Source organism: Vulpes vulpes, chromosome X (assembly GCF_048418805.1).
Source record: "Vulpes vulpes isolate BD-2025 chromosome X, VulVul3, whole genome shotgun sequence".
Lineage (NCBI taxonomy): Eukaryota > Metazoa > Chordata > Mammalia > Carnivora > Canidae > Vulpes > Vulpes vulpes.
Window position 1 is genome coordinate 55,763,909 of NC_132796.1, and position 72,089 is coordinate 55,835,997.

Sequence of the window (72,089 nt, forward strand, 5' to 3'; positions counted from 1 at the left end):
GGGTCAACCAGGAAGTTAAGGAAGAATTAAAAAGATTCATTGAAACTAATCAGAATGAAGATACAACTGTTCAAAATCTTTGGGATGCAGCAAAAGCAGTCCTAAGGGGGAAATACATCGCAATGCAAGCAACCATTCAAAAACTGGAAAGAACTCAAATACAAAACCTAACCTTACACATAAAGGAGCTAGAAAAAAAATAGCAAATAGATCCTACATCCAGCAGAAGAAGAGAGGTAATAAGGATTCGAGCAGAACTCAATGAAATCGAGACCAGAAGAACTGTGGAACAGATCAACAGAACCAGGAGTTGGTTCTTTGAAAGAATTAATAAGATAGATAAACCATTAGCAAGCCTTCTTAAAAAGAAGAGAGAGAAGACTCAAATTAATAAAATCATGAATGAGAAAGGAGAGATCACTACCAACACCAAGGAAATACAAACAATTTTAAAAACATATTATGAACACTATACGCCAATAAATTAGGCAATCTAGAAGAAATGGGCGCATTCCTGGAAAGCCACAAACTACAAAAACTGGAAAAGGAAGAAATAGAAAACCTGAGCAGGCCAGTAACCAGGGAAGAAATTGAAGCAGTCATCAAAAACCTCCCAAAACACAGAAGTCCAAGGCCAGATGGCTTCCCAGGGGAATTCTATCAAACTTTTAAAGAAGAAACCATACCTACTCTACTAAAGCTGTTTGGAAAGATAGAAAGAGATGGAGTACTTCCAAACTCATTCTAAGAGGCCAGCATCACCTTAATTCCAAAACTAGAAAAAGACCCCACCAAAAAGGAGAATTACAGACCAATATCCCTGATGAACACGGATGCAAAAATTCTCAACAAGATACGATCCAATAGGATCAAACAGTACATTAAGAAAATTATTCACCATGACCAAGTAGGATTTATCCCCGGGACACAAGGCTGATTCAACACTAGTAAAACAATCAATGTGATTCATCATATCAGCAAGAGAAAAACCAAGAACTATATGATCCTCTCATTAGATGCAGAGAAAGCATTTGACAAAATACAGCATCCATTCCTGATCAAAACTCTTGAGATTGTAGGGATGGAGGGAACATTCCTAAACATCTTAAAAGCCATCTACGAAAAGCCCACAGCAAATATCATTCTCAATGGGGAAGCACTGGGAGCCTTTCCCCTAAGATCAGGAACAAGACAGGGATGTCCACTCTCACCACTGCTATTCATCATAGTACTGGAAGTCCTCACTTCAGCAATCAGACAACAAAAAGACATTAAAGGCATTCAAATTGGCAAAGAAGAAGTCAAACTCTCCCTCTTCGCCAATGACATGATACTCTACAAAGAAAAGCCAAAAGTATCCACCCCAAGATTGCTAGAACTCATACAGCAATTTGGTAGCATGGCAGGACACAAAATCAATGCCCAGAAATCAGTGGCATTTCTATACACGAACAATGAGACTGAAGAAAGAGAAATTAAGGCGTCAATCCCATTGACAATTGCACCCAAAAGCATAAGATACCTAGGAATAAACCTAACCAAAGAGGTAAAGGATCTATACCCTAAAAACTACAGAAATCTTCTGAAAGAAATTGAGGAAGACACAAAGAGATGGAAAAATATTCCAAGCTCATGGGTGGCAGAATTAATATTGTGAAAATGTCAATGTTACCCAGGGCAATTTACACGTTTAATGCAATCCCTATCAAAATACCATGGACTTTCTTCAGAGAGTTAGAACAAATTATTTTAAGATTTGTGTGGAATCAGAAAAGACCCCGAATAACCAGGGGAATTTTAAAAAAGAAAACCATATTTGGGGGCATCACAATGCCAGATTTCAGGTTGTACTACAAAGCTGTGTTCATCAAGACAGTGTGGTACTGGCACAAAAACAGACACATAGATCAATGGAACAGAATAGAGAACCCAGAAGTGGACCCTGAACTTTATGGTCAACTAATAGTCGATAAAGGAGGAAAGACTATCCATTTGAAGAAAAACAGTCTCTTCAATAAATGGTGTTGGGAAAATTGACATCCACATGCAGAAGAATGAAACTAGGCCATTCTCTTTCACCATACACAAAGATAAACTTAAAATGGATGAGAGATCTAAATGTGAGACAAGATTCCATCAAAATCCTAGAGAACATAGGAAACACCCTTTTTGAACTCAGCCACAGTAACTTCTTGCAAGATACATCCACGAAGGCAAAAGAAACAAATGCAACAATGAACTATTGGGATTTCATCAAGATAAGAAGCTTTTGCACAGCAAAGGATACAGTCAACAAAACTAAAAGACACCCTACAGAATGGGAGAAGATATTTGTAAATGACGTATCCGATAAAGGGCTAGTTTCCAAGATCTATAAAGAACTTATTAAACTCAACAGCAAAGAAACAAACAATCCAATCATGAAATGGGCAAAAGACATGAAGAGAAATATCACAGATGAAGACATAGACATGGCCAACATGCACGTGAGAAAATGCTCTGCATCACTTGCCATCAGGGAAATACAAATCAAAACCACAATGAGATACCACCTCACACCAGTGAGAATGGGGAAAATTAACAAGGCAGGAAACAGCAAGTTTTGGAGAGGATGCGGAGAAAAGGGAACACTCTTACATTGTTGGTGAGAATGTGAACTGGTGCAGCCACTCTGGAAAACTGTGTGGAGGTTCCTCAAAGAGTTAAAAATAGACCTGCCCTCTGACCCAGCAATTGCACTGTTGCGGATTTATCCCAAAGATACAGATGCAATGAAATGCCAGGACACCTGCACCCTGATGTTTATAGCAGCAATGGCCACAATAGCCAAACTGTGGAAGGAGCCTCGGTGTCCATTGAAAGATGAATGGATAGAGAAGATGTGGTTTATGTATATAATGTAATATTTCTCAGCCATTAGAAATGACAAATACCCACTATTTGCTTTAAGGTTGATGGAAGTGGAGGGTATTATGCTGAATGAAGTAAGTCAATCAGAGAAGGACAAACATTATATGTTCTCATTCATTTGGGGAATATAAATAATAGTGAAAGGGAATATAAGGGAAGGGAGAAGAAATGTGTGGGATAATTCAGAAAGGGAGACAGAACATAGAGACTCCTAACTCTGGGAAATGAACTAGGGGTGGTGGAAGGGGAGGATGGCGGGTGGTGGGGGTGAATGGGTGATGGCATGGGGGGGGCACTTGATGGGATGAGCACTGGGTGTTATTCTGTATGTTGGTAAATTGAACACCAATAAAAAATAAATTTATTTAAAGAAATAAGATAAATAAATAAAAACAATCCTATTGGCTAGTATCTTGTTCAGAACTTGTGCATCCATGTTCCTCAGGGATATTGATCTATTTATCTATTGATCTCTTTTTTTTTCTGCTGTACTAACGTTCCATCTTTCAAAAAGAAAGACATAATTTTAATATTACTTAACAATATGTTTAAAAAGTAGCCAGGCAGGCCTCCGTGTTAATATAGTTGTACACTGGGATCCCTGGGTGGCGCAGCGGTTTGGCGCTTGCCTTTGGCCCAGGGCGCGATCCTGGAGTCCGGGATCGAATCCCACGTCAGGCTCCCGGTGCATGGAGCCTGCTTCTCCCTCTGCCTATGTCTCTGCCTCTCTCTCTCTCTCTGTATGACTACATAAATAAATTATTAAAATATTTTAAAAAAAATATAGTCTTAGACTCTCTAACAGATTTGATGGTGTGAGTACTGGGTGGGGTTTTGTTTTGAACTTTCTTATTCTGCAAGGGATCTTACACAAGTTGGCTACAAGACAGGGGGGTCAGACACAAACAGCGCAACGTGTACACTCTTAAACAGTAGATTGTGGAGGAGAACGAAGCACGCCTGCCCGCCCAGCCTGCCTCAGCCGGACGCAGTACATACGAGAGCTGAGTGACGGCAGTGGCCCCAGCGGGGAAAGATGACAGGACAGGGAGAGATGCAGAGGAGAATTATAATTCTCCTTTTTGGTGGGGTCTTTGTCTGGTTTTGGAATTAAGGTGATCCTGGCCTCATAGAATGAGTTTGGTATTATTCCATCTCTTTCTATCATTTGGAACAGCTTTAGTAGAATAGGTATGGTTTCTTCTTTAAACGTTTGATAGAATTCCCCTGGGAAGCCATCTGGCCCTGGACTTTTGTGTCTTGGGAGGTTTTTGATGACTGCTTCCATTTCCTCCCTGGTTATTGGCCTGTTCAGGTTTTCTATTTCTTCCTGTTCCAGTTTTGGCAGTTTGTGGTTTTCCAGAATTGCATCCATTTCTTCTAGATTGCCTAATTTATTGGCATAAATTTGCTCATAATAAGTTTTTAAGATCATTTGTATTTCCTTGGTATTGGTGGTGATCTCTCCTTTCTCATTCATGATTTTATTAATTTGAGTCTTTTCTCTCTTCTTTTTAATAAGGCTGGCTGATGGTTTACCTATCTTATTAATTCTTTCAAAGAACCAACTCCTGGTTTTGTTAATCTGTTCCAAAGTTCTTCTGGTCTCTATTTCATTGAGTTCTGCTCAAATCTTTATTAACTCTGTTCTTCTGCTGCCTGTAGGATCTATTTGCTGTTTTTTCTCTAGCTCCCTTAGGTACAAGGTTAGCTTTTGTATTTGAGTTTTTTCCAGTTTTTGGATGGATGCTTTTATTGCGATGTATTTCCCCTTCAGGACTGCTTTTGTTGTATCTCAAATATTTTGAATGGTTATATCTTCATTCTCATTAGTTTCCATGAATCTTTTTAATTCTTCCTTAATTTCCTGTTGACCCTTTCATCTTTTAGCAGGATGGTCCTTAACCTCCACGTGTTTGAAATCCTTCCAATCTTCTTGTGATTTAGTTCTAATTTCAAAGCATTATGGTCTTAAAATATGCAGGGGACTATCCCAATCTTTTGGTATTGGTTAAAACCTGATTTGTGACCCATATGTGGTCTACTCTGGAGAAAGTTCCATATGCACTTAGAAGAATGTGTATTCAGTTGTTTTTGTGCAAAGTTCTGTAAATATCTGTGAAATCCATCTGGTCCAATGTATCATTTAAAGCTCTCGTTTCTTTGGAGATGTTGTGCTCAGAAAATCTGTCAATTGTATAAAGCGCTACATTCAAGTCACCAAGTATAAGTGTATTATTATCTACTTATGTCTTAACTTTGGTTATTAGTTGGTTGATATACTTGACAGTTCCCACATTTGGGGCATATATATTGATTATTGTTAAGTCCTCTTGTTGGATCGATCCTTTAAGTATGATATAGTGTCCCTCTTCATCTCTTACTACATCTTGGGATAAACTTTAATTTATCTGATATAAGGATCGCTACCCCTGCTTTCTTTTGAGGACCATTTGAATGGTAAGTTGTTCTCCAACCTTTTATTTTCAGCCTGTAGGTGTCCTTACATCTAAAACGAGTCTCTTGTAGACAGCAAAGAGATGGATCTTGCTTTTTATCCAGTCTGAACCCCTGCGCCTTTTGATGGGGTCATTAAGCCCATTCATGTTCAGAGTTACTATTGAAAGATAGGAATTTAGTGTCATCATGATACCTATTCAGTCCCTATTTTTGTGGATTGTTCCCTTCGACCTCCTCTTTCTATTACAGAATCCTCCTTAGTATTTCTTGCAGAGCTGGCTTGGTGGTCACATATTCTTTCAGTTTCTGCCTATCTTGTAAGCTCTTTATATCTCCTATTCTGAATGAGAGCCTTGCTGGATAAAGTATTCTTGGCTACAGGTTCTTGTCATTTAGGACCCTGAATATATCCTCCAACCCTTTCTGGCCTGCCAGGTCTCTGTGGAGAGGTCTGCTGTTATCCTAATGCTTCTCCCCATAAAAGTTAGAGATTTCTTGTCTCTTTCTGCTTTAAAGATCTTCTCTTTACCTTTGGAATTTGCAAGTTTCACTATTAAATATCGAGGTGTTGAGCGTTTTTTAATTGATTTTAGGGGGGGGATCTCTATCTCCTGGATCTGAATGCCTGTTTCCCTTCCCAAGTTAGGGAAGTTCTCAGCTATGATTTGTTCAAATACATATTTTGGACCTCTGTCCCTTTCAGCGCCCTTGGCAACCCCAATTAATCGTAGATTTTTCCTTCTGAGGCTCTCATTTATTTCCCTTAACCTATCCTCATGATCTTTTCATTGTTTTTCTCTTTTTTCCTCAGTTTCCATCCTTGCCATCTACTTGTTTTCTAAGTCACTCACTTGTTCTTCTACCTCGTTCACCTTCATTTTTAGGACCTCTAGTTTGGATTGCATCTCATTTAATTGATTTTTAATTTCTTCCAGATTAGATCTAAATTCTGCAGTCATGAAGTCTCTTGAATCCTTTATGCTTTTTTTCTAGAGCCACCAGTAGCTTTATAATTGTGCTTCTGAGTTCTTTCTGACATTGATTTGTAATCCAAATTTTGTAACTGTGGAGAGAGAACTGTTTCTGATTCTTTCTTTTGTGGTGAGTTTTTCTTTCTAGTCATTTTGCTCAGTGCAGAGTGAACAAATACAAGTTGTACCCTTTTTAGAAGTACGAACTCTTTTCATTGTAGCATTCCAGCTGTTCTCTCTTTAAATCTCAGACCAAATTCGTAGGTTTTCAGGATGATTTGAAAGTTATCTAGGTAATTTGGTGGGGACAGGTGACTTGGGACCCTACTCTTCTGCCATCTTGCCCTCTCCCTTCATTTGCTGGTTTTCTTTAGTGATGTATTCTTTTTTTTTTTTTTTGCATGTCTATTACTGTCTTTTGATTTGTGGTTGCCATTAAATTGATATGTAATATTTTCTGCTTATAACAGTCTATATTAGCTGGTGTTTTCTTAGTTTTTAACTTATTCTTTACTTCTCTTTCCTCCATGTTTCAGATATTTCATATCATCTTTTACATATTTTTATTTGTTGCTTTCTATCTTTCTTATGATTGTTTATGTTTTTTGATTTCCACTCTCAGTGGCCCCCCTGATATTTCTTGTACGGCTGGCTTAGTAGTCATGAATTTTTCTAGCTTTTTTTTATTTGGGAAATTTTTCAGCTCTCCATCTATTGTAAAAGATAGTGTTGATAGATAAAGTATTCTTTGCTGCAGTTTTTTCCATTTCAGCACTTTGAGTACATCATTACTGATCCCTTCTGGCCTGCACAGTTTCTGCTGAAAAATCAACTGGTAGCCTTATGGTTTTTTTTTTTTTTAATATGTAACTGTATTCTTTTCTCTTGTAGCCTTTGAAATTCTTTCATTATCATTATTTTTTCCATTTTAATTACTTTGTGTCTTTATGTGGACCTCTTCAGATTGAATTTGTTTGGGGATCTCTGTGCCTCATGAATTTGGATCTCTGTTTCCTGCCCCAAATTCATGAGGTGTTCAGTATCAAGTACATTTTTATGTCATCTTTTTCTTCTTTCTCTCCTGGGATCCTTATAATGTGAATACTATTGTGCTTGATGGAGTCAAGAACTTAGAGTTCTCTAAGTCTATTCTCATTATGTAGTATTGGTTAGTCTCTCACCTGTTCGGCTTGTTTTTCATTACTTTATCTTCCAGATCACTGTTACATTTCTGTTTCCTGTAGCCTACTATTTATTTCATCTATTTTATTCTTAATTTCATTTATCGAGTTCTTCATCTCTGATAAGTTATTTTTTATATCTTTTTCAAGGGTGTCACTGATGTCCTGCATGCTTTTCTAAGGTTGACTGAGTGTGTTTTTTATCATTACTTTACATTCTCTATCAGATATATTACTTGGTTCTCTTTTTCTTAGCTCTCCTGCTGTGATTTCATCATGTTCTTTCATTTGGGATGTATTTCTCTGTCTCCTCATTTTGTCTACCTCTGTGTCTGTTTCTGTGTGATAGTAAATTCAACTATGTCTTCTACTCTCAGAAGTAGTGACTTTATGAAGAAGTCATGTAGTTTAGAAGACCCTGAAGTGTAGGGTCCCTTGTTCACTATAACCTGGCACTTCAGGGTAGTCTTCTATGTGTGTTTCTTCTATCCTGCTATTGGATGTCACATTTCCTTTCAGTCCATGAGTCTGCACTGACTCTACCTTTTTTTGGCTTTCCTTACTCTCCATAATGTTAGTGAGATCCAGTCAGGCTGGCTATGAGGGGCCATGGCAGTAGAAGGGCATAGAGATGGGATGATGGTGGTAGAAAAATTTGTGCTGAGCCACTACTCCTAGGCTAGATTCCCCCCACAGCCAAGTGGCCACCAGGGGCCTGGGGCTCAGGGGCAGGTGAGGGCACACTGTGAGTGCAGCTGGGCAGGCATATACATGGTATTATCAAAATTTGCAGTGAGCTGCTAGTTTTTCTAGCTCCCCTGAGGTGCATGGGTGACCAAGGATGTGGCACATGAAAGCAATGGTGCCCAGAGGCATACAGTGTCTACATGTGAGGCTCCTGGGTGAGGCATGCATGGCATTAACAAAATTTGCATTGAGCAACTAGTCTAAGGCCAGATCTCCTGAAGCACAGTGACCATGGCAGCATGGCATGCAGAGCTAGTTGCTGAATTAAGAGGGGCCAGTATTAACAAAAATAGCACTGAGACAGAGCTGATGCCAGCAGGCTTGGAGTAGCTGAGTCCTCAAGAGAACTTGTGGGCAGGGTGCACTGCTAGCAGACTATGTAGCCAGTGTCTGTGCAGAGCTACCTCTGGCAGGTGGCCCTGTGTTTATTCTGGGTCTTAAGGGAGAAAAATGGTGAATGACAGCTCCTTTGCTTCCACAGAAGTACTCTAACATGGTCTGAAATCAGGATACATAAATTTCCCTCCTACTGTACAAGCTGTCACTTCCATGTTGCCTCTCCTTGGATTACTGTCTCTTTAAGGTTGGGGACCTGGCTATCATTAACACCCCTCCCCTGCTCACCCAGTACTGAGTTAACTGACTATTAAATCTCAGGCCCCAAGTCCCATTGGTTATACAAACCCATGGAATTCAGCCCTTCTGTTCTTCAAGGCCAGTGTTTATGGGGATTCATTTTCCACATGTGGGCTCCCTGGCCCTTTTCCCTCTCTGTGCCCTTAGCACCCACCCTCCAGCAGACAACTGCCAACCACAATTTCTGGCCTTCCTAACCTCACCAATATGACTTGACTTCTCTACATTTAGTTGTAGATTTTGTTCTGCCAGTCTTTAGATCACTTTCTGGTTTATTGACAAGGATGTGAGTGATATTGAGTTGTAAACCTGGGACAGGTGAGCTTAGAATCCTCCTACTCCACATCTTCCTGGAACCCACTCTTCAGCCTATTTTTAAATTGGATTTAAAATATCCAAAATATTTGGAGTATTTTTTCTTATTGAATTGTATGATTTATTATATATTTTTGAAATTAACTACATACATATGACTTACAAATATCTTCCCCAATTCAGTACATTGCCTTTTTATTTTGTTGATGGTTTCCTTCACTGTGTAGAAGATTTGTGGTTTGATGTAGTCCCATTTATTTATATTTTTTATGTTTTCCTTGCCTTTGTAGTTAGATTCAAAAAACCATTGCTAAGACTGATGTCAAAAACTTACAACCTAGATTCTTCTTTTCTTGGAATTTTAGGTTTGTAGGTCACATATTAAGTCTTTTATCCATTTTGAGTTCATTTTTCTATATGGTGTAAGATAGTGAGTTAGTTTAATTGTTTTCCATATAATCATTCAGTTTTCCCGCACAATTTATTGAACAAATTGTTCTTGTCCCATTTTGTATACTTGTCCACTCAATTATTAATTCACAGTATATGTGTGGGTTTATTTCTGAGCTCTCTATTCTTTTTCATTGATCTTTGTGTCTATTTTTACACCAATACTATACTGTTTTGATCACTATCATTTAACATATTTGTTTTTATTTAAACTCCAGTTAGTTAACATACAGTTTAATTTTAGTTTCAGGTATATGATATACTGATTCAACATTTCCATACAATACAGGGTGCTCATCACAAATACATTCCTTATATTCCTATCATCTATTAACGCATCACCCCACCAACTTCCATTTTAGTAACCATCAGGTTGTTCCTTATAGTTAAGAGTCTTTTTCTTGGTTTGCCTCTTTATTTTTTTCCCTTTGCTTGTTTCCTTTAAGATTTTATTTATTTATGTATTTGTTTATTTATTTGAGAGATACAGAGATAGCAACAGAGACAGAGAAAGAGATCATGAGTGAGGAGGAGAGGGAGAAGTAGGCTCCCTGCTGAGCAAGGATACCAACATGGGGCTCAATCCCAGGACCCTGGGATCACGACCTGAGCTGAAGGCAGATACTTAACTGACTGAGCCACCCAGGTGCCCCTTGTTTCCTTTGTTTATTAAATTCCACATATGAGTGAACTCATATGGTATTTGTATTTCTCTGACTGACTTATTTCACTTAGCATAATATTCCCTAGCTCTATCCATGTCACTGCAAATGGCAAGATTTAGGGTTTTTTTTTTATAGCTGAGTAATATTCCATTATATGTGTGTGTACATGTATACTTTAAAGTGGAGGTCTACTAGCTGCCCTAGTCAGGGCTGTGGGGAGTTCTTTTTCCCCATGAGGCCACACTGCCCTGGCCTTCTGAACCTTCCTCACCTTCATTTCCAAAAACCTCAAGCTCTGAGCTGATGCTACAGTCTGGATTCCCTCCTCTTTTTCTCCCTTGTCCCCTTCACCTCTATATCAGGGAAGAGGGTTAGAGAGGAGAGCCTCCCTGTCATCACCTTATTTCCTGTGCATCCAATGTGGAACAGAGATTGTTGCCTACACTGTTCTTCAGGGCTACTGGGCTTGAGAGAAGAGTAGGGCCTTAGCAGGGGGAGATGGTGCCTCCAACCACTTTTGTGCCCCCTCAGCCTGCTGTGGGGCACCTGAGAAGACTTTGAGGACAGGGCAGGGGCAGAAAGGGAAACTGAGGAAACTATTCCATTCCCACTCCACCCAACATCTCAAAAATTAGGTCTTAGCCAGGGGCAGGAAATATTGCTGAGCCTAAAGACTGAAGAATGGGGTATTTAGGAGTGGAGTTCAGAGAGGCAGATTCCTTCTCCTTTCTGCCCCTCATGCTCAACCCCTTCCCTTCCTGACCCAGGCTGACATGGGACACTTTAGATAAATCCTTATAAATATCCCTATGTTATCCTCTCTGCAGAGATCTCTTGAAGACCTGTTGCTGTCACCTCCAGTTTTTAAGTTGTTACATCCCCACCTTCCTCATGTTAGCCCCCTCACCTTCAGCCTGTCACCCAATAACTTAGGACAGTCCCCCTGAATATATATATCTCATATATTCTTACTCTATTCACCATCAGGGGCATGCATTCCTTTGAATTAATATTTTTGTATTCTTTGGGTAAATACCTAGTAGAAAAACTGTTAGATGGTAGGATAATTCTTTTTTAAACTTTTTGGAGACCTCCATGCTGTTTTCCAAAATAGTTGAATCAGTTTGCATTCCCACCTACAGTGCAAGAAAGTTCCCTTTTCACCAAATCTGCACCAACACCTGTTGTTTCTTGTGTTATTGATTTTAGCCATTCTGACAGATGTGAGGTAATATCTCATTGTAGTTTTCATTTGCATTTTCCTAATAATCAATAATGAGCATCTTTTCATTTGTCTGTTGGCCATCTGTATGTCTGTGGAAAGCTGTCTATGTACATCTTATACCCATTTTTAAATTGCATTATACATTTTATGGGTGTAGACTTTTGTAACTTATTTATATATTTTGGATAGTAACCCTTTATCAGATAGATCATTTGCAAATACTTCTCCCATTCCGTAGGTTGCCCTTTAGTTTTCTTGATTGTTTCCTTTCCTGTGCAGAAGCCTTTTATCCTGATGAAGTCCCAAGAATTTATTTTTGCTTTTGTTTCCCTTTCCTCAGGAGATATATCTAGTTAGGATGTTGCTATGGCTGATGTCAAAGAAGCAATTGCTTCTGTTTTCTTCTAGGATTTTTGTGGTTTCCGTTCTCATATTTAGAACTTTAATCCATTTGAATTCATTTTTGTGTATGGTGTAAGAAAGTAGTCCAGTTTCAATTTTCTGCATATTGCTGCCCTATTTTCCCAACACCTTTTCTTGAAGAGACTTTTTTTAACTATTGGATATTTTTTTTCTGCTTTGCTGAAGATTAATTGATCATATAGTTGTGGGTTCATTGCTGGGTTTTCAATCCATTGATTTATGTTTCTGTTTTTGTGGCAGTACTATACTGTTGTGACATTACAGCTTTGTAATACTACTTGAAGTCTGGAATTGTAATGCCTTAGGCTTTGTTTTGCTTTTTCAAGGTTGTTTTAGATATTCAGGATCTTTTGTGGCTTCATACAAATTTTGGTATTGTATGTTCTAGCACTTAAAAATGCTGCTGATTGGGGCACTTGTGTAACTCAGTGGTTGAGTGTCAGCCTTTGGTTCAGGGCATGATCCTGGGGTCCTGGGATCGAGTCCTGCGTCTGGCTTCCCACAGGGAGCCTAGTTCTCCCTCTTCCTATGTATCTCTGTGTGTGTGTGTGTGTTTCTTATGAATGTATAAATGAAATATTTTTTTAAATGATGCTTGCATTTTGCCAGAGGTTTTATTAGATGAATATATTGCTTTCGGTAGTATAGATATTTTAACAATACTTATTCTTCCAGTCCATAAGCCTGAGATATCCTTCCATTTCTTTGTGTCCTCTTCAATTTCTTTCATTAGTATTTTATAGTTTTCAGAATATAAGTCTTTGACTCTTTGGTTAGGTTTATCCCTAAGTATCTTACTGTTTTTTTTGTGTAATTGTAAATGGGATTAATTCCTTGACTTCTCTTTCTGTAGCTTCATTACTGGTGTATGGAAATGCAACGGATTTCTGTATGTTGATTTTGTATCCTCTGACTTCACTGAATTCATGTATTAGTTCTAGCACTTTTTAGTGGTATTTTGGGTTTTCTATATAGACTACCATATTATCTGCAAGTAGTGAAATTTCTCTTCTTTACCAATTTGGATACCTTTCCTTTCTTTTAGTTGTCTGATTGCTGAGGCTAGAATTTCCAGTTGTATATTTAACAGTGGTGAGAGTGGACATCACTGCCTTGTTCCTGATCATGGAGGAAAAGCTATCAGTATTTCCCATTGAGTTTTATGTTTGCTGTGGGTTTCAAATAGATGACCTTTATTGTGTTGAGGTATGTTACCTCTAAGCCTATTTTGTTGAGAGTTTTATAGTGAAAGCATATTGTACTTTTTCAAATGCTTTTTTTGCATCTTTTGAAAGAATCACATGGATGTTATCCTTACTTTTATTACTGTGGTGTATCAAGTTGATTGATTTGTGAATACTGCACCACACTTGCAACCCAGGAATAAATCCCACTTGGTCATGGTGAATAATTCCTCTAATGTATTGTTATATTTGGCTTGCAAGTATTTTATTGAGAATTATTATATCCTTATTTTTCAGGGATATTGGTCTGTAGTACTTTTTTTACTGTTGGACTCATATGATGACTGGAAGTTTTCCTTCCTTTTCTATGTTTTGGAATAGTTTGAGAAAAATAGGTATTAACTCTTCTTGAAATATTAGGTGGAATTGGGCTGTGAAGCCCTCTTGTCCTGGACTTCTGTTTGTTGGGACTTTCTTAATTGTTGACCCAATTTCTTTTCTTCTAATCAGTCTATTCAAGTTTCCCATTTTCTCCTGCTTCATTTTTCGTAATTTATGTTTCTACTAGTTTATGTCTTCACAGTTGTCCAATTTGTTGGCATATGTTCTTCAACAAAGCAAGAGGAATATCCAATGGAAACCAGTCTTTTCCATGATACTGTACATAGAAAACACAAAAGACTCCACCCCAAGATTGCTAGAACTCATACAGCAATTCGGCAGTGTGGCTGGATACAAAATCAATGCCCAGAAGTCAGTGGCAATTCTATACACTAACAATGAGGCTGAAAAAAGAGAAATTAAGGAGTCAATCCCATTTTCAATTGCACCCAAAAGCATAAGATACCTAGGAATAAACCTAACCAAATAGACCTAATTAATATTGTGAAATGTCAATGTTACCCAGGGCAATTTACACATTTAATGCAATCCCTCTCAAAATACCATGGACTTTCTTCAGAGAGTTGGAACAAATCATCTTAAGATTTGTGTGGAATCAGAAAAGACCCTGAATGACCAGGGGAATATTGAAAAAGAAAATCTGACGCAGGGGCAATACAATGCCGGATTTCAGGTTGCACTATAAAGCTGTGATTATCAAGAGAGTGGGGTACCGGCACAAAGACACATAGATCAATGGAATAGAATAGAGAACCCAGAAATTGACCCTCAACTCTATGGTTAACTAATATTCGACAAAGCAGGAAAGACTATCCACTGGAAAAAGGACAGTCTCTTCAATAAATGGTGTGGGAAAATTGGACAGCCATGTACAGAAGATGAAACTAGACCATTTTCTTACACCATACACAAATATCAACTCAAAATGGATGAAAGATCTAAGTGTGAGACAAGCATCCATCAAAATCCTAGAGGAGAACACAGGCAACACCCTTTTTGAACTTAACCACAGCAACTTCTTGCAAGATATATCTATGATGGCAAGGGAAACAAAAGCAAAAATGAACTGTTGGGACTTCATCAAGATAAAATGCTTCTGCACAGCAAAACAAACAGTCAACAAAACTCAAAGACAACCTACAGAATGGGAGAAGATATTTGCAAATGACCTATCAGATAAAGGGATAGTTTCCAAGATGTATAAAGAACTTATTAAACTCAACAGCAAAGAAACAAACAATCCAATCATGAGATGGGCAAAAAACATGAACAGAAATCTCACAGAGCAAGACATAGACATGGCCAACAAGCACAGGAGAAAATGCTCCGCATCACTTGCCATCAGGGAAATACAAATCCAAACCACAATGAGATACCACCTCACACCAGTGAGAATGGGGAAAATTAACAAGGCAGGAAACCACAAATGTTGGAGAGGATGCAGAGAGAAGGGAACCCTCTTACACTGTTCTTGGGCATGTGACCTGGTGCAGCCACTCTGGAAAACTGTGTGGAGGTTCCTCAAAGTTAAAAATAGATCTGCCCTATGACCCAGCAATTGCACTGCTAGGGATTTACCCCAAAGATACAGATGCTGTGAAATGCCAGGAAACCTGCACCCCAATGTTTATAGCAGCAATGTCCACAATAGCCAAACTGTGGAAGGAGCCTTGGTGTCCATCGAAAGATGAATGGATGTGGTCTATATATACAATGGAATATTACTCAGCCATTAGAAATGACACATACCCACTATTTGCTTCGACGTGGATGGAACCGGAGGGTATTATGCTGAGTGAAGTAAGTCAATCAGAGAAGGACAAACATTATATGGTCTCATTCATTTGGGGAATATAAAAATTAGTGAAAGGGATTAAAGGGGAAAGGAGGGATCCCTGGGTGGCGCAGCGGTTTGGCGCCTGCCTTTGGCCCAGGGTGCGATCCTGGAGACCCGGGATCAAATCCCAGGTCGGGCTCCCGGTGCATGGAGCCTGCTTCTCCCTCTGCCTGTGTCTCTGCCTCTCTCTCTCTCTCTCTCTGTGACTATCATAAATAAATTTAAAAAAAAATTTAAAAAAAATTATTTTAAAAAAATAAATAAATAAAGGGGAAAGGAGAGAAAATGAGTGGGAAAAATCAGTGAGGGTGACAGAACATGAAAGACTCTTAACTCTGGAAAACGAACAAGGGGTAGTGGAAAGGGAGTTGGGTGGGGGAATGGGGTAACTGGGTGACCGGCACTAAGGGGGGCACTTGATGGGATGAGCGCTGGGTGTTATGCTATATGTTGGTAAATTGAGTTCCAATAAAAACATAAATAATAAATAAATAAATAAATAAATAAATAAATAAATAAATATTTTAAAGTTTTTTTTTTTTTTTAAGTTGGCCTCCTCTCTGTGTTGAAGAGGCCTGTTATGTTTCCTGTTTCTGAGTGTAATGACTTCATGAAGAAAGGTCATATAATGTCCAGGGCCTGGCATGTCAAGAAGTGTCTCTGGTGTGATCTGCATGCACTGTTCCTCTGTGTTATGGCAGCTGTTTCCCTCAGGTGAATCCTCTGCAGAGTTTCTCCTTGCCTTATGTGGTCCGTGTTTGGTTTTTGGCCAGAATGTGGTGATTTTTTATTAGGTCTACCCTGGTATGATTGTTAAATGAGACCTATCACCACTCCACTTGGAACTGAGACCCTGCAGAGTTCTCTGATCTGAAGATATGGTGTGGACAGGGGTATCTATGGGTCTTCCCAGGAAGGCACTCACAACTCTGGACTGAGTCAAGGTTGTTGGAGAAGGGCAGTACTGGCAGAGTGCAGGGATTTGGGACTTAGTTTTTAAGCCTTGTTGGTTGCAAGAACTCAGGAAAATCATCCTGTCTTATTTTCCAAGCCAATGGCTTTGGGGAAGTGTTCTCCTTGTGCATTCCCCAGTGTACTCTTCTCTCTCTGGACTTTTTCCACATCCATGGCTCCTTTCTCCAGCATCTTTGATATAGTGTTTTAAGTTCTTTCATATATATTCCCAGAAATGTGATTGATAGTTCATATGATAGTTCTATATTTAATTTTTTGAGGAACATCCATACTGTTTTCCTTATGGCTGTACCAGCTTACAGTCCCACCAACAGCACAGTTTTCTCTCCAAATCCTTAAATGCATTGTTATGTATTTTCTTTTTGATGCTAGCCATTCTAGCAGATATAAGAAGACATGTCATTGTAGTTTTCATTTTCATTTCCTTAATTATTTGTGACACTGTATGTCTTGTCTTTTCATATATCTGTTTACCATATATATATATATCATTTTTGAAAAAACTGTACATTCCAGTCATTTGCTCACTTTTAATCAGATTATTTTTCCCCTTGAGTTGTATGAGTCCCCGTGTATAGTTTGGATATTAGCCCCTTATCAGATATATGATTCGCAAAAATTTTCCCATTCTGCAAATTATCTTTTTACATTGTTAATTTTTTTGACTGTGAAGAAGCTTTTAATTTGATGTCATGTATTTATTTTTTATTTTGTTGCTTGTGCTTTAGCTGTCATATATGAAAAAAATATTAAGACCTCTATCAAGGATCTTTTCTTCTCTTCTTGTCTAAGAACCTTATGGCTTCAGGGGTTTCATTTATGTCTTTAATCCATATCAACTTTTGAAAGCCATGTAAAATAGAGATCTGGCTTTACTCTTTTATATGTGGATATTCAATTTTCCCAGCACCATTTATTGAAAAGAATGTTGTTTCTCCTTTGAGTATTCCTGGATTCCTCATTAAATATACATTGACCATATATTCTTGGATTATTTCTGGCCTCTTGATTCAGTTCCATTGCTATATGTCTCTGATTTTATGCTACTGCCATACTCTTAATTACAATATAGATTTAAAGGAGAGCTTGAAATCAAGAAGTTCGATGCTTTCTGCACTGTTCCTCTATCTCAGGATTGTTTTAGATTTTCAGGATCTTTTGTGGTTCCATATAAATTTTAGGATTGTTTTTCCTATTTCTGTTAAAGTGTGGTATTAGAATATGGATGGGTATTGCATTGGATCTATAATTTTTTGGGGGTAGTATTGACATTTTCATAATATTAATTCTTGCAATCCATGAACATGAGTCACATTTTCAGTTATTTCTCTCTTCTGTGATTTCATTCATAAACATATGGAGATACCAGATTAGAGATCTTTCACTTACTTGTTATATTTATTCCTAAGTATTTTATTATTTTTGATGTGATCATAAATGTGATTATTTTATTTCCTTTGAAGATAATTTGTTATTCACCCATAAGAGCAATACACTTTTTTATATCAATTTTGTATCCTCAAAATTTTCTGAGCCTGTTTATTAGAAGTAACAATTTTAAATAAAATCTTCTGGATTTTCTATATATAAAATAAATTTATGTACATATAGAGGCAATTTAATTTTTTTCCAATCTGACCTTTTTCTTTCTCTTGGCTGATTTCTTGGACCAGGACATCCAGAACCATATTGAATAGAAGTAGTGTAAATAGGTATTTTTAAAAAAAATTTTTTTTCTTTTTTTCTTTTCCTTCCCTTCCCGTGTTCATCTGTTTTTCTACTTAAATTCACATGTGTTAAATCAAATGGTGTTTGCCTTTCTTTGACTGACTTATTCCACTTAGCATAATACCCTCTAGTTCTATGCACATCATTGCAAATGGGAAGATTTCATTTCTTTTGATGGCTGACTAACATTCCATTCTATACATATACCACATTCATCTGTCAATTAACATCTGGGTTCTTTCTATATATTTTGGCTATTGTGGAAATTGCTGCTATAAACATTGGGGTGCATGTGCCCCTTTGAATCATGATTTTGTATCCTTTGGATAAATACTTAGGAGTGAAATTGCTGGATCATACGGTAGCTCTACTTTTACCTTTTTGAGGAAAATCCCTACTATTTTTCAGAGTGGCTGCACCAGTTTACATTGCCACCAACAGTGTAAGAGAGTTCCCCTTTCTCTGAATCCTCACCAACATCTTTTCTTTCCGGAGTTGTTAATTTTAGCCATTCTTTTCTCTCTCTCTCTCTCTTTTTTTTTGACCTGTGTAAGGTGGTATCAAGTTGTGATTTTGATTTGTATTTCCCTGATGCCAAATGATGATGAGTGTTTTTTTCATGTGTCTGTGGTCATTTCTATGTCTTCTTTGGAGAAATGTCTGTTTATGTCTTCTGCCCATTTCTTGAATGGATTTATTGTTTTATGGGTGTAGAGTTTGATAAGTTCTTTACAGATTTTGGATACTAGCCCTTTATATGATGACATTTGTCAATATCTTTTCCCATTCAGTAGGTTTCCTTTCAGTTTTGTTGATTGTTTCTGTTCCTCTGTAAAAGCCTTTCATCCTGATGAAGTCACAATATTTCATTTTTGCTTTTGTTTCCCTTGCCTCTGCAAATGTGTCAAGGAAGAAGTTGCTGAGACTGAGATCAAACAGGTTGCTACCTGTGTTCTCCTCTAGGATTTTGATGGATTCCTGCCTCACATTTAGGTCTTTCATCCATTTTGAGTTAATTTTTTGTGTATGGTGAAAGAAAGTGGTTTCATTTTTCTGGAAGTGGCTATCCAATTTCCCCAACACCATTTGTTGAAGAGACTTTTTACCGTTGGATATTCTTTCTTGCTTTGTTGAGGATTAGTTGACCTCAACTAAGTTGAAGGTCCATTTCTGGGTTCCCTATTCTGTTCCATTGATCTATATGCCTATTTTGTACCAGTACCATACTGTCTTGATGATTACAACTTTGTAATACAGCTTGAAGTCAGGAATGGTGATGCCTCCTGCTTTGGTTTTCTTTTTCAACATTGCTACAGGTATTCAGGGTCTTTCGTTGTTCCATACAAATTTTAGACTTGGGGCAGCCCGGGTGGCTCAGCAGTTTAGCGCCGCCTTTGGCCCAGGGCCTGTTCCTGGAGAACTGATGGAGTCCCACGTTGGGCTCCCTGCATGGAGCATGCTTGTCCCTCTGCCTGTGTCTCTGCCTCTCTCTGCCCCCCCTCCCGTCTCTCATGAATAAATAGATAAAATCTTAAAACAATTTTTAGAATTGTTTGTTCTAAATGTGAAAAATGCTAGTGGTATTCTGATAGGGATGGCATTGAAGGCATAGATTGCTCTGGGTAGCATAAACATTTTAACAATATTTGTTCATCCAAACTTGAGCATGAAATATATTTCTAATTATTTCTTTCTCAATTTATTTCCTAAATGTTCTGTAGTTTTCAGAGTAAAGATCTTTTACCTCCTCAGTTAAGTTTATTCCTAGGTAACTTTTGGTTTTGAGTGCAATTGTAAATGGGATCAATTCCTTCATTTTTGTTTCTATTGCTTCATTGTTAGCATATAGAAATGCAACTGACTTCTATGCATTGGTATTGTATTTTTTTTTTTTTACTTTGCTGAATTCCTGTATCATATCTAGCAATTTTTTGGTGGAATCTTTTGAGTTTTCTACATACAGTATCATGTCATCTGCAAAGAGTGAAAGTTTGACTTCTTTGCCAATTTGGATGCCTTTTATTTCTTTTTTTGTCTGATGAGGGTTGACATCTCTGTCCTGTTCCTGACCTTAGGGGTAAAGCTCTCTGTTTTTCCTTGTTGAGGATGATATTACCTGTGGGTCTTTCATATATGGCCTTTACGATTTTGGGATATGTTCCCTGTATCCTTACATTGTGGAGGGTTTTTTTTTATCAAGAAAGGATACTGGGGGTAGCCCTGGTGGCTCAGCAGTTTAGCGCCGCCTGCAGCCCAGGGTGTGATCCTGGAGACCCAGGATTGAGTCCCACATCGGGCTTCCTGCATGGAGCCTGCTTCTCCCTCTGCCTGTGTCTCTGCCTCTCTCCGTGTGTCTCTCATGAATAAATAAATAAAATCGTTAAAAAAAAAAAAAGAAAGGATACTGGAACACCTGGGTGGCTCAGTGGTTGAATATCTGCCTTCAGCTCAGGGCATAGTCCCAGAGTCCTGGGATTGGTCCTACATCAGGCTCCCCTTGAGGAGCCTGCTTCTCCCTCTGTCTATGTCTCTGCCTCTCTCTCTGTATGTTTCATGAGTAAATAAATAAAATCTTTTAAAAAAAGAAAGGATACTGTATTTTATCACATGCCTTTCCAACATCAGTTGAGAGGTTCATATGGTTGTTATTCTTTTTTGTTAATGTGGTATATCACATTCATTGATTTGTGGATGTTGAACCACCCCTGCAGCCCAGGAATAAATCCTGCTTGGTGGTGGAGAATAAATCTTTTAATTTATTGCTGGATACAATGAGCTAGTACCTTGTTGAGAATTTTTGCATCAATGATCATCACGTATATTGGTCTATACTTCTTTTTAGTGGCGTCTTTGTCTGGTTTTGAGATCAAGGCAATGCTGCCCCTATAGAATGAATTTCAGAGTTTTCCTTCCATTTCTAATTTTTGGAGGAGTTTCAGCAGAATATGCATTAATTCTTTAAATTCTTGGTGGAATTCCCCTGGGAGGCTACCCAGCCCTGCACTCTTGTTTGTTGGGAGATTATTGATTACTTATTCCATTCATTTGCTGATTATGGATATGTTCAGCCTTTCTATTTCTTCATGTTTCAGTTTTGGTAATTTTTATGTTTCTAGGGATTTATCCATTTCTTCCAGATTGCCTAAATTGTTGCCATATTATTGCTCATAATTATCTCTTATAATTGTTTGTATTTCTCTGGTATTGTGTGTGATCTTTCCTCTTTCATTAATGAATTTATTTATTTTGATCCTTTCTCTTTTCTTTTTAATAATTCTGACCAGGGGTTTATCAGTCTTATTAATTCTTTCAAAGAACCAGTTCTTAATTTTGTCTGTCTGTTCTAGTGGGTTTTTTATTTCTAAATCATTGATTTCTGCTCTAATCCTTATTATTTCTCCTTTTCTGCTGGATTTAGGCTTTATTTGATGTTGTTTGTCCAGATCATTTAGGTGTATAGTTATGTTGTGTATTTGAGACTTTTCTTACATCTCGAGGAAGGCCTTTATTGCTATATATTTCCCTCAAAGGACCACTTTTTCTGCATCCCAAAGGTTTTGAACTGGCATGTTTTCATTTTCATTTGCTTGCAAGTATTTTTTTTAAACGTCTTTAATTTCCTGGTTGAGCCATTCATTGTTTAGTAGGATGTTCTTTAACCTCCAAGCACATGTGTTACTTTAAAATTTTTCTTCTAATTTACCCTAGACTTAAGAGCATCATGTCCTTTAAAAAAAAAGATTTTATTTATTTATTCATGAGAGACATAGAGAGAGGCAGAGACATAGGAAGAGGGAGAAGCAGACTCCCTATGAGGAACCCAGTTCAGGACTCAATCTCAGGACCCTGGGAACACGACCTGAGCCAAAGGCAGATGCTCAACCACTGAGCCACCCAGATACCCCAATAGCATCATGTTCTGAAAATGTGCATAGTATGTTATCAGTCTTTTTGTAGTACTCAAGTACTGATTTGTGACCCAATATGTGATCTATTCTGGATAATGCTCCATGTACATTTGAAATGAATGCATACTCTGCTGCTTTATCTTTGAAAAGTTTTGTATACTTTTGTATTGGAGTTTGATTTGCCAACGTATAGTATAACACCCAGTGCTGGGACGCTTGGGTGGCTCAGTGGCTGAGCATCTGCCTTCCGCTTAGGTCATGATCCTGGAATCCCAGGATTGAGTTCCACATTGGGCTCCCTGAGTGGAGCCTGCCTCTCCCTCTGCCTCTGTCTCTGCCTCTCTCTCTGTGTGTGTGTGTCTCTCATGAATAATAAAAAAAGAACACCCAGTGCTCATCCTGTCAAGTTCCGCCTCAGTGCCCATCACCCCATCACCCCATGCCCCTGCTGACCTTCCCTTCCACTACCCCTTGTTCATTTCCCAGAGTCAGAAGTCTCTCATATTGTCACCCTCACTGATTTTTCCCACTCATTTTCTCTCCTTTCCCCTTTAATCCCTTTCACTATTTTTTATATTCCCTGTATGAATGAAACCATATAATGTTTGTCCTTCTCTGATGGACTTAACTTCACTCAGCATAATACCCTCCAGTTCCATCCACATTGAAGAAAATGGTGGGTATTTGTCGTTTCTAATGGCTGAGTAATATTCCATTGTATATATAGACCACATCTTCTTTATCCACTCATCTTTCAGTGGACACTGAGGCTCTTTCCACAGTTTGGCTATTGTGGACATTGCTGCTATAAACATCGGGGTGCAGGTGTCTCAGCTTTTCACTGCATCTGTATCTTTGGGGTAAATCCCCAGCAGTGCAATTGCTGGGTCGCAGGGCAGATGTATTTTTAACTCTTTGAGGAACCTCCACACAGTTTTCCAGAGTGGCTGTACCAGTTCACATTCCCACCAACAGTGCAAGAGGGTTCCCCTTTCTCCACATCCTCTGCAACATTTGTCATTTCCTGTCTTGTTAATTTTCCCCATTCTCACTGGTGTGAGGTGGTATCTCATTGTGTTTTTGGTTTCTATTTCCCTGATGGCAAGTGATGCAGAGCATTTTCTCATGTGCTGGTGGGCCATGTGTATGTCTTCTTTGGTGAAATTTCTGTTCATGTCTTTTGCCAATAGAATCCAAATGTACATTAAGAAGATTATTCACCATGACCAAGTGGGATTTATCCCCAGGATGTAAGGTTGGTTCAACACTCATAAATCAACATGATAGATCACATCAACAAGAGAATAGATAAGAACCATATGATCCTCTCAATAGATGCAGAGAAAGCATTTGACAAAATACAGCATCCATTCCTGATCAAAACTCTTCAGAGTGTAGGGATAGAGGGAACATTCCTCAACATCTTAAAAGCCATCTATGAAAAACCCACAGCAAATATCATTCTCAATGGGGAAAAACTGAGAGCCTTTCCCCTAAGATCAGGAACACGACAGGGATGTCCACTCTCAACCCGGCTATTCAGCATAGTACTAGAAGCTCTAACCTCAGCAAGCAGACAACAAAAAGAAATAAAAGACATTCAAACTGGCAAAGAAGAAGCTAAACTCTCCCTCTTCTCAGATGACATGATACTGTACATAGAAAACCCAAAAGACTCCACCCCAAGATTGCTAGAACACATACAGCAATTTGACAATGTGGCAGGATACAAAGTCAATGCCCAGAAATCACTGCTGCTTTAGATTGAAGTGCTCTACAATATCTGTTGAGTCCATTTGGCCTCACGTCTTATTCCAAGCCCTTGTTCTCATGTTGAATTTCTACTTAGATGATATGTCCATTGTTGTGAGTTGGATATTAAAGTCCTCTACTATTATTGTATTATTATCAAAGAGTTTATTTATTTTTTAATTTTTAAAAATATTTTATTTATTTACTCATAAGAGACACAGAGAGAGAGAGAGGCAGGGTCATAGGCAGAGGGAGAAGCAGGCTCCTTGAGGGGATCCCAATGTGGGACTCAATCCCAGGACTCCTGGATCCCACCCTGAGCCAAAGGAATTTGCTTAATCACTGAGCCACCCAGGGCTCAATGAATTTCTTTAATTTTTTCATTAATCAATTTATATTTTTGGCTGCTCCCAATTTGGGGGCATAAATATTTACAGTTGTTAAATCTTCTTGTTGGATAGACACCTTTATTATGATATAGTGTCTTTTTTCATTTTCATCTCTTATTGCAGTCTTTGGGTTAATATCTAGTTTGTCTGATATAAGGATTGCTACTCCAACTTTCTTTTGATGTCCATTAGCATGATAAGTGATTCTCAACTCCCTCATTTTCAACCTGGAATTGTTTGAATCTAAAATGAGTCTCTTTTAAGCAGCATATTGATGGATTCTGGTTTTTATCCATTCTGATGTCCTATGTCTTTTGAATAGAGCATTTCATCCATTTAAATTGAGAATAATTGTTGAAAGATATATATTTAATGCCGTTGTATTACCTGTAATGCCCCTGTTCCTATATGTTGTCTCTGTTCCTTTTTAGTCTTTGTTCTTTTTGGTCTCTCTTTCTGCTCAAAGTGTTCCCTTTAATATTTCCTGCAGGGCTGGAATATACTCAGTGCTCATGAATTCTTTTAGTTTTTATTTATCTTGGAAACTCTTTATCTCTCCTTCTATTCTAAATGACAGCCTTGCTGTATAAAGTATTCTATAATATGTTGTGGTTTTGATCTATTTTTGTTGATTTTGAGGGGATTTCTCTGTGCCTCTTCTACTTGAATGTCTGTTTCCTTCCCTAGATGAGGGATGTTCTCAGCTCTAAGTTGTTCAAATACACCTTCTGTCCCTTTCTCCCACTCTTCTTCTGGAACTCTTATAATATGGATATTATTGCACTTTATGGAATTGTTGTGTTCCCTATACTTTCATGATCTAGTGGTTTTCTCTCTTCCTTTCAGCTCCTTTATTTTCCATAATTTTACCCTCTATATCACTGATTTGCTCTTCTGCTTCATTCATTCTCATTTTTATGGCTTCAACTTGGGACTTCATCTTAGTTATAGTATTTTAAATATTTGCCTATGTTTAAGTTCTTTTATCTCTACAATAAGAGATTTTCTAGTGTCTTCTATACCTTTCTCAAGCCCAGCTAGTATCTTTATAATCATTGTTTAAATTTTAGTTCAGATATCTTATTTATATCTGTATTGATTAAATCCCTGGTTGTGAGTACTATCTCCTGTTCTTTCTTTTGGGGTGAATTTCTCTGTCTCATCATATTGTCCAGAAAATAAAAGAAGGGGAAAAAAAGAATACAACAAAAACAATAATAAAAACAGCAACAAAATAAACCAAGAAAACAAAACAATAAAAAATAGATCCAGGGTGTGTTTTGGTATGCTTGTAAAAGAAACTAGATCCCAATCTATGAAGGAAAGAAAAATATTATATATATGCCTACATATAATATACATATATAATATACATATATAATAAAATACAATGAAAGAAAAAAAAATATATATAATGTTCATATAAAAATAAACATTTAAAAAGAATTGAAAAACAGAGTTCAAAAGAAAATAACTGACAAAATTATAAACTGAAGAATAAAAGTTCAAAGGATTCTAGATACCACTTTACCCTAGAGCTGAAGCTTTGCAGCCCTTTATGATCAGTAAACTTTGTGAGAGTGAGTTTTTTGTGCTGTTCTCAAGGAAGGGCCTGTTGCACTGATTCTGAGGTGGACTTGCCCTAGTGGAAATGCACCTCCACTGTGCAGGGAGGCAGGGCTTGCTGTAAATGACCCCACTAGGTGGTGCTGTTTTGCTCCCTGAAGTCTTTCAGCCCTGATGGGTGGGATAAACATTTTGGTGCCCTGCTCTATTGCCCTCCCCACTTTTCAGTGAGGCCTCACAGAAAAGCAATCAATCATTGTCTCTTTGGTTTCCATCAGAACTCTGTGTTCACTGTGTCATTGTCCAAGGTTTTGTTTTTGTTTTTGTTTTTTATCAGACAAGGTGCTGAGTTTCAAAACTCCAAACTTAAGGGACTTCTGTGACACAGACCACACTGTTCCTCCTAGGGAGGGTTTCACCACACTTCTGCCCTTTCCTAGATCCATCCCAGACCCAGACTGCACAGCAGTTCACAGTTTATGGCAACACAGAGAAGAAAAATGGCACCTAGACTTGTTCTCAACCAAATTCCACATGCCTATGCCTGGAAACTGTGCTGCACTTATGTGGCACCGGTTCTTGCAACCTAAGGGACCCTCAGATCCTGCTGTCACATCTGGGATTCTGTCCCACTTTGCCATCTGAGCACCCTTAGGCCAGGCACATCCTCTACTATAAAAGTCTTCTAAAAGTTCTGATTTTGTGCTTTCCTGTTTATAATATTTTGTGGTAGCCTCATTAAGCAGCCTTCCCTGCTGCTGTATCCTCAACTGTATTACAACAGATTCAAGTCTCCACATCTCCTACTTTCCAAAAGGTGGTCACTCTTCCACTTGTAGACTTGCAGTATTTGTTTTCTCGGACCTCTGATTGATTTGTTGGGTGTTCAGAATATTTTTATTACTACCTAGTTATATTCAAGGAATGAAACAACTTAGGGCCACCCTATTCCTCCACATCTTAACTCCTCTGCTGTAAGGAGGTGGCACTCTTCTTTTGCTCCTGATCTTAAAGGAAATAATTTCAATCTTTCACTGTTGGGTGTAAGGTTAACTGTGGGCCTGTAATATGTGGCCTTTATTAAGGTACATTCCTTCTATACCTAATTTGTTGAGTTTTTTTTTCATGAATGTATGTTGAATTTTATCAGATGCTTTTTCTGCATCTATTGAAGTGTTTGTGTTACTTTTCCTCTCATTCTATTAATTTGATATATCATATTGATTACTTTGCATATTTTCAACCATCCTTGCATTCCAGGGATAAGTTCCACATGACCATAGTGAGTGACCCTTTCAATATGCTACTAAATTTGGTTTGCTAGAATTTCACTGGGAGTTTTTGCATCTATGTTCTTCAGGGATATTGGCCTGTACTTTTCCTTTCTTGTCATATCCTTTTTTGGCTTTGGTATTGGAGTAATACTGGCTTTATAAAATGAGTTTAAAACTGATCCCTTCTCTTAAATTTTTAGAAGAGTTTGAAAAGTATTGGTGATCATTATAATTTAAAAGTTTGATTAAAGTTACCAGTGAAGCCATCTGTTCCTCAGTTTTTCTTCACTGGGAGATTTTTTATTACTGCTTCAATCTTACTAGTAATTGGTCTGTTCAAATTTTCTTTCTTTCTGTTTCAGTCTTGGCAGGTTAAATGTTTTTAAGAATGTTTCCATTTCTTCTAGGTTGTCCAATTTGTTGGCCTATAATAGTTCATTGTATCATCTTAAGATTTCTGTACTTCTGTGGTATCAGATGTAAATGTCTCCTTTTCTATTTATAATTTTGTTGATTTGTGTCCTCTTTTTTTTGGATAGTCTAGGTAATGGTTTGCCAACTTTATCTTCTGAAGGAATCAAACTTAAGATTCGTTCATTTTTTCTCTGTTTTTTCCTGTTCTCTATTTCTTTTCTTATGTTATAATCTTTATTAGACTCTAATCTTCCTTCTGCTAATTTTTGGACTGTTTGTCCTTTTACTACTTCCTGAAGTTGTACAACTAGGTTGTATATTTGAGATATTTCTTGCTTTCTAATGGAGTGATTACCACTATGAACTTCCCTCTGAGACCTGCTTTTGCTTTATCCAATAAATTTTGTATGTTTTATTTCCACTTTCTTTTGTTTAAAGATACTTTTTATTTCCCCTTTAATTTCTTCTTTAACCCATTGGTTTTTTTAGGAGAGTGGTTTTTTTTAATTTCCATGTGTTCACAAATTTTGCAGTTTTCCTTCTGTTATTGATGTCTAGCTTCATATTGTTATGGTCAGAGAAGATACTTGATATGATTTCAATCTCTTTGAATTTGCTAAGAACTTGTTTTGTGGCCTAACATTTTATCTATTTTAGAATATATTCCATCTGTGCTTGACAAGAACATGTATTCTGTTTTGCTGTATAGGATGTTTTGTATCTGTCTGTTAGGCCTATTTGGTTTATAGTGCTGTTCAAATCTAATGTTTCTTGCTGATTCTTTGTCTGGATGATTTACCCATCAAGAATAGAGTATTAAATTCCCAACTAGTATTGTATTGCTTTTTTCTTTCTCCTTTTAGTTCTGTTAGTTTTGGCTTTATATATTTATGTGCTCCAATATTGGGTACGTAATTATTTATAATTATTATATTCTTGCTTGATTGACCTCTTTTATACTTATTTACTGAACTTTTTTGGTCTCTTTTTACCATTTTTATTTTAAAGTATTTCTTCTGATATAAGACTAGTTACACTTTTGTTGATTATCACTTACTTAAAATACATTTTCCCATCACTTTACTCTCAGTTTATGTGTGTCTTTAAGGCTAAACTGAGTTTCTTGTAGGTAGAATATTGATAGATCTTGTTTTTATATTTATTCAGTCATTGTATGTCTTTTGATTAGAGAATAGAATCTGTTTTTGTTTAAGATACCTATTAATAAGTAAGGATTTACTTTTGACATTTTGTTAATTGTTTTCTGACTATTTTGTTAATCCATCTTGGATCCCTGTCTTGCTGTTTTTTGTGTGTTTTGATGTCTTTTGGTATCAGTATGTTTTGACTTATCATGTTCTTTTATGTAATTACCACAAGTTCTTCCTTTGTGGTTACCATGAGGCTTGCGTAAAGTATCTAAAATTATAACACCATATTTTAAGCTGGTAACAACTCAATTTCAGTAGGATTTCTAAACTGAATACTTTTACTTCTTCTCCTCACAATTTAAGCTATTGATGTTACAGTTGATATATTTTGTATACTGTGAAACCAATATCAAATTATTATAGTTATAGCTATTTTTATTGTTTTTTAAACTAGAGTTATAAGTGTCTTACACACTACCATTACCATACTACAAAATATAACTTTTACTGTATATCTACCATTAATAAATTTTATACTACTTGTTTATGTTTTTAACATGTCAATTAGCATTCATTTATTTACATTCGAATAATAAATAACTCACATTATTCTTTCTTACAGGGCAGGTCTACTGGTGATAAACTCCCTCAGCTTTTGTTTGTTTGGGAAAGTATCTCTCTTTCTTTTCTGAAGGACAGCTTTGCTGTCATAGAATTTTAGTTTGCAAGGTTTTTTTTTTTCTTCTCTCAATAACTGAATATATCTTCTTATTCTTTCTTGGGCAAAAATTTTCTATTGGGAAATTCACCAATGTCCTTATGGTTATTCCCTTATTTGTAACTTCTCCATTCTCTTACTGCTTTCAGAATTCTTTCCTTATATTTGGCTTTTGACTATTTAATCATAAGTGTCTCAGTGTAGCCCTTTTCAAGTTTAACCTATTTGGGATTCTTTGGCTTCGTGGATCTAGGTGCCTATTTCTCTCCTCAGATTAAGGAATTTTTCAGGAATTACTGTTTTAAATATACTTACTATTTCTTTATATCTCTCTGCTCTTTCTGGAATTTCCATAATGCAAATACTGTTTTTTTTATTATGTCCTATATGTCCCATAGTCTTTCATTTTCATTTCTATTATTTTCTCCTCTGAGTGTATAATTTCAAATGTTTTGTCTTTTAGATCATTGATTCTGTTTTCTCCATTATTTAGTCTTATTTGGGGTTTCTGGACTTGTGTACTGGTATCATACTTTGGCAGGTGAAGCTTGCTATCAGAGTCTATTTTTATGTGAAGTCATGCTGAAGCTCTGAAGTTGGAAGAGGGATGCTGCTAAATGAGAACAGTTGGAGAAGACTACTGTCTTGGTTTCTTCCCAAATGAAGCTATAGGATGGGTTCCCCATTGGCTTAGTTTCTCTGAGCAGGATTACTAGCTCGTTTGGGCTGGGTATTATATCCAATATTATATGGTACCATTAATTAACCTCCCTGCCCTGGCAGAGCAGCAGAAATAGCCCCAGCGGCTTATTATTTGGGAACCTGAACCAGGAAAGCCTTCCATGAATTATCTGTCCAGGTGGAGTCACTGTCTTGCTGTATGTACAGGAAAAGACAGAAAACTCTTTGTTCAAGTGCTACTGGAAACAAAGCTATTAGATGTACTACACAGATGTGTGCTCTAGTTAGGGTCCCTGCTTAGGTGGGCTGAAGGTTGTATTAAGCAATGGGCAGGGTTATGGATTAAATTTTCTGCCCAGACATAGTGCAAGAAATGACTTGAAGGCTAGCAAACCTTTTTGTTTGTGGATTTAACTCAAGCTGACAATTGCCTCAAGTTTCCTAGCTAAATAGAATCAATGACTTTGCTTTGCAGATGAACAGATTTACCTGCCATACTCTGCTATAGTATTTTTGGATTATGCAAGTTTCCAGGTGCTATGGATAACTTTTTTAATCAAGCAAAGCCAGAAACTAACACAGCAGTGGGTCAGACTATTCAGTTCCCTGGCCTGGGCAGGGGCATGCCAGGTTGCAGGGCATGCAAAATTCTTTGTTTGAAGACTCAAATCAGGCAGACTTATTAATTCCTGAGTTCCTTCTGTCTTTGAGACATAGGCAGAGGGAGAGGCAGGCTCCCTCTGGACCAGGGATCACGCCCTGAGCCAAAGGCATTACGTTCAACCACTGAGCCACCTATTTGTGTGAGGTGTCCCTAGCACAAATACCCTTATTCCCACTATTCAGAACAGTTTTTACTTTCTTCAATTGTCCAAAACACTGTGTTCTGAGATTTATGCTTTCTGGTGTTTTATTATGCTATGGTTCTTTCTCACTCTTATAGTGCTTTACCTCCATACCAAGTGTCCCAACCTGGCTTCATTTGTTCCTGCTTCTTAAACTGTAGATGCACAAATGAATTCATTCAAATGTCTTTCTGACTCCACTTTTTGCTCACCATTAAAAACTAGATTCAAAAATGTGATCTGATTGCAAAGAGTACAAATGACATAAAGCTTTACCTGAGGATCCATGGGAAGATGTCCCATGGCACAAGCCAAAAGTGGTAATGCAGTGCTAGCTCTGGAAAGAGAATATGGAGGCCATGAAAAATAGGGTCTAGTCTTGTTTAAACTACTACAAATAAGTTAGGTGACCAGGAGCAATGCTCTTGACCTCATTGGGCCGCTGTATTCTCTATTAACTAGAATAAGCTAATTCAACTCCGGTTTCTACTCAAGAAAATCAATGTGCCCACAGAGACTTGTACTTGTATGTTCATAGCAGCATGATTCGTGGCACCCAAAAAGTGGCAAAAAAATGGAAACAACTCAAATGACCATTTACTGGTAAATGCTTAAACAAAAGGTATTATATTCAAACAATGAATGGATAAGAAGATGTCATTTTTTTCAAACCTTATAAAGGGAATACATAGAAAAAATGATGCTTGATTAGCTCAGAAATCAGTCACATGAGCTTTTTATCAAGACAAACAGTATATGTCAGTATACTGTATACAGACTTCCTATTTCATCACACAGAATACTTATAAAAAACTTACCCTTAACAAAACATAAAAGCAAAAGTGAAGCAATGGACTGCCGAAAAGAACCTCAACACTCTCTAAAGGAAAACAATAAATCCAGAAACTCTAAAACACAAAAGTGTAAGTGTCCTGCACCAAATTAAAATTTATTACATAAGCTCAAAGTCATGAAAAGGCAACTCAAAATCAGGGGAAACATCAGTCAATAGGAGTAAAATCAGAAATGAAAGAGATGATGTGCATGTGATATAAATTTATAAACATGTGATATATTTATAAGCATGTGATATAAATTTATAAACAAAATTCATTAAAAAAACAAAATTCAAGTATTGAAATCATAAACATAGTGATGAGAAAAAAATTGATTAAATAAAACAAATTACCAATATACTAATAGAGGGTTCAAGATGGCAATGTAAAAAGACTGCAAACTCACCCCCTCCCATTGACACAAAAAGTTCACAGCTACATATGAAATAGTTTCTCTCTAAAAGGGACCTGAACACTAAATGAGCAGCATCGTATAATAAAGAACAAAAAAGACACATTGAGAAAAGTAGGAAAGTCACAGACATGGTCTCACCCAGGACCCCACCCAGGATTAAGTGACCCCACAAGCAAAATGGATCCCAAAATATGGAACACTCCTTCAAGGAGTGAAGGGATAATTCCTCACACCAGATACCCTAATCAAGAGGATCAGCACTAAAAAAACAATCCCCCCAAAAAGTCTGGTTTTGAAAACCAATGGAGATTAAGACCTGGAGAATCAAAGAACTACAGGAAACAAAGATCCCATTCTTAAATGGTCTCACACACAAACCCACTCACCCTGAGATGTAGCACAAAAACAACAGATTAAAAAGTGGCAACATCACAAGTGACAGAGACCTATTTATTAATTATATTATAATGAAATGTTATATGATGTTCCCTTGATAATCTAGGAAAACAAGAGAAAATTAAATCCAAAGTAGTAGAAAGAAGAAAATAAATATAGGAGCAGAAATCAATGAAAGCAGAAAAAAAATTAGAAAAATTAAGTAAAACCAAAAGCTGGGTTATTTTAAGTTAAACTATAAAGTAAACAAAATTTACGAACTTCCAGTTAGGTTGATCAAGAAAGAAAAGGATAAAGACAAATTTCTAATATCTGGAAATAAAAGTAATATTACTGTATATATTACCAACATTGAAATTATAATAAAGAAATATGAACAAATATAGATAAAATAGATATTTTGTGAAACAAGACATACCAAATGAACTAAAACAGAAATAGAAAATGAATAGTGCTATAGGTACTAAATAAATTGAATTTGTAATTCAAAACCTCACCACAAAGAGCTTCCTGGTTAATAAATCGAGGTACTTTGAGAATTACATGCTAGGAGAATGCAAAGAAGCAACATGCCAATCCCGGCCATCATACATTGCCCTAAACATCTTCTGTTTGGCAGCCCTTATTTGTATGCAATTTTTCATGTTTTGTACTTGAATCTTTTAAGCAAAATTAACATTTACCCTTACCAAATAAAATATATTTACATGATTAAAAAATAAAAACTTTATTACAAGAAAACTCCACGATGAGGAGACTTCACTGGTGAATTCTTTTTTTCCCCACTGGTGAAGTCTATCTAATATTTTGAGATAGATTAATACCAATTCTATACAAAATATTTTATTTCAATCTGTATCATGCTCTTATCAAAACTAGATAAAATTAAAACAAAAAATTTAACTACCAACCAATAACCCTCATAAACAAAAAATCTTAAGAAGATTTTAGCAAAGGAAACTCAGTAGTATATAAAATGATAACACACCATGGTCAAAAGGGGCTTAGATCAGGAATACAAGATGGGTTTATCTTTAAGAGCACTGGGTGTTTTTCTGTATGTTGGTAAATTGAACACCAATAAAAATTAATTTAAAAAAATAAAAAAAAATAAAAAAAATAAAAAAAATAAAAGTACTGTGATTCAATATATTATGACAATAAAGGAAAAATATTACATAATTATCTCAAGGATGCTGAAAAATTAATTGGTAAATTTTATAATTTGTTTTTATTGCAGTTTCATTGCCCACATATAGTAAAACACCCAGTGCTCATCCCATCAAGTGTGCTCCTCAGTGACATCACCCAGTTACCCCAAGCCCCCACACACCTCTCCTTCCACAAACTTAGGTTTGCTTCCCAGATTTAGAAGTCTTTCATGTTTTGTCTCCTTCTCTAATTTTTCCCACTCAGTTCCCCTCCTTTCCCTTATAATCCCTTTCACTATTTCTTATATTCCCCATATGAGTGAAACTATATTTCGATTAACCTTCTCAAACTGACTTACTTCACTCAGCATAATACCCTCCAGTTCTATCCATGTCAAAGCAAATGGTGGGTATTCGTACTTTTTTAAAAAAAGATTTTACTTATTTATTCATTCATGAGAGACGGGTTGGGGGCAGAGACACAGGCAGAGGGAGAAGCAGGCTCCATGGAGGGACTCAATTCCGGGTCTCCAGGATCAAGCCCTGGGCCGAAGGCAGCGATAAATGGCTGAGCCACCCAGGCTGCCCGTATTCGTCCTTTCTAATGGCTAATATTCCATTGCATGTATATAACACATATTCTTTCTCCATTCATCTGTTGAAGTTCATCATGGCTCCTTCCACAGTTTGGCCATTGTGGACATCACTGCTATAAATATTGGGGTGCAGGGGATCCCTGGGTGGCGCAGCGGTTTGGCGCCTGCCGTTGGCCCAGGGTGCAATCCTGGAGACTCTGGATCGAATCCCACGTCGGGGTCCCGGTGCATGGAGCTTGCTTCTCCCTCTGCCTGTGTCTCTGCCTCTCTCTCTCTCTCTCTCTCTCTCTCTCTCTCTCTCTATCTGTGTGTGTGTGTGTGTGACTATCATAAATAAAAAAAGAAAAAATATATTGGGGTGCAGGTGTCCCAGCATTTCACTGCATCTGAATCTTTGGGGTAAAACCATAGCACTGCAATTGCTAGGTCGTACATTAACTCTATTTTTAACTCTTTGATAAACCTCCACACAGTTTTCCAGAGTGGCTGTACCAGTTCACATTCCCACCAACAGTGCAAGAGGGTTCCCCTTTCTCCACATCCTCTCCAACATTTACTGTTTTCTATCTTGTTAATTTTCACCATTCTCACTGGTGTGAGGTGGTATCTCATTGTGGTTTTCATTTGTAATTCCCTGATGGCAAGGGATGCGGAGCATTTTCTCATGTGCTTGTTGCCATGTGTATGCATTCTTTGGAGAAATTTCTGTTCATGTCTTCTGCCCATTTCATGATTGGATTTTTGTTTTCTTGGGTGTTGAGTCTGACAAATTTTTATAGATCTTGGATACTAGACCTTTATCTGATATGTCATTTGCAAATATCTTCTCCCATTCTGTAGGTTGTCTCTGAGTTTTGTTGACTGTTTCTTTTGCTGTGCAGAAGCTTTTTATCTTGATGAGGTCCCAAGAATTCATTTTTGCTTTTGTTTCCCTTGCCATCATAGATGTATCTTGCAAGAAGTAGCTATGGCCAAGTTCAAAAGGTTGTTGCTTGTTTTCTCCTCTAGGATTTTGATGGATTCTTGTCTCACAGTTAGATATTTCATCCATAAAAAAAAATCTTAAATCCACTTTGAGTTTATCTATGTGTATGGTGTAAGAGATTGGTCTACTTTCATTCTTTTGCACGTGGCTGTCCAATTTTCCAGCACCATTTACTGAAGAAACTGCACTTTTTCCCGTGGATACTCTTCCTGCTTTGTGGAATATTAGTTGATCATAGAGTTGACAGCCCATTGCTGGGTTCTCTATTCTGTTCCATTGATCTATGTCTCTGTTTTTGTGTCAGTACCACACTGTCTTAAGAATCGCAACTTTGTCATACAGCTTGATATCAAGCACTATGCCCCTGGAATTGGTTTCCTTTTAGAATATTCCCCTGGCTATATGGGGTCTTTACTTATTCCACACAAATCTTCTTTTTTAAAAAAATTTCTTTTTATTGGAGTTCAATTTGCCAACATATAGCATAAACCCCAGTACTCATCACATCAAGTGCCCCCCTCAGTGCCCATCATACAGTCACCCCCAACCCCCGCCCACCTCCCTTTCCACCACCCCTTGTTCGTTTCCCAGAGATAGGAGTCTCTCATGTTCTGTCTGCCTTTCTGATATTTCCCACTCATTTTTTCTCCTTTTCCCCTTTAATCCCTTTCAGTATTTTTTATATTCCCCAAATGAATGAGACCATATAATGTTTGTCCTTCTCCAATTGACTTATTTCACTCAGCATAATACCCTCCAGTTCCATCCACGTTGAAACAAATGGTGGATTTTTGTCATTTCGAATGGCTGAGTAAAATTCCATTGTATACATATACCATATCTTCTTTGTCCATTCATCCTTCGGGGGACACCGAGGCTCCTTCCACATGTTGGCTATTGTGGACATTGCTGCTATAAACATTGGAGTGCAGGTGTCCCAGAATTTCAATGCATCTGTATCTTTGAGGTAAATCCCCAGCAGTGCAATTGCTGGGTGGTAGGGCAGATGTATTTTTAACTATTTGAGGAACCTCCACACAGCTTTCCAGAGTGGCTGCACCAGTTCACATTCCCACCAACACTGCAAGAGGGTTCCCTTTTTTCACATGCTCTCCAACATTTGTTGTTTCCTGCCTTGTTAATTTGCCCATTTCTTACTGGTGTGAGGTGGTATCTCATTGTGTATTCGAGTTGTATGTCCCTGATGGCCAGTGATGCAGAGCATTTTCTTCTGTGCTTGTTGGCAATGTCTATGTCTTCCTCTGTGAAATTTCTGTTCATGTCTTTTGCCCATTTCATGATTGGATTTTTTGTCTCTTTGCTGTTGGGTTTAATAAGTTCTTTAAAGACCTTGGATACTAGTCCTTTATCTGATAGGTCATTTGCAAATATCTTCTCCCATTCTGTAGGTTGTCTTTTAGTTTTGTTGACTGTTTCTTTTGCTGTGCAGAAGATTCTTATCTTGATGAAATCCCAACAATTCATTTTTGCTTTTGTTTACTTTGCCTTAATAAATGTATCTTGCAAGAAGTTGCTGTGCCCAAGTTCAAAAAGGGTGTTGCCTGTGTTCTCCTCTAGGATTTTGATGGAAACTTGTCTCACATTAATATCTTTCATCCATTTTGAGTTTATCTTTGTGTATGGTGTAAGAGAATGGTCTAGTTTCATTCTTCTGCATGTGGATGTCCAATTTTCCCAACACCATTTATTGAAGAGACTGTCTTTTTTCCAGGGGATAGTCATTTCTGCTTTGTCGAATACGAGTTGACCATAAAATTGAGGGTCCACTTCTGGGTTCTCCATTCTGTGCCATTGATCTATGTGTCTGTTTTTGTGCCAGTACCACCCTGTCTTGACCACAGCTTTGCAGTACAACCTGAAGTCTGGCATTGTGATACCCCCAGTTATGGTTTTCTTTGTTAATATTCCCCTGGCTACTCGGGGTCTTTTCTGATTCCACAGAAATCTTAAGATGATTTGTTCCAACTCTCTGAAGAAAGTCCATGGTATTTTGATAAGGATTGTATTAAATGTGTAAATTTCCCTGGGTAGCATGGACATTTTCACAATATTAATTCTTCTGATCCATGAGCATGGGATATTTTTCCATCTCTTTGTGTCTTCCTCAATTTCTTTCAGAAGATTTCTGTAGTTTTTAGGGTATAGATCCTTTACCTCTTTGGTTAAGTTTATTCCTAAGTATCTTATGCTTTTGGGTGCAATTGTCAATGGGATTGACTCCTTAATTTCTCTTTCTTCAGTCTCATTGTTAGTGTATAGAAATGCCAAGGATTTCTGGGCATTGATTTTGTATCCTGCCAAACTGCCCAATTGCTGTATGAGTTCTAGCAATCTTGGGGTGGAGTCTTTTGGGTTTTCTATGTAGAGTATCATGTCATCTGTGAAAAGGGAGAATTTGATTTCTTCTTTGCCAATTTGAATGCCTTTTACTTCTTTTTGTTGCCTGATTGCTTAGGCTAGGGCTTCATGTACTATGTTGAATAGCAGTCGTGAGAGTGGACATACCTGTTTTGTTCCTGATCCTAGGGGAAAGGCTCCCACTGTTTCCCCATTGAGAATGATATTTGCTGTGGGCTTTTTGTAGATGGCTTTTAAGATGCTGAGGAATGTGCCCTCTATCCCTACACTCTGAAGAGTTTTGATCAGGAATCGGTGCTGTATTTTGTCAAATGCTTTATCTGTATCTCTTGAGAGGATCACATGGTTCCTGTTTTTTCTCCTGCTGGTATGATCAATCACATTGATTGCTTTATGACTGTTGAACCAGCCTTGCATCCCGGGGATAAATCCGACTTGGTCATGGTGAATAATTTTCTTAATGTATTCTTGGATCCTATGGGCTAGTATCTTGTTGAGAATTTTTGCATCCATATTCATCAGGGATATTGTTCTATAATTCTCCTCTTTGGCGGGGTCTCTGGTTTTGGAATTAAGGTGATGCAGGCCTCAAAGAATGAGTTTGGGAGGGGGAGGGGCAAGATGGCGGAAGAGTAGGGTCTCCAAGTCACCTGTCCTCAACAAATTACCTAGAAAACCTTCCAATCATCCTGGAAATCTACGAATTTGGCCTGAGATTTAAAGAGAGATCAGCTGGAATGCTACAGTGGGAAGAGTTCGCGCTTCTATCAAAGTAGGAAGACGGGGAAAAAAGAAATAAAGAAACAAAAGGCCTCCAAAGGGGAGGGTCCCCGCGAGGAACTGGGCTGAGGCTGGGGCGAGTGTCCCCAGGAGAGGAGAGCCCCGTCCCGGAGGAGCAGGAGCTGCACCAACCTTCCCAGGCGGAAAGGCCTCCCGGGGAATTGGAGCAGGATCCCCAGAAAGGCGGGGATGCCCTTAGGCTCCCTGGGACAGGAACAGAGGAACTGCGACCCTGGGAGATGCGCCGAGCTCCCTAAGGGCTGCAGCGCGCACGGCGGGACCCGGAGAAGCTCAGAGGGGCTCGGGCGGCGGCTCCGTGGAGGGGGCTGCGCGGCTCCGGGAGCAGCTCGGCGGCGGCGGCTCGGGTGGAGGAAGCAGCGTCAGAGCACAGGGCGCCGGGACACAGCCCAGGATCCGGCCTCCCCCAGGGACAGGCAGAGGCCGGGAGGGCCCAGGACAGCAAGGACACTCCTGCCCCGAGCTGAGCAGATCAGCGGCCCCGCCCGGGAGCCCCCAGGCCCTGAAGACGGAGAGCCCCGGAGCTACTGCGGGAGCTGACTCTAGGTTCCCAGAGCTGCCCCCCGCCACTGTGGCTTCCTCCCGGGGCCTCACGGGGTGAACAACCCCCACTGAGCCATGCAACAGGCAGGGGCAGAGCAGCTCCCCCAAGTGCTAACACCTGAGAATCAGCACAGCAGGCCCCTCCCCCAGAAGACCAGCGAGACAGACCAGTTCCAGGGGAAGTCAAGGAACTTAAAGTATACAGAATCGGAAGATACTCCCCCGTGGTTTTTTTTTGTTTTTGTTTTTGTTTTGTTTTGTGCTTTTTTTTCTTTCTTTCTTCTTGATTTCTGATTGCTTCCCCCACCCCACCCCACCCTTTTTTTTCTTTTTTTCTCCTTTCTTTCTTTTCTTTCTCTTTTTTTCTCTTCCCCCCCTTTTTTTCTTCTTTCTCTTTTTTCTTTTTCTCTTTTCTTTCCTTCTCTCTCTTTTTCTCCTTTTCCCAATACAACTTGTTTTTGGCCACTCTGCACTGAGCAAAATGACTAGAAGGAAAACCTCACCTCAAAAAAAAAGAATCAAAAACAGCCCTTTCTCCCACAGAGTTACAAAATCTGGATTACAATTCAATGTCAGAAAGCCAATTCAGAAGCACTATTATACAGCTACTGGTGGCTCTAGAAGAAAGCATAAAGGACTCAAGAACTTCATGACTGCAGAATTTAGATCCAATCAGGCAGAAATTAAAAATCAATTAAATGAGATGCAATCCAAGCTAGAAGTCCTAACGACGAGGCTTAACGAGGTGGAAGAACGAATGAGTGATATAGAAGACAAGTTGATGGCAAAGAGGGAAACTGAGGAAAAAAGAGACAGGCAATTAAAAGACCATGAGGATAGATTAAGGGAAATAAATGACAGCCTGAGGAAGAAAAACCTACGTTTAATTGGGGTTCCCTAGGGCGCCGAAAGGGACAGAGGGCCAGAATATGTATTTGAACAAATCCTAGCTGAAAACTTTCTGAATCTGGGAAGGGAAACAGGCATTCAGATCCAGGAAATAGAGAGATTCCCCCCTAAAATCAACAAAAACCGTTCAACACCTCGACATTTAATAGTGAAGCTTGCACATTCCAAAGATAAGGAGAAGATCTTTAAAGCAGCAAGAGAAAAAAAGTCCCTGACTTTTATGGGGAGGAATATTAGGGTAACAGCAGACCTCTCCACAGAGACCTGGCAGGCCAGAAAGGGCTGGCAGGATATATTCAGGGTCCTAAATGAAAAGAACATGCAACCAAGAATACTTTATCCAGCAAGGCTTTCATTCAAAATGGAAGGAGAGATAAAGAGTGGAACAATCCACAAAAACAAGGACTGAATAGATATGATGACACTAAACTCATATCTCTCAATAGTAACTCTGAACATGAATGGGCTTAATGACCCCATCAAAAGGCGCAGGGCTTCAGACTGGATAATAAAGCAGGAACCATCTATTTGCTGTCTCAAGAGACTCATTTTAGACAGAAGGACACCTACAACCTGAAAATAAAAGGTTGGAGAACCATTTACCATTCAAATGGTCCTCAAAAGAAAGCAGGGGTTGCCATCCTTATATCAGATAAATTAAAATTTACCCCAAAGACTATAGTGAGAGATGAAGAGGGACACTATCTCATACTCAAAGGGTCTATCCAACAAGAGGACTTAACAATCCTCAATATATATGCCCCGAATGTGGGAGCTGCCAAATATTTAAACCAATTAATAACCAAACTGAAGAAATACTTTGATAATAATACACTTATACTTGGTGACTTTGATCTAGCTCTTTCTACCCTCGTTAGGTCTTCTAAGCACAACATCTCCAAAGAAACAAGAGCTTTAAATGATACACTGGACCAGATGGATTTCACAGATATCTACAGAACTTTACATCCAAACTCAACTGAATACACATTCTTCTCAAGTGCACATGGAACTTTCCAGAATAGACCACATGCTGGGTCACAAATCGGGTCTGAACTGATACCAAAAGATCGGGATAGTCCCCTGTATATTCTCAGACCATAATGCCTTGAAATTAGAACTTAATCACAACAAGAAGTTTGGAAGGACCACAAACACGTGGAGGTTAAGGACCATCCTGCTAAAAGATGAAAAGGTCAACCAGGAAATTAAGGAAGAATTAAAAATATTCATGGAAACTAATGAGAATGAAGATACAACCGTTCAAAATCTTTGGGATGCTGCAAAAGCAGTCCTGAGGGGGAAATACATCGCAATACAAGCATCCATTCAAAAACTGGAAAGAACTCAAATTCAAAAGCTCACCTTACACATAAATGAACTAGAGAAAAAGCAACAAATAGACCCCACCCCCAGCAGAAGAAGACAGTTAATTAAAATTCGAGCAGAACTAAATGGTATCGAGACCAAAAGAACTGTGGAACAGATCAACAGAACCAGGGGTTGGTTCTTTGAAAATATTAATAAGATAGATAAACCATTAGCCACCTTATTAAAAAGAAGAGAGAGAAGACTCAAATTAATAAAATCATGAATGAGAAAGGAGAGATCACTACCAACACCAAGGAAATACAAACGATTTTAAAAACATATTATGAACAGCTGTACGCCAATAAATTAGGAAATCTAGAAGAAATGGACGCATTCCTGGAAAGCCACAAACTACCAAAACTGGAGCAGGAAGAAATAGAAAACCTGAACAGGCCACTAACCAGGGAGGAAATTGAAGCAGTCATCCAAAATCTCCCAAGACACAAGAGTCCAGGGCCAGATGGCTTCCCAGGGGAATTCTATCAAACGTTTAAAGAAGAAATCATACCTATTCTACTAAAGCTGTTTGGAAAGATAGAAAGAGATGGAGTACTTCCAAATTCGTTCTAGGAGGCCAGCATCACCATAATTCCGAAACCAGACAAAGACCCCACCAAAAAGGAGAATTACAGACCAATATCCCCGATGAACATGGATGCAAAAATTCTCAACAAGATACTAGCCAATAGGATCCAACAACACATTAAGAAAATTATTCACCATGACCAAGTAGGATTTATCCCCGGGACGCAAGGCTGGTTCAACACTTGTAAAACCATGAATGTGATGCATCATATCAGCAAGAGAAAAACCAAGAACCATATGATACTCTCATTAGATGCAGAGAAAGCATTTGACAAAATACAGCATCCATTCCTGATCAAAACCCTTCAGAGTGTTGGGATAGAGGGAACTCTCCTCGACATCTTAAAAGCCATTTACGAAAAGCCCACAGCAAATATCATTCTCAATGGGGAAGCACTCGGAGCCTTTCCCCTAAGATCAGGAACAAGACAGGGATGTCCACTCTCACCACTGCTGTTCAACATAGTTCTGGAAGTCCTCGCCTCAGCAATCAGACAACTAAAAGACATTAAAGGCATTCAAATTGGCAAAGAAGAAGTCAAACTCTCCCTCTTCGCCGATGTCATGATACTCTACATAGAAAACCCAAAAGCCTCCACCCCAAGATTGCTAGAACTCATACAGCAATTTGGTAGCATGGCAGGATACAAAATCAATGCCCAGAAATCAATGGCATTTCTATACACTAACAATGAGACTGAAGAAAGAGAAATTAAGGAGTCAATCCCATTTATAATTGCACTCAAAAGCATAAGATACCTAGGAATAAACCTAACCAAGGAGGTAAAAGATCTATACCCTAAAAACTATAGAACACTTCTGAAAGAAATTGAGGAAGACACAAAGAGATGGAAAAATATTCCATGCTCATGGATTGGCAGAATTAATATTGTAAAAATGTCCATGTTACCCAGGGCAATTTACACGTTTAATGCAATCCCTATCAAAATACCATGGACTTTCTTCAGAGAGTTAGAACAAATAATTTTAAGATTTGTGTGGAATCAGAAAAGACCCCGAACAGCCAGGGGAATTTTAAAAAAGAAAACCATAGCTGGGGGCATCACAATGCCAGATTTCAGGTTGTACTACAAAGCTGTGTTCATCAAGACAGTGTGGTACTGGCACAAAAACAGACACACAGATCAATGGAACAGAATAGAGAACCCAGAAGTGGACCCTGAAATGTATGGTCATCTAATATTCGATAAAGGAGGCAAGACTATCCATTGGAAGAAAGACAGTCTCTTCAATAAATGGTGCTGGGAAAATTGGACATCCACATGCAGAAGAATGAAACTGGACCACTCTCTTTCACCATACACAAAGATAAACTCAAAATGGATGAGAGATCTAAATGTGAGACAAGAGTCCATCAAAATCATAGAAGAGAACACAGGCAACACCCTTTTTGAACTCGGCCACAGTAACTTCTTACAAGATACATCCACAAAGGCAAAAGAAACAAAAGCAAAAATGAACTATTGGGACTTCATCAAGATAAGAAGCTTTTGCACAGCAAAGGATACAGTCAACAAAACTAAAAGACAACCTACAGAATGGGAGAAGATATTTGCAAATGACATATCAGATAAAGGGCTAGTTTCCAAAATCTATAAAGAACTTATTAAACTCAACAGCAAAGAAACAAACAATCCAATCATGAAATGGGCAAAAGACATGAAGAGAAATCTCACAGAGGAAGACATGGACATGGCTAACATGCACATGAGAAAATGCTCTGCATCACTTGCCATCAGGGAAATACAAATCAAAACCACAATGAGATACACCTCACACCAGTGAGAATGGGGAAAATTAACGAGGCAGGAAACAACAAATGTTGGAGAGGATGCGGAGAAAAGGGAACCCTCTTACACTGTTGGTGGGAATGTGAACTTGTGCAGCCACTCTGGAAAACTGTGTGGAGGTTCCTCAAAGAGTTAAAAATAGACCTGCCCTACGACCCAGCAATTGCACTGTTGGGGATTTACCCCAAAGATTCAGATGCAATGAAACGTCAGGACACCTGCACCCCGATGTTTCTATCAGCAATGGCCACAATAGCCAAACTGTGGAAGGAGCCTTGATGTCCATCGAAAGATGAATGGATAAAGAAGATGTGGTTTATGTATACAATGGAATATTACTCAGCAATTAGAAACGACAAATACCCACCATTTGCTTCAACGTGGATGGAACTGGAGGGTATTATGCTGAGTGAAATAAGTCAATCGGAGAAGGACAAACAGTGTATGTTCTCATTCATTTGGGGAATATAAATAATAGTGAAATGGAATATAAAGGAAGGGAAAGGAAATGTTGGGAAATATCAGGAATGGAGACAGAACATAAAGACTCCTAACTCGGGGAAATGAACTAGGGGTGGTGGAAGGGGAGGAGGGCGGGCGGTGGAGGGGAATGGGTGACGGGCACTGAGGTGGACACTTGACTGGATGAGCACTGGGTGTTTTTCTGTATGTTGGTAAATTGAACACCAATAAAAATTAATTTAAAAATAAATTAAAAAAAGAAAGAATGAGTTTGGAAGTATTCCATCTCTTTCTATGGTTTAGAACAGCTTTAGTAGAATAGATATGGTTTCTTCTTTAAACATCTGATAGAATTCCCCTGGGAAGCCATCTGGCCCTGGACTTTTGTGTCTTGGGAGGTTTTTGATGACTGCTTCCATTTCCTCCCTGGTTACTGGCCTGTTAAGGTTTTCTATTTCTTCCTGTTCCATTTTTTGTAGTTTGTGGTTTTCCAGAAATGCATCCATTTCTTCTAGATTGCCTAATATTGGCATAAAGTTCCCCATAATAAGTATTCAAGATCGTTGCATTTCCTTGGTATTGGTGGTGATCTCTCCTTTCTAATTCATGTTTTTATTAATTTGAGTCTTTTCTCTCTTCTTTTTAATAAGGCTGGCTTATGGTTTATCTATCTTATTAATTCTTTCAAAGAACCAACTCCTGGTTTTGTTAATCTGTTCCACAGTTCTACTGGTCTCTATTTCCTTGAGTTCTGCTCTAGTCTTTATTAAATCTATTCTGCTGCATGTAGGATCTATTTGCTGTTTTTTCTCCAACTCCTTTAGATGCAAGGTTAGTTTGTGTATTTGAGTATTTTCCTGTTTTTGGATTGATGCTTGTAGTGACATGCATTTCCCCTCAGGACTTCTTTTACAGTATCCCAAATATTTGAATGGTTATATCTTCATTCTCATTAGTTTCCATGAATCTTTTTAATTCTTCCCTAATTTCTTGGTTGACCCTGTCATCTTTTAACAGGATGGTCCTATCCTCCACGTGTTTGAAATCCTTCCAAACTTCTTCTTGTGATTTAGTTCTAATTTTAAAGCATTATGGTCTGAAAATATGCAGGGGACGATCCCAATCTTTTGGCATCGGTTAAAACCTGATTGGTGACCCAGTATGTGGTCTATTCTGGAGAAAGTTCTATGTGCACTTGAGAAGAATGTATATTCAGTTGCGTTTGGATGTAAAGTTCTGTAGATATCTGTGAAATCCATCTGGTGTAGTGTATCATTTAAAGCTCTTGTTTCTTTGTTGATGTTATGCTCATAATGTCTGTCGATTGTCAACAGCACTACATTCAAGTCACCAAGTATAAGTGTATTATTATGTAAGTATGTCTTAACTTTGGTTATTAATTGATTGATATACTTGGCAGCTCCCACATTTGGGGCATAAACATTCATGATTGTTAGGTCCTCTTGTTGGAAAGATCCTTTAAGTATGATATGGAGTCCCTCTTCTTCTCTTACTACAGTCTTTGGGATAATCTTTAATTCATATGATATATGGATGGCTACCCCTGCTTTCTTTTGAGGACCATTTGAATGGTAAATGGTTCTCCGACCTTTTATTTTCAGGCTGTAGGTGTCCTTATGTAAAATGAGTCTCTTTTAGACAGCAAATAGATGGGTCTTGCTTTTTATCCAATCTGAAACCCAGCGCCTTTTAATGGGGTCATTAAGCCCATTCATGTATTTAGTGTCATCATGATACCTATTCAGCCCCTGTTTTTGTGGATTGTTCCATTGGACTTCCTTTTTCTATTACAGAATGCCCCTTAGTATTTCTTGGAGAGCCGGTTTGGTGGTCACATATTATTTCAATTTCTGCCTATCTTAGAAGCTGTTTAACTCTCCTCTTCCAAATGAGCATCTTGCTGGATAAAGTATTCTTGGTTGCAGGTTCTCGTCATTTAGTACCCTAAGTATATCCTGCCAGCCCTTTCTGGCCTGCCAGGTCTCTGTGGAGAGGTCTGCTGTTAATCTAATATTTCTCCCCATAAATGTTAGAGGTGTCTTGTCTCTTGCTGCTTTAAGGATCTTCTCTTTACCTTTGGAATTTGCAAGTTTCACTATTAAATGTCGAGGTGTTGAGAGGTTTTTATTGATTTTAGGAGGGGATCTCTTTATCTCCTGGATCTGAATGCCTGTTCCCTTCCCAAGTTAGGGAACTTCTCAGCTATGATTTGTTCAAATACACTTTCTGGTCCTCTGTCCCTTTTGGCGCCTGCGGGAACCCCAATTAAATGTAGATTGTTCCTTCTGAGACTGTCATTTATTTCCCTTAACTTATCCTCACAATCTTTTAATTGATTTTCTTTTTTCCTCAGTTTCCCTCCTTGACATCAACTTGTCTTCTATGTCACTCACTCTTTCTTCTACCTCGTTCACCCTCGTCGTTCGGACCTCCAGTTTGGATTGCATCTCATTCAATTGATTTTTAATTTCTGCCAGATTAGATCTAAATTCTGCAGTCTTGAAGTCTCTTGAATCCTTTATGCTTTTTTTCTAGAGCCACCAGTATCTGTATAATAGTGATTCTGAATTGGCTTTCTGACATTGAATTGTATTCCAAATTTTGTAACTCTGTGGGAGAGAGGACTGTTTCTGATTCTTTCTTTTGTGGTTTTTCCTTCTAGTCATTTTGCTCAGTGCAGAGTGGACAAAAACTGGAAAAAGGAGAAAAAGATAGGAGAAAAAGAAAAAAGAAAAAAAGGGGGGAGGAAACAAACATAGATCAAAAAACAACGGAGAGTAACCTTTGATTCTATATACTGTAAATCCCTTGACTTCCCCTGGAACTTTCCAGTGCTGCTTGGTCAATAACTTGCTTTTCCCCTGTCCTTCTAGCTGGTCTTCTGGGGGAGGGGCCTGTTGTGCTGATTCTCAGGTGTGTGCACCTGGGGAAACTGCCCAGCCCCCTGCCAGGGTCACAGCTCAGTGAGAGTTGTTTATCCTGTGAGTCCCCTGCTCAGTCCCAGGTACAAGACGACATCAGGAGGAGTAACAACAACAGTGGAGGCGGCCAGCTCTCCAGCTCTAGAGTCAGCTCACGCAATAACTACCACAGCTCTCAGTCAGCAGGGGCTTGGATGCTCTGGGGTTGGGGGGCGCCTATCTCCACAGCTCCGACGGAAACAGCAGCAGGTGCATCCTCGCTGTCCTGGGCCCTCCCAGCTTCTGCCTGTCCAGAGGGCAGCACCGGATCTTTGGCTGTGTCCCCCAGCGCCCTGGGCTCTGGGGCCTGTGTCGCTGGAATTGCACCCAGGGCCACGCAGCCCCCTCCATGGGGATCCGCCTCCAACCTGCTCCCGCGTCCAGCCTGGTGCGCACTGCAGCCCTTTAGGGAGCTAGGCTGCAGTGTGTGGCGTGCTCTCCCTGGGGCGCAGTTCCTCTGTTAGTGCCCCTGGGAGCCTGAGGGCATCCCTGCCCCTCCTGGGATCCTGCTCGAACACCCTGCAAGTGCCTATCCATCCGGGAAGACTAGTAGAGCTCCTGCTTCTCCGGGACTGGGCTTTCCTATCCTGGGGGCACTCACCACAGGGCCGTAGTCTGGCTCCTGGCGGTGGCCCCTCCCTCTTGGATGCTTTTTTATTTCTTTACTATTTTTTTTTCCGTATTCCTACCTTGATCGAAGCACAAACTCTTCTCATTGTAGTGTTCCAGCTGTTCTCTCTTTAAATCTCAGACTGAATTCGTATGTTTTCAGGATGATTTGAACATTATTTAGGTAAGTTGGTGGTGACAGGTGACTTGGGGACTCTACTCTTCCGCCATCTTGCCCTGCCCCCCCATTCCACACAAATCTTAAGATTATTTATTCCAATTCTGTGAAGAAAGTCCATGGTATTTTGATAGGGATTGCATTGAACGTGTAAATTGCCCTGGATATCATAGACATTTTCACAATATTTGTTCTTCCAATCCACAAGAATGGAATGTTTTTCCATCTCTCTGTGTCTTCCTCAACTTCTTTCAGAAGTGTTCTGTAGTTTTTAGGGTATAGATCCTTTACCTCTTCGGTTAGATTTATTCCTAGGTATCTTATGCTTTTGGGTGCAATTGTCAATGAGATTGATTCCTTAATTTCTCTTTCTTCAGTTTCATTGTTTGTGTATAGAAATGCCACTGATTTCTGGGCATTGATTTTTTATCCAGCCACACTGCCAAGTTGTTGTATGAGTTCTAGCAATCTTGGGGTGGAGTCTTTTTTGTTTTCTATGTAATCTTGTCATCTGTTAAAGTGGAGACTTTGACTTCTTCTTTGGCAGTTTGAATGCCTTTTATTTCTTTTTGTTGTCTGATTGCTGAGGCGAGGACTTCTCGTAGTATATTGAATAACAGTGGTAATAGTGGAATCCCTGTCGTGTTCCTGATCTTAGGGGAAAGGCTCCAAGTGTTTCCCCATTGAGAATGATATTCACTTAAGTGACTTTAAGATACTGAAGAGTTCTGAAGAGTTTTGATCAGGAAGGGATGCTGTATTTTGTCAAATGCTTTCTCCGCCTCTATTGAGAGGATCATATAGCTCTTGTTTTTTATCTTGTTGATGTGACCTATCACATTAATTGTTTTAGGAGTGTTTGACAAACTGTGCATTTTGAGGATAAATCCCACTTGGTCATGGTGAATAATCTTAATGTACTGTTTAATCCTATTGTCTAGTATCTTGTTGAATATTTTTTGCATGTGAGCTCATCAGAGATACTGGTCTATGACTCCTTTTTGGTGGGGTCTTTGGTTTTGGGATCAAGGTGATGCTGGCCTCATAAAACAAGTTTGGAAGTATTATGTCCCTTTCTATCCTTCGGAACAGCTTTAGTAGAATATATATTATTTCTTCAAATGTTTGGTAGAATTTCCCTGGGAAGCCAGTTGGTCATGGACATTTGTTTCTTGGGAGGATTCTGAGGACTCCTTCGATTTCCTCCCTGGTTATTGGCCTGTTCAGGTTTTCTATTTCTTCCTGTGCCAGTTTTGGTAATTTGTGGGTTTCCAGAAATGCATCCATTTCTTCTCGATTGCCTAATTTGTTGCTACATAATGGCTCATAATACCTTTTTTTGAATCTTTTCTAGTTCCTTTGTATTGGTTGTGATCTTTCCTCTTTCATTCATGATTTTATTAATTTGAGTCTTTTTTCTTTTTAATAAGGCTGGCTAATGGGCTATCTCTCTTATCAATTCTTTCAAAGAACCAGCTGCCGGTTTTTTTGATCTGTTCTATATTTCCTCTGGTCTCTATTTTATTTACTTCTGCTCAAATCTTTATTATCTCTCTTCTTCTGCTTGGTTTATGTTTTATATGCTGTTCTTTCTCTAATTCCTTTAGGTGCAAGGTTAGCTTGTATATTTGAGGTTTTTCCAGTTTTTTTGAGGGAGGCTTTTATTGCAATGTATTTCCCACTTTGGGCTGCTTTTGCTGTGTCCCAAAGATTTTGAACAGTTGTATCTTCGTTTTTGTTAGTTTCCATGAATTTTTAAAATTCTTCTCTCATTTCTTGGTTGACCCATTCATCTTTTAGTAGGATGTTATTTAACCTCCATGTGTTTGAGTTTCTTCCAAATTTCTTCATGTGATTGAGTTCAAGTATCAAAGCATTGTGGTCTGAAAATACGCAGGGGACAATCCCAATCTTTTTGCATTGGTTGAGTCCTGATTTGTGACCGAGTATGTGGTCTATTCTGGAGAAATTTCCATGTGCACTTGAGAAGAATGTGTATTCACTTGCACTCTGATGTAAAGTTCTGTATATATCTGTGAATTCTATTTGGTCCAGTGTATCATTTAAGGCCCTTGTTTCTTTGGTGATATTCTGCTTAGAAGATCTGCCATTCGCTGAGAGTGCCATGTTGAAGTGTCCTACTATTAGTGTATTATTATCTAAATACCTCTTTACTTTGGCTTTTAATTGATTGATATACCAGCTGCCATATTAGAGGGATAAATATAATTTTTAGGTATTCTTGTTGGATAGACCCTTTAAGTATGATATAGTGTCCCTCTTCATCTCTTACTACAGTCTTTGGGATAAACTTTAATTTACCTTATACAAAGATTTCTACACCAGCTTTCTTTTGAGAACTATTTGAATGGTAAATCGTTCTTCATCCCATCATTTTCAGGCTGGAGGTGTCCTTAGGTCTAAAATGAGTCTCTTGTAGACAGAAAATAGATGGGTTTTACTTTTTTTTATTCAGTCTAATACTTTGTGTGTTTTGATGGTATCATTTAGCCCTTTCACATTCAGAGTTATTATTGAAAGACATAATTCAGTGTCATCATATGACCTATAGATTCTCTGCTTTTTGGATTTTTTCTTGATCACTGACTTTCTTTTACAGGGTCCACCTTAATACTTCTTGCTGACCCAGTTTGGTGGTCACATATTCTTTCAGTTTCTTCCTATCCTGGAAGCTCTTTATCTCTTCTTCTATGCAGAATAAGAGCCTTGCTGGATAAAGTATTCTTGGCTGTATGTTCTTCTCATTTAGTACCCTGTCTATATCATGCCAGCCCTTTCTGGCCTGTCAAATCTCTGTGGAGAGGTCTGCTGTAAATCTGATATTTCTCCCCATATAAGTTAAGAATCTTTTGTCTCTCACTGCTTTAAAAATTCTCTCTTTATCTTTGAAATTTGCAAGTTTCACTATTAAATGTTGAGATATTGAGTGGTTTTTATTAAGTTTTTGGGTTTCTCTCCATCTGTTGGATCTGAATACCTGTTTCTCTCCCCAAATTAGGGAAGTTCTCAGCTATGATTTGTTCAAATACACTTTGTGGTCCTCTTTCTCTTTCAGCCTCTTCTGGAATCCCAATTATACATAATTTCTTTCTTCTCAAGCTATCTAAGCCTTTCTTTATGGCCTTTTAATTGTTTTTCTCTTCTTTCCTCAACTTTCTTCCTTACCATCAACTTGTCTTCTATGTCACTCGCTCTCTTTTCCACCTCATTAACCCTAGCTTTTAGGACATCCAGTTTGGATTGCATCTCATTTAATCCATTTTTAATTTCGGCTTTATTAGATCTCAATTCTGCAGTAATGAGGTCTCTAGAGTCCTTTACACTTTTTTCCACACATAGTATCTTTATAATTGTACTTCTGAAATGACTTACTGACATTGTATTGAAATCCAAATTAGGCAACACTGTGGCAGAGAGTACTCTTATGGTTCTTTCTTTGGTGGTGAATTCTTCGTTCTAGTCATTTTGTCCAGTGCAAAGTGGCTGTATGAGCAGGCTGAGTCAAAAATATCAACCATGACCAAAGTAAATTACACCGTAGATGATTCCAAAGAGGTCAAAGACCAGAAATTAAGAGAAAAAGTAGATCAGAACAAAGTAAAACAAAAGGATCACTAAATTAAAAACAAATTTTAAAACAAAGTAGTAAAAATAAAAAGCCAAAAACCACAAAGAAAAAGAAGAAAAGGGAAAAGAAAAATTGACAAAACATGAGAGACTCCTAACTCTGGGAAATGAAAAAGGGGTAGTGGAAGGGGAGGTGGGGAGGGGGAAAGGGTGACTGGGTGACAGACACTGAGGGGGGCACTTGATGGGATGAGCACTGGGTGTTATACTATATGTTGGCAAATCGAACTCAAATACAAAATATACATAAAAAAAGAAAAAGTAAAGAAAAGAGAAAAAGGGGATGCTGGTGATTAAGAAATGGTAGTGGAGAGAAAATGAAGTCTACCTGTTGGGTCCTAGAGGGTGATCCTCTCGGTTCTGAGTGCATTTTGTTCTGTATGTTAGAAGATGCTCAATCCCAAATTTATATAAACCAGCAATACTTATAGGAAGCCCCAACACTGACCACCAAAACACAAACAAGATAAAAGATGGGGGTAGAATGGGTAAGAAGAGAGAATATAATCTCACAGAATGAACTGGCATGGTGTTCCATTTTGTTCTGGGTGTATGTTGTTTATGTTTTAGAAGGTATTAACTTCCACCATTGTAAAACAAAACGAGGCAGAAAGAACAAAAAACACAAAACAAAAGCCCGTATCTTGTATACCTACCAAAAGTAAATTGAATACATTGAAGGGAATTAAAAATTGAAAAATATATCTAAGAAATGTAATTGTAGAAATATGAAAGTGAAAACGGAAAAAACTTAAAAATGAAGTGCTGGTAAAATATTGTAGTTAAGGTAGGAAAAGAGAAAAAATATTGGAAAATTTTAACCTGATATAAAAAATGAGTTGTAATGGAAAAAGAAAAAAAGAAAAAGATGAGAAAAGGGGACCCTCTAGTTCTTTATACTATTTGCCCTCAATTTTCCCTCAGCTCTTGAGCTTTCCAGCACTGCTTGGTCATTAAACTTGCTCTTTCCTTGTTCTTCAAGCTGGTCTTCTGGAGGAGGGGTCTGCTGTACTGTTTCTCAGGTGTCTGTGCCTGGGTGGAGATGCCTCACCCCTTGCCGGGTGCCAGTCTCAGTATGAACTGTTTATCCTGTGAGGTCTTTGTACCCTCAAGGCCCTGCCTCCCCCAGACACAAGGTGAAATAAAGAGGAAAAACAATGGTGGTGGCCAGATTTCCAGATTTCCAATGGTGAGAATAGAGCTCCACACAAGTAACTAACCACAGTCTCCCAGTCCACACTGGCCTAACTGCTCCCAGAGGCTGGAGAGTTGTCATCTCCTGCCGCTGGGTGCCCCCAATAAGACGACAACTCTCCTGCCGCTGGGTGCCCCCAATATGTGCACTGATCCTCACATATTGGGGGCACCCAGCGGCAGGAGAGTTGTCATCTTTCCTATGCCCTCTCTGCTTCTGTCTGTCCCATGGGGAACACAGGATCACCAGTTTTGCCCGTTTGGGTGTCCTGGGATCCAGGGCCCTGTGCTGCTTGCATTCCCAGGGACCACCTCTTCTGATAGGAACAGTGCACAGCCACCTCTGTCCAGAGCTGGATTCTAGGGTAAAGGTAGCTCCCAGCTGGCCTGCCTAACTGACTGGCTTCTCCTGAATGACCCAGAGGCCTGAGGCGCTCCAGCCCTTTACGATACTGGATTGCAGTTTGCATTGAGCTTTCCTCCAGGTTATCCTCCTCTTATAGTGACTCCAGGAATCTTGAGGCTTCACTACCCCTCCTGTGATTCTGCCCGATTTCCCTGCTAAGCACTTTTTCATGAAGGAAAACTCTGGCACTGATTTTCAAAGATCCTATTTCTCCAGGGCTGGGCTTTCTTGCCCTGGAGTCTTTCACTGCGGCACTTTAGCCTGGCTACTTGCGGTTCCCCTCTCCCACTTTATCCCTTTTTTTTTTTTTTCAGCTTCCTAGCTTGTTAGAAGCAAAAAAAACTTTCCTCTCTGTAGCATTCCAGCTTTTCTCTCTTTAAATCTCAGGTCAAATTTGTAGGTGTTCAGGATGTTTTGAAAGTTATCAAGGTAAGTTTGTGGGGCCAGATGTATTGAGGACCCCTACTCTTCTGCCATCTTGCCCCTCCCTTCAATTGGTAAAATTTAATACACATTCGTGATAAAAACTCTTATCTGACTAGAATAAGAATAGAACTTCTTCAATCTAAGGAGCATCTACTGACAAAACAAACAAACAAACAAAAAAACCTACAGTTTACACTATACTTAATCTTGAAAAGCAAAATGTTCCCCTCCATCAAGATCAAGAACAAGGCAATAATGACCACTCTCACCACTATTATTTAATATTGTACTGAGGATCCTAACCATTTCAATAAAGGCAAAAAATAGAAAGCATAATATTGGAAAGGAAGAGATAATAATTTTAATTTATAAATGGTATAATTATTTATGTAGAAAATTATGAGATAACTACAAGAAAATTCAATTAAAAACAAGAAGAGAGGCTAGCAAAGTCATAGAATACAAGGCCAACATACAAAGTCAATTGTATGTCCACATATAGTAATTCACTATTGTAAATTAAAATGTTGAAGATATCATTGAAAATAGCATGAAAAATACAAAACACTTAGGAACAAATTTAAGAAAATATGTTCTAGGCTTGTAAACTGAAAACAAAGAACCTTACTCAGAGAAATAAAAGGAGACAAAATAAATGAAGAGGTATGACATATAAATGCATTGAAAGACTCAATAATATTGTCAAGATATAAAATTCCCTCAAAATTAGTCTAAAAATTCAACACAATTCTGATCAAAATACCAGAAATTATTTTGTGTAAATTTCCAAGCTAACTGTAAAATTTATGTGGAAATGCAAAAAACCTAAACCAGATTAAAAAAATTAAAGAACAAAAGTTGTAGGACTTGCACTATCCAGTTTAAAGATACACTAAATGACTATAACTATCAACCAGAAAGTCATATGATTGGACATATAGACCAGTGAAATCCATAAATATCCATAATCCATAAAATACATAGACATGTATAATAAAATAATTTACATCATTATTTTTTATCAAAATTTAAAAGGTAACACTCTGAAACTTCGAGAAGAAAGTATAGGAAAAAAATGTCTGTAGTATTGGGGTAGGCAAAAATTAAGACACAAAATCACAAACCATAAAGGTGAAAAAATGGTGAACTAGGTATCATTAAAAGCATATTTCCTGTATATATAAACCTGACAAAGGGAATATAGCTAGGACAAATAAAAAAATTTTTACACAATTCAAAAGTCATACAAATAATTCAATTTAAAATTAAGAATACACTTAGACAACTTAGTGACTTCATAAAAAATCATGACATTTGTGGGGTGTCTGGGTGGCTCAGTTGGTTAGGCATCTGCCTTCAGCTTGCCTCATGATCCCTGGGTCCCAGAATGGAGCCCAAAATTGGGGTCATTCCTCAGCAGAGAGTCTGCTTCTTCTCCCTCTCCCTCTGCCCTTGCCCCTGCTTGTGCTCTTGCTCACTCACTCTTTCTCTCTCAAATGGAAAAATTTAAAAAAACATTAAAAATAATAATATTTGGAGACACCGGGGTGGCTCAGCGGTTAAGCACCTGCCTTCGGCCCAGGGCATGATCCTGGAGTCCCAGGATCGAGTCGCAGATCAGGCTCCCTGCATGGAGCCTGCTTCTCCCTCTGCCTGTGTCTCTGCCTCTCTCTCTCTCTGTCTCTCATGAATAAATAAAATAATAATAATAATAATAATAATAAATAATAATAATAATAGTAATAATTGTATTATATGGATACCAGGAGAAAAGAGGCCAGAGATTTTGTTTGAAAACATGATATATGAAAACTTCCCCAAATCTGGGGAATGACAGAGATATTCACATCCGGGAGATGCAGAGAACCCCCAACAAAATCAACAAAAGCATATCCACACCAAGACATATTGTAATTTAACTGGCAAAATGTAGTGATAAAAAATTTAAAAGCAGCAAGACAGAAGAAAACAGTTACATACAAGAGATCAGCCTCCATCCCCAATAAGGCTATCAGTGGCTTTTTCAGCTGAAACTTTGAAGCCAGAAGGGAGTGGGATGGTATATTAAAAGTGCTGAAAGGAAAAAACTGCAGCCAACAATACTCTATCCAGGAAAGCTATCATTCAAAATAGAAGGAGAGATAAAGAGCTTTCCAGACAAACACAAACTAAAGGAGTTCCTGATTACTAAACAACAGTGCAAGAAATATGAAAGGGGGATCCTTAAGTGGAAAAGAAAGACAAAAAGTGAGTATGAAAGTGGGAAACACAAAAACAGTAAAAATGAGTTCATGTCCCAGTTTTTTATTCTGTTCTATTGATTTCTATTATTGTACCATACCATAGTGATTTGATCACTACAGCTTTGTACTATAACTTGAAGTTCAGAATTGTGATCCCCCCAGCATTTCTTTTCTTTTTCAAGATAGCTTTGGCTATTCAGGAAATTTTGTGGTTCTATAAAAATTTTGAGATAGTTTGTTCTAGCTCTGTGAAAAATGTGGATGGCATTTTGATAGGGATTGCATTAAATGTGTAAGCCGCTTTGGGTAGCATAGACATTTAACAGTATTTGTTCTTCCAGTTCATGAGCATGGAATATCTATTTCTTTGTGTCATCTTCAATTACTTTCATCAATGTTTTATAGTTTTCAGAGTACAGGTCTTTTACCTCTTTCGTTAGGCTTATTCCTAGGTATCTTATGGTTTGGGGCACAATTGTAAATGGGGCCAATTCCTTGAATTCTCTTTCTGCTGCCGCATTACTGGTGTATAGAAATGCACCTATCAATGTACATTGATTTTGAATTATGACTTTACTGAAATCATTTATCAGTTCTAGGAGTTTTTGGTGGTCTTTCAGGTTTTCTATATAGAGTATCATGTCATATGCAAATAGTGAAAGTGTGAACTCTTCCTTGATGACTTGGATGCCTTTTATTTCTTTTTGTTGTCTGATTGCTGAGGCTAGTACTTCCAGCACTATGTTAAATAGCAGTAATGGGAGTGAACATCCCTGTCTTATTCCTGACCATAGAGGAAAAGCTCTCACTTCTTCCCCATCGAGGCTGATAATAGATGTGGGTTTTTCATGATCTTTATTATGTTGAAAAAAAACCCCAACTTTGTTAAGGGTTCTTTTTATGAATGGATGTTTGACTTTTTCAAATGCTATTTCTGCATCTATTGAGAGGATCCTATTTCTCATTCTTTCTTTTTTTAATGTAGTATATCACATTGATTGAGTTGCAAATACTGAACCACGCCTACAGCCCAGACATAAATCCCACATGGTCATGGTGAGAGATTTTTAAAATTTATTGTTTAACTCAGTTTGCTAGTATCTTTCTTATTTTCCTAATTTTTATTTAAATTCTATTCAGTTAACATACAAAGCAATATTGGTTTCAGGAATAGAATTCAGTGATTCATCAATTACATGCAACACTCAGTGCTCATCATATCAAATACCCATCACCCATTAATAATATCATTTCTTCTTTATCCATTCATCAATTGGCGGACATTTGGGTTCTCTCTATAGATTGGCTATTGCTGATAATGCTGGATTATTAAATATTATTATTATATTATTATATAATTATTATATTATTATTAAATATTGGATTACATGTACCCCTTTGAACATGTATTTCTGTATCCTTTGGGTTAATATCTAAGTAATGCAATTGGTGGGTTGTAATATATTTCTATTTTATTTTATTTTTTCTTGTTGACATGTTTTCCTTGTTTTTGTTTTTGTTTTTACATATATATATATATATTGAAGTTCGATTTGCCAACATATAGTTTAACACCCAGTACTCATCCCATCAGGTGCCCTCCTCAGTGCCCATCATCCAGTTACATCATCTCCCCCACCACATCCCCTTCCACTACCCTTTTTTCGTTTCCCAGAGTTAGGAGTATCTCATAGTTTGTCACCCTCTCTAATTTTTCCCACTCATTGTCCCTCCTTTCACTTATAGTCCCTTTAATTATTTCTTATATTCCCCATATGAATGAAACCATATGATGATTGTTCTTCTCCAATTGACTTACTTCACTCAGCATAATACCCTTCAGTTCCATCCATGACAAAGCAAATGGGTATTTGTCCATTCTAATGGCTGAGTAATATTCCTTTGTATATATATACCACATCTTTATCCATTCTTCTGTAGATAGACATCTAGGTTCCTTCCAAAGTTTAGCTATTGTGGACATTGCTGCTATAAATATTGGGGTGCAGGTGCCCCGACATTTCACTGCATCTGTATCTTTGAGGTAAATCAAGAGAAGTACAATTGCTAGGTCATAGGGTAGCTTGGTTTTTAACTCTTTGGGGAACCTCCACACAGTTTCCCAGAGTGGCTGCACCAGTTGACATTCACACCAACACTGCAAGAGGGTTCGCCATTCTCCACATCCTCTCCAACACTTGTTTCCTGTCTTGTTGATTTTTGCCATTATCACTTGTGTGAGATGGTATTTCATTGTGATTTTGATTTGTATTTCCCTGATGGCAAGTGATGCAGAGCATTTTTTCATGTGCTTGTTGGCCACGTGTGTGCCTTCTTTGGTGAAATTTCTGTTCATGTCTTCTGCTGATTTCATGATTGGATTCTTTGTTTCTTGGGTGTTGAATTTGATAAGTTCTTTATAGATCTTGGATACTAGCCCTTTATCTGATAGGTTATTTGCAAATATCTTCTCCGATTCTGTAGGTTGTCTTTTAGTTTTGTTGACTGTATCTTTTGCTGTGCAGAAGATTCTTATCCTGATGGATTCCCAATATTTCATTTTTGCTTTTGTTTCCTTTGCCTTCGTGGATGTATCTTGCAAGAAGTTACTGTGGCTGAGTTCAAAAAGGGTGTTGCCTGTGTTATCCTCTAGGATTTTGATGGAATCTTGTCTCACATTTAGATCTTTCATCCATTTTGAGTTTATCTTTGTGTAAGGTGCAAGATAGTGGTCTGGTTTCATTCTTCTGCATGTGGATGTCTAATTTTCCCAGCACCATTTATTGAAGAGACTGTATTTTTCCAGGGGATAGTCTTTCCTCCTTTATCGAATATTAGTTGACCATAAAGTTGGGGGTCCACTTCTGGGTTCTCTATTCTGTTCCATTGATCTACGTGTCTGTTTTTGTGCCAGTACCACACTGTCTTGATGAACACAGCTTTGTAGTACAACCTGAAATCCGGCATTGTGATGCCCCCAGCTATGGTTTCTTTTTTTAATATTCCCTTGGCTATTTGGGGTCTTTTCTGATTCCACACAAATCTTAAGATGATTTGTTCCAACTCTCTGAAGAAAGTCCATGGTATTTTGATAGGGATTGCATTAAATGTGTAAATTGCCCTGGGTAACATTGACATTATAGACCAATATCCCTGATGAACATGGATGCAAAAATTCTCAACAAGATACTAGCCAATAGGATACAACAATACATTAAGAAGAGTGTTCACCATGACCAAGTAGGATTTATCCCTGGGAGGCAAGGCTGGTTCAATACTCGTAAAACAATCAATGTGATTCATCATATCAGCAAGATAAAAAACCAAGAACCATATGATCCTCTCATTAGATGCAGAGAAAGCATTTGACGAAATAGAGCATCCATTCCTGATCAAAAATCTTCTGCGTGTAGGGATAGAGGGAACATTCCTCAACATCTTAAAAGCCATCTACGACAAGCCCACAGCAAATATCATTCTCAATGGGGAAGCACTGGGAGCCTTTCCCCTAAGATCAGGAACAAGACAGGGATGTCCACTCTCACCACTGCTATTCAACATAGTACTAGAAGTCGTAGCCTCAGCAATCAGACAAAAAAAGAAATAAAAGGCATTCAAATTGGCAAAGAAGTCAAACTCTCCCTTTTCGCCAATGACATGATACTGTACATAGAAAACCCAAAAGCCTCCACCTCAAGATTGCTAGAACTCATACAGCATTTTGGCAGTGTGGTAGGTTACGAAATCAATGCCCAGAAATCTTTGGCATTTCTATACACTAACAATGAGACTGAGGAAAGAGAAATTAAGGAGTCAATCCCATTTACAATTGCACCCAAAAGCATAAGATACCTAGGAATAAACCTAACCAAAGAGGTAAAGGATCTATACCCTAAAAACTACAGAACACTTCTGAAAGAAATTGAGGAAGACACAAAGAGGTCGAAAAATATTCCATGCTCAAATAGTTTATTTTTGCTTTGTTCATCTTGCCTCTGGTGATGTGTCTGAATAGGATAACTGGGTGATGAGCGCATTAAGGAAGGCACTTGATGTAACAAACTGGGTATTATATGCAACTGATGAATCACTAACGTCTACTTCTGAAATAATAATACAGTATATATTAATTAATGGAATTTAACTTAAAAAATAAAAAAAATAAAGATTGCTATGACTGATGTCAAGGAAGTAGCTGCCTGTGTTCTCCTTTAGAATTTTGATGGTTTCCTCCACTGCGAGGAGCCTGATGTGGGACTCAATCCCAGGACCTCGGAATCACGACCTGAGCCAAAGGCAGACTCTCCACCACTGAGCCACCCAGACACCGTTGAATTTATTTTCATGTATGGTGTAACAAAGTGGTCCAGTTTCATTCTTTTGCATATTACTGTCCAGTTTTCCCAATACCATTTTTTGAAGAGACTATCATTTTTTTAATTGGGTATTCCAGTTGATTACCTTACACGTAATTTTAGTTTCACGTGTACAAAATAGTAATTCAACACTTCTATACAACACATCATGCTCATCACAACATGTGTTCTCCTTAATCCTTATCTATTTAACCTATTTAACCCACGCCTCCACCTACCTCCCCTCTGTTAACCATAAGTTTGTTCTCTAGAGTAAAATGTATGTTTCTTGTTTTGCCTCTCTCTCCCTCTTTTTTCCCCTTGATCCTTTGTTTTATTTCCTCAAATACACATATGAGTGAAATCACATAGCAGTTGTCTTTTTCTGACTTATTTCAGTTAGCATACTACTCTTTAGCTCTAGGCTTATTGTTGCTAATGGCAAGATTTCATTTTTTATGGCTGTGTAGTATTCCATTGTTTATATATGAATTTCTTCTTTTTCTTTTTCTTAATTCTCAGATGTAGGGTTTGGGTTAGAGTTTATGGTCAGCGTTAGGGTTAGGGCCAGAGTGAGGATATGTGCCTGGTATCCTGCAGTTTAGAGAACTCTCCAGAGGATTTCATTCAGGATTCGCGGTCAGAGTTAAGGGTTAGTGGTTAGGGATAGGTTGAGGGGTTAGGGTTGTAGTTAGAGTTTGCGGTTAAGGCTAGGGGATTAGAGTGTGAGGGGGTTAAATTAATGAGAGAATATATTACTGGAATGATGGTTTATACACAGTGTAGTTTCTGGGTTATTTTTTTCTTTTTCTTTCCTTTTTAAAAATTTTAATTAAATTCCAATGAATTAACATACAGTACAATACTGGTTTCAGTAATGGAATTTTGTGATTCATCCCTTAAGTACAACACTCAGTGCTCATTCACAACAGGTGCCCTTTTTAATACCTACTACACATTTAACCCATCCCCTCAAACAACCTCCTCTCCCTCAAACATCAGTTTTTTTTTTTTTAAGATTTTCTTTATCTATTCATGAGAGACACACAGAAGAGGCAAAGACATAAGCAGAGGGAGAAGCAGGCTCCTCATGGGAAGCCTGATGTGGGACTTGATCCCAAGACCCTGTGATTATGACCTGAGCCAAAGGCAGACACTCAACCACTGAGCCACCCAGGCACCTCTCAAACCTCAGTTTTTTTTTAAATTTTTTTTATTATTTATTTATGTAGTCATACAGAGAGAGAGAGAGAGAGAGAGAGAGAGAGAGAGGCAGAGACACAGGCAGAGGGAGAAGCAGGCTCCATGCACCGGGAGCCCAACGTGGGATTCGATCCCGGTCTCCAGGATCGCGCCCTGGGCCAAAGGCAGGCGCCAAACCGCTGCACCACCCAGGGATCCCTCAAACCTCAGTTTTATGAAGAAGTGTTCATATAGTGTTCAGGGTCTGGCACTTCAGGGAGTGTCTCTAGTGTGTGCTGCATGCATTTGCTGCTGTGCTTGGTTACTTTATCCCAAAGGTCAGTCATCTGCAGAGACTCTTCTTGCCTGCAGCGGGCAGTGTTTAGACCTTACCCAGAATGTGGCAAGTTTTAACAAGGCATGCTCTGGTCAACTTGTTAAATGAGACCTGATTCTGCTTCCAGTGTAACTGAAGCCTAGCAGAACTCTATGTTTGGTAGATGTGGTATGTGTCGAGGTTTATTCTGGTCTTCTGGAGAAGGGGCCTGCTGTGCTGGTCCATAGATACACTTGCCTAAGAAAAGCAGTACCAGCAGAGTATAGGGGGTCATTAATTGGCATAAGCAGCTTAGGCAGCCAGTATTTGCATTGTGTTGTTTATAAAGTTGGTTTATGCTGAGGGGCTGGAGAGGGAAATAGAATCAGCCAGCTCCTTTGTCCCTGGATAGGGGACTCAATGCTTGCTAGTCTCAGGGAAGCAGTTCCAGAAGAGTGAATTAGTTCCCTCTGTGAATTCCAGGCATTTTCCAGATTGCCATTTTCACACTGTCTCCAGTTTGCTTGCCTGCCTGGATCAATGCACTGCACTTTAGGCTCTAATATCTTTCAAACCTACTGACTTTTCAAACTCTAAACTTTAGGGATCTGGTGTGGTGGGAACTTGCCCTGGTCTTCTGGAGAGTCTTGTCATACTGGGACTTATTGATGTTTGACTAAGAAGGGCAGTCACACCAGAGCACAGGGGCATGGTAGTTGGAGCAAAGCAAGCTAAACAACTGTGTCCAATTTAGCCGCCATCAGCAGGTGTCTCTGCATCTATGCTGAGGAGAAGGGGAGGGAAATAGCACCTTCCAGTTCATTTTTACCCTGAGAGGCAAGTCTGTGAATGTCACTTCTCACAGATACCCTCCAAGATCAGTCTCCCCTCGTGTACCATATGTGATCCTCAGATCTTGCTGTCTGACAGGGGTTGCCTGACTGCATTCTCTCCAGGAATGGGGCAGAGCCCTAAGGGCTTTATCCCCGCCAAGTTCAGGCACCTCTAAAACTCTAGTGGTTGAGCCCTACTGGTTCCAAAAACTCACAAAAAATTAGCCCCTCTCATTTTCCTAGCCAATGAGTTTGGGAAGTGCTCTACTTGTGCATATCTCTCTACACTTCACCCTCTCTCACCTCCCTCCTCTCCATTGCACCCAATCTGTTTCCCCCGCAAAACACATCTCCACACTTCTTCCTTGATGAGGCCTCTTCTCCCCTTCTATTTGTACTGTTTGTTCTATCAATCCTCAGGCCAATTTTCTGGGTATTCGGAATGGTTTGATAGTAATCTATCTGTATTCATGGGATGGGGTAAGCTTAAGGTCCTCCTATATCACTATCATATCTCCTCCTTTTGATATCCATTAGAATAATAAATTTTTCTCGATCCCCTCTCTTTCAATCTGCAGGTGTCATTAGGTCTAAAATGAGTCTGTTGTAGGCAGCTTATGGATGGATATTTTTAAAATTCATTCTGACATCTTATGTCTTTTGATTTGATTGTTTAGTCCATTTACATTCAGAGTCATTAGTGGTAGATATGTCTTTATTGCCATTTTATTACATTGCTTCTGGAGATTTTGCCTGATATTTTCTTGTCTTTGACAACTTTGGTTTCATCATTGTTTCTGGAGATTTTGCCTGATATTTTCATGTCTTCGACAACTTTGTTTTTTCCTTCGCCCTCAAAGAGTCCCCTTTAATATTTCTTGCAGGGCTGGTTTAGGGGTCATAAACTCCTTTAGTCTTTGTCTGGGAAACATTTTATTTTTTTTCCTTCTATTCTGGATGATAGCCTTGCTGGGTAGAGTGTTCTTGGCTGCAAATTTTTCCCATTCACCTGTTTGAATATGTCATGCCATTCTATTTTGGCTTGCCAAATTTCTGTTGAGAAATCTCCAGCTTGCCCTGCGGGTTTTCCCTTGAAAGTTAAGGACTTCTTTTGTCTTCTACTTGTAAGAATTTTTCTTTATCACTATCTTATGCAAATTTAATTTCAATATGTCTTGGTGTTGGCCTCATTTTGTTGATTTTGATGGAAGTTCTTTGTGCCTCCTGGATCTGAATATCTGTTTCTTGTCCCAGACTGGAGTTTTCTGCTGTTATTTCTTCAACTATATTTTCTGCCCCTATTCTCTCTTTTCTTTGGGGACTTCTATAATACAAATATTATTACATTTGTGGAGTCACTGATTTCTGTAAGTCTATTCTCATGTTGCATAATTCTTTTTTCTCTCTTTTGCTCAGCTTTATTGCTTTCTGTTACTTTTTTTCTAGGTCACTGATACATTCCTCTATTTATTCCAGCCTGGTGTTCACTGCATCAAGTGTATTTGTAATCTCACTTATTGCACCCTTCATCTCTGATTGATTCTTTTTTAACTATTTTATCTCTGTGGTAAGGGTCTCACTGATGTTTCTATTCTTTTTAAAAGTCCATCGAATCATTACGATCATTGCTTTAAATTCTCCATCAGACATGTTACTTACATCTGTTTTGCTTAGATCTCTAGCTGTGTCCTTACCTTGTTCTTTCATATTGAATGAATTCCTGTCTTCTTATTTTAAGTCACTGCTTTCTCTGTGTTAGAAAATCCAGTTATGAATCTTGCTCCTGATAGTAATGGCCTTATGAAGAAGATGTCATATAGTGCAGCACTTCAGAGAGTATCTCTGGTGTGTGCTGTGTGTGCTTAGCTGTTGTGTTCTGGCTGCTGTATCCTTCAGGTCAGTCATCTGCACAGGTTCCCCTTGCCTGCAATGGGTAGTGTTTGGTTCCTAGCCTGAATGTGTTGAGTTTTAGCTAAGTGTGTTCTGGTCTGCTTGTGAAACGAGGACTGACAGCACTTTCAGCAGAACTGAGTTCCTGCAGAGCTCTCTGTTCAGGAGATGTTATGTGGGCAGGGGTTTGTGTTGGTCTTCTGGGGTAGAGTCCCACTGCACTGGGACTGAGGCAAACTGACTGTGAAGGGCAGTCCCACCAAAGCACAGGGGGTTAGGCTTGATGTATGCAAGTTAGGCAGCCAGTGTTGGTACTGCATTCCTTCACATAGGTGGTTCTGTGTTTATGCTGAGGGTTGTTGGAGGGAAATGGCACTGACTACCTTCTTTGTTCCTAGGGAATGTATGTCCATGAAGGCTGCCTCTCATAGACATACTCTAAGAAGAGTAAATAATCTCCCCACAGTGTGCCCCTAGTACTCTTGAGATTTCTGTTTCTATACTGTCTGTCCCTAGGTTGTTTGCCTGGCTTCTTTCTAGGAGCAGTGTAGTACCTTCAGGGCTCTATCCCAGCCAAGCGCACTGACTTCAAACACCAGGCTTTAAGACTCACTAGTTCCGAGAACTCATGAAATTCAATACCTCTCATTTTCCAAGCCAATGCCTTTAGGGGAATTTTCTCTCTGTGTGTTACATTTTGTGCTCTTTTCTGTTTCATCCTTCTGTGTGACCATGGCTCCCTCCCTTCCACAGCAGCCACAATCCATTTCTTCCCTAAACCACATCTCTGCACTTCCTACCTTCTTTGATGTGACTTCTTTTCTCCCTTTAGTTATGGAATTTATTCTGTGAGTATTCAAGTCTACTTCTGGAGGTATTTAGGAGGATTTGATAGTTGTGTCCAAGAGGTAAAGAGAGGCAAGAGGTAAAGTGCTCCTACTCCACCACCATCTTCCTTTCCTCCTCTCCTCCTCTTCTTGCTTCTTTTGTATAAACATCAAGGAGAAAAATGGCTGGGCCATAGGTAGGTAAGCTGTGAAACAATTTTCCAAAGTCGTTGTAGAGTTTCCACATTCCCACATTCTTTGGAGAAATGTCTATTCAAAACTTTTGTCGGTTTTTTTTGAAGATTCTTTTTATTCTCATTTGTTGAGCTTGATTACTTGTCATTACTCTGACTTCTAGGTCATTAATCTTTCCTCTTATTCTTCCAGCCTGCTGTTCATTCTATCAAGTGTATTTCTCATTTTATTTATCAAACCCTTTATCTCTTTTGTTATTCTTTATCTCTTTATTATGGGTCTCTGATGCATTCCACTGCTTTCTGAAGTCCGGTGAATATCTTTATGATCTTTACTTCAAATTCTCTATCAGACATGTTACTTATATCTGGTTCACTTACATCTCTCATTTTGGCTTTGTCCTGTTCTTTCATTTGGGACAAATTCCTTGGTCTTCTCATTTTATCCATGTCTCTGTCCCTGTTTCTCTGTGTTAGGAAAGTTAGCTATTTTTCCTGTTTTTTTTTAAAGATTTTATTTATTTATTCATGAGAGACACAGAGAGTGAGAGAGGCAGAGACACAGGCAGATGGAGAAGTAGGCTCCATGCAGGGAGCCTGATGTGGGACTGGATCCCTGGTCTCCAGGATCACATCCTAGGCGGCACTAAACCGCTGAGCCACCCATGCTGCCCTATTTTTCCTGTTTTTAAGGGTTATGGTCTTACATAAAAGAGGTCCTATAGTGCTCCGCAGTGTAGTGTCCCCTGTACTCGACGTGCTGACACTTCAGGGAGTGTCTCCAATGTATACTGCATACTCTCTGCTGTTGTGTCCTGTCCACTTTACCTTTCAGGCCAATTGTCTGCAGATGCTCTCTTTGCCTGTTGCAGGCAGTGTTTGGCCCCTGGCCTGAATGTGGTGTTTTAACTAGATTTGCTTTGGTCTGCTTGTGAAATGATAACTGTCACCACTGCTACCAGAACAGAGACCCTGTGAATCTCCCAGCTCAGGAGATGTTGTGTTGGCAGAGACTTGAGCTGGTCTTCTTGGGATGGGGACCCACCACATTGGAATTCAGGCAAGCATGACTGGGAAGAGCAGTTATACTAGAGCATTGGGATTGGGGTTTGGTGTAAGCAAGTTATGCAGCAACTGGCGGTGTTGTGCTGGTTTCTGCAGGTTGCCCTGTGCTTGTACTGAGAGGCAGGGGGAAATTGCACCAGCCAGCTCCTTTGTTCCCAGAGGTCTCTCTCCCTGAACACTGCCTCTCTAAGCCATACTCAAAGATGAGCAACTAACCTCCCCACTGTGTATACCAGGTGCATGCTTGCTGTATGTCTGTGGGCTGTTTGTACTGTCTTTTCTCTAAAAGCAGCCCCAATGCCCTCTGATCTCTCCTAGAGCCTAGCCCACTGACCTTTAAACTCCAGGTTTTAAGCCCCTCTGGTTGCAAGAACTCAAGAATTTCAGCCCCTCTCACCTTTTAATTCAATTTCTATAATGATTCATCTTATACTGTGGGCTCCACTATGTGTTAGCTTATCCCCAGCCTTTCTCTGTGACTGTAGCTCCCTACCCACTGTGGCAGCCACATTCCATTTAGTTCCCAAACTGCATCTCTGCACTTCCTATTTTAATGTGGCTTTATCTCTCCCTTTAGTTGTGGAGTTTGTTCTGCCAGTCTTCAGGTCGATTTTTTGTGTATTTAGGATGCTTTGCTGGTTATATAGTTGTATTCATGGGAGGAAGGAAACCGAGGGTCACCATTCCTTTCCTCCCCAAGAATTAATATTGTTATAATATTTATATTACTCAAAGCAAGCTACAGGTTCAATGCAATCCCTGTCAAAATACAGATAGCATTTTTCACAGACCTAGAACAAATAATATTAAAATTTGTTTGTAACCATAAAGGACCCTGAAGAGCCAAAGCAATCTTAAGAAAGAGCAAAGCTAGTTGTATCACAATCCCAGATTTTAGGATATACTGAAAATATATAGTAATCAAAACTGTATGGCACTGGCACAAAAATAAATACATAGACCAATGTAATAGGATAGAACCTAGACATAAATCCATGCCCATATAATCATTTAATGACAAAGGAGGCAACGATATAAAGTGGGGACAAGACAGTCTTTTCAATAAATTGTGTTGGGGAAAACTAGACAGCTTACATGCAAAATAATGAAATTGGACCACTTTGTAACACTATACACAAAAATAAACTCAGAATAAATTAAAGACCTTAATGTGATATCTGAAAACATAAAACTCCTTAAAGAAAACATAAGCAGTAATCTTTTAGTTGTATCTGCCTTAGCTACATGTTTATGGATATATCTCCTCTAGAAAGAGTGGGGGAGTGAAAATAAACTATTGGCAGTACACCAAAATAAAACGCTTCTGCACAGCAAATGAAGAAATCAACAAAACAAAAAAGGCAACCTAGTGAATGGGAGAAGATATTTTCAAATGATATATTCAATAAGGGGTTAATGTCCAAAAAATATAAGGAAATTATACAACTCAACACCAAAAATATCCAATTAAAAATGGGCAAAGGACCTGAATAAACATTTTTTCCAAAGAAGACATATGGAAGACCAACAGATACATGAAAAGATGCTCAACATCACTAATCATCAGGAAAATTAAAATCAAAATCACAAAAGCATATCACCGTACACCTGTCAGAATGACTAAAATTTGAGAAAGAACAAGAAATGACAAGTGTTGGGAGGAACTTGGAGAAAAAGGAAATTTTGTGCACTGTTGGTGGGAATGCAAATTGGTATGGTCACTGTGGAAAATAGTATGGAGGTTTCTTGAGAAATTAAAAATAGAAATACTACATGATCCAGTAATTACAATAGTGGGTATTTACACAAAGAAAATGAAAACACTAGCTCAAAAAAGATAAATACACCTTATGTTTAGGGCAGCATTATTTACAATAGCCAAGATATGAAAGCAGCACAGGTGTCTATCAATAGATGAATGGATAAAGAAGATATGGTATTTTTCCAGAATGAAATATTACTCAGCCTTAAAAAGAATGAGATCTTTCTATTAACAACAATGTGCATGGACCTAGAGGGTATAATGCTAAGTAAAATAAGTCAGGCAAAGGCAAATACTATATGATTTTACTCATATGTGGAATTTATGAAACAAAACAAATGTACAAAGAAAGAAAAAAGAGACCAAAAAAAGATTCAAATACAGAGAACAAAGTGATGATTGCCAGAGGAGAGGTGAGTGGGCAAATGGGTAAAATAGGAAAAGGAGATTAAGAGGTACAAACTTCTAGTTACAAAATATTTAAATAAGTCACAAAAATGAAAAGTACAACATAGGGAATATATTCAGTAATATTTTAATAATGATGTTTGGTGACTACTCTTAGGGTGAGCACTGACTAATCTATAGAGTTGTTGATTAATTATGTTTTACACCTGAAACTAATATAACAGTGTATGCTAACTATACTGGACTTAATAATTTTAAAATACAATAAAGAAGAAGGCAAGGATGTGAAGCAAATGGAACCTCATGCACCTTTGGTGGGAATACATATTGATGCAGCCACTGTGAAAAACAGTACAAAGGTTCCTCAAAAAATTGAAAATAGAAATATGTGACTGGGTGATGGTCACTGAGGGGAGCACTTGACGGGATGAGCACTGGGTGTTATATGTTGGCAAATCAAACATATAAAAAGTACAGCATTAGGGAATATAGTTAATAATATCACGATAATGTGTGGTTACAGATGACTATACTTATTGTAGTGAGCATTGAATACTGTATGGAATTGTTGAATCACTATGTTGTACACCTGAAACTAATATAACATTGTATGTTTATTATACTTCAATTTTTAAAAGTCCATATATCCTGAAGCTATCATGCTGGAGAAATTACATGGATAGACAACACAGAAATAACAAGGGATGTTTGGGGAACTCCTAGATGTTTGAGTCTTCCAACCTAGGTGTCAGAGACATGAAAAAAGTATCCAGTATATCTCGAGCTCCACTGCCACCTGACAGCAACCACATAAGAGACCTCAATTAAGAACCAAAGCCAAATCAACTCTAAGATCTTAGAGAAGTAATAATAATGATTTTCTGTTGTTTATCATTACTAAGTTTAGGGTAATTTTTTACACAGTTGTAGCTAAAATTCTTTCAGTGAGCACTTTAAATTTTTGTTCTCCAAAATAACTTCTCTCTATAACATCATTAATTTAACTTCCTTCATAGATTAAACCTTAATCTGAACTTTTCTTATGTTTCCTTGTTTGTTGTCTGTTTCTCCCTATGAAATATAAGCTTCAGCAACTAGAATACTGACCAGCACACAGTGGATATTTAATAAGCATTTTACAATGAATGAATAAACAGGAGACATGACTGGATCAGAGAGAGGAAGAAAACATTCTACTTACCAGGATGTTTCTAAAGCCACACCCAGAGGTCCTGTACCACACTTGATCACTTGATCTTCTAACTTTCTCTGAACTACCCTCCAATCAGACCCTGTCTCCCTTTTGGTGTTTCTGTCCTTCAAGTGCTTTAGGTGTTCTCTCTTCCAGGAGGCACTCTCTGTGGCCCCACATCATCCTGACACACTTCTTTCTAAAACCTTATTGTGTAGTAATAAAAGAATTGTTTTTTTGTATGTTTCTCTGACGATGTGATTCATCCCTATACACTAGTGCATAATAAAACAAGCCCAGCATAGCAGGTGGTCATAAATTGATTGTTGAATTTAAATGGATGGGTGGCCTTTAGATATGTCTGATCTCTAGGGACTCTCCAGTGTAGATGGATCTCAGGTGCTATGGCTGACTTAGGTGAAACTATGGCCCTATAGGCTAGGATGAAATGGATCTGGATGCTTGTCAAAAGTATTCTGGTACCCTCCTATTCACCGCGTTAGTGAGGGAAAGATTTCTATTCTAGGGTTATGGGTATGGCCAAACACATAACACCGAACACTAGATGGAGGACATAAACAGCAGTTTATTAGTTACATATACTCACAGCCCAGAGTATATGCAAATAGACATTATGCACCAAGCAAGGCCATATAAGTGTTGCACTCAGGAACAGAATGAACATGCAGAAGCTTTGGAAGACAAGTTTTATCAAGATATCAAGGGGGTGAGGTACTCTCTAGTTCCCACAAAAGAATGTAATTGACTTGTTTGAATCAATCTGCAGATTGACAAGGACCTGAAAGACTGTGTGGCTTAAACAACAGGAATAAACAGGAACTATGTCTGGTCCCTCAGAGAAGGGGAATTGTTTGGCTAGGGGATCTCATCCATAGGAACTGAGTGGGGAGGGGGTACTTGTTGTTAGTATTTTGAAGGCCCTCCCAGTTTTACCAGATATCAAGGCAGTGCATAATATTAAACGTGTTTTAGGCCTTAGACTACAATGAGTATGGCAGTGAAGGCACTCTAGACAAGATATGTTGGTTCTGCCCTTCACCTCAGGGATTGGTTTATTCCCCATCAAAGCTAGATCCTGACTGATCTTCACTCAGTATGTCACTGGCTACTGTGCCTTTCCCCACTAAGAAACTTCCAGCATGTTGGTGACCATTATTGTGTGTATAGTTTGCTAGGGCTGCCATAACAAAATACCACAGACTGGCTGACTTAACGTAAGTTAATTTTTTTCATAGTTCTGTAGGCTATCAGTCCAAGATTTAGCAGGTTTTGTTTCTTCTAAGTCCTCTCTCTTTGGCCTGCAGATGTTTGCCTTCTCATTGTGTCTTCTTATGGTCTTTCCTCTGTGCAAGAATTGTGGTGTCCCTTTCTGTGCCCAAATTTCCTCTCCTTAAAAAGACACCACCCAGATTAGATTAGGGGTTCAGATTAATATGGGCTCATTTTAACCTAATTACTTCTTTAAAGGCACTGTCTCCAAATACATACATATTCTGAGGCACTTGGAGTAAGGGCTTCAACATACAAATTGATGTGTGTTGGGGGGGGCACAATTCAGCCCATAATATTGTGTAAGAAGACATTAGATAAATGACAGATGTTAAGTTGTGCCAAACCTCCCTCTTCCCATTCCCTCCCTCCTAGAGCTTGCAACACTACTATCCCAATCCAGAGAAAGGGGAGCAGTCCTGTGTGCAACCAGATTTCCACAGTTGGCACTCATAGATGGATCTTAGGGTGGGCTGCCTTGCTAGCTGGAATGGTAAACTCCTTCTCCCAGAATAATATTCCTCTTTGTCTTATAGGAGAAGAGTAATCCAGAATGGGGCCTTCCTAGAGCATGCCATTGCCTGCAGCCATCATAATCAGGAAGCTTCTCTGAGCTATGGCCCAAGGCATAAGAACAGAGGACAGCTTCAGAAGAAATGGTCATGCTTACATCCTGTTTCTCTTATCTCCATTTCCCTGTATAACTTGAGGGAAGTCAGCATTCAGAGGGCAGAGACCCTATCCTGGTGGCTCATACCAAACCACGTGCTCTCCGAAGACAACTTTGAAACAGGCTGCTTAGACCTTACGCCTCCACTCCTAACTTCTGCCCTAACCCTGACCCCCTTAGAAGGGAAGTCATTCTCAATGACTTGGGTCCCCTGAGCAATGAGTAAGCCACGTGGTCTCTCATAAGACATCAAAACCTGCTTGGGACACCTGGGTGGCTCATCAGTTGAGCATCTGCCTTTGGCTCAGGGCATGATCCTGGGGTCCAGGATTGAGTCCCACATCAGGCTCCTTGCAGGGAGCCTGCTTTTCCCTCT